Below are 69,807 nucleotides of genomic sequence, written 5' to 3'. Positions count from 1 at the left end.
TATCTTGTTCGGGATCTCGTTGGTTACGCAGTATGTGGTCTCTGTTGAAGCTGCGATTTTTATTCGTGCGTTTCACCAGGTGGTGTTCACGCATCAGCCTTCTCGACGCTCACTTCGCCACAAGGTGCGCGAGTGTTCCATCCTTGACAAATGCTTCGACCAAGTTCTTTACGTCTAAGCATTCTTCAGTGTTGTGACCTTTGGTTTTGTGAAAATCACAATACTTTCTCCGGTCAGCATTGTGGCGTTGTCGGATGTATGGAGCCTTCGGCCACGGGAGCTCCTCCGTGGCGAATATCTCAGTCACACTCTTTGTGAGTGGCGTCCACCTGGAGTTCTTCTCCGGTTTCATGTTGTCTCTTCCACCCAACCGATGTTGGAAACCGGACGGGGTGTCAAAGTTTACCCTTGACTGCCAAATGCCCAGCTTCCGCTTTTTGTTTAATCGGGCGGTAAGGACGTTGTTTTCCCTCGTCTTCTGGGTGTAGAGGTTCGTGCTCTGTGGAAGATCTCTACCCAGTTGCCTCTCGGTTTCCGCAAAGCGTTTAGCTGCGGTCATGATGGCATCCCATGTGGATGGCATGCCATCTTTGCCCGTCAGGGTGCGGATGAGTTCCGGGTCGTTTGCGCCCTGGATGAAAGCGGCGCGAACGAGATCTTCGCTAACGTTGCCCAGGCTTAGCTTCTTCGAGTTGAAGCGAGTGATGTAGTCAGGCAAAGATTCTTCGTCTTCTCGGACGCACTTGAGGATTGTCCACTGCTCCTCAGTGTATTTTCTTTGCTGACTAAAGTGTTGGCTGAACTTCTGTTGGAAGTCTGCCCAATCGTAGATGTGGTGGACCGGCAGACGGTCGAACCACGCTCTAGCTGCCCCGACCAGCGTCATTTGGAACATATAACACCACGTGGGTTCCGTCCAGTTACTGACGGTCGCCCCCGCGATGAATCTGTTCAAGTGATCGTCAGGGTCAGAAATACCATCGTACGTGCCTATGTTGGACATTTGCTTGGCACTTCTCGGGGCGATTGCTTCCGCAATGTCCCTTGCGAATTTGAACGTTCCCGCCCTTGCCGCAGTTGGCGTGAATGTTTTGGAGAAGTCCCGTGGGCAGTTGTCCACGTTTATTGGACTGAATGCTTCTCCAAAACGCCTTCTCGGTTGGGAATCCTTTTCTTTACGCTTCCCTTTCGCCCTATGACGAGGGTTCGCGTCTTCCTCGGATTCCTCCGAATCATCATCGTACTTGAATTCTTCCACTTGTTGGATTGAACGTAAACGTTCATCCAACTCAGCTTGGAACTCTTTTTGACGTGCTTCGGCCCACGCTTTAACCTCATCGAGTGTTTGGCAGGGGAGCCTCGTCTGTTGATTTTCTAACTGGGTATCGGTGAATCCCAGTGTCTGATTATTTACTTCACTTGCCCCGGCTTGGGTAGCTGGGGTAGTGTTCGTAAAGTTTGTGTACTCGGTATTCCCCCTTGTAGTTGGGGTCATAATTACCGGAGTCTCTTGGTTACTCGGTTTCGGGACCGGAGTATCCTTAACCATCTTTCCAGAAGTTTTTGAAAAAACTGGAGAAAAATAAAGTTCTAGCTTTATGCACGGATGGCGCCAATGAAGAAACACCAGTCGAACCCCGACAGATTACAAGTAACCTGAGGGTTAGATAGACGTTTCCCACGATGGGTTAATTCCGGCAAGATGGTTCTTCCGATAACCTGCAAAACAGACACCGTGAGCTCGTCACTAAGAAAGGGGAAGGGTTCCTCCTTGTGACCACCCTCCGGCGTGAGAATCAGACTAGATTGCTCTTTAAATATAAAAGTATATTAAGAGATTGCTAGAGCAGATATCAGATATAATATGATGATACAAGATAAGATGAGATGGTCATACCATTTGTGGTATTTATAGCCGAAGGTAGGTTTCCAAGGAGGTATGGCCAGCTGCAACAGTGTTCCTGTTCCACCAACAGTGGCCTACGCACGTGCCCTGCTGGTAGTTGGTAGGTAGGTAGCGGCTGATAGCGACCAGGCCTGCTGTATACTATTCCTTTTCCACCAACTGCCGGCTACGCACGTGGTGTGACAAGAGTTGGTGAGTAGGCAGCGGCTAATAGTGACATACAGTGTAGGAGCATGCTGCTCGCCATACTGTTGTCCATAAGCTGTCGTATCTTTAGTCAGATCTTTTTCCCAGACCTCGTCAGGTACAGTACAGAAGATCTTCCCGTATCGTACGGACTGGCTTATTTGGGCGGGAGTATTCCCCCTCCCGCCATTGTGCGGGATTGTTCCCGGCTTTGCTCATTCCCTCAGGTGACACTGAGTGATTGAGCTAAGTGCCTTGTGCGTGTAGCCTTGCTGCGCGGGTGGTCTTCCCTAATGGCTTGTATCCGAGGCTGCGGGGACAGGCGGAGTCCTTCACCATTGGGAGGCATTTCCTGCGGGAACAGCTTGCGTACTGCGCGTAAGGACGTCACGTCTCTGAGCATGGTTGGTCCTGCGGATCCAGTTGGTTTCTGCGCAGACGTCCCTCTTCAAGGTGAGTCTTGCGGGTCCAACTGGGCTCTGCTGGGACCTACCTCTTCAGCAACGTTACAGGTTTGATTATTGGTTGATTGAAGATTTGAAGACGTTAGTTATTTTTGGACCATTAGGTTATTAATGAAATGAACTATTTATTTTCTTGTACTTTGTTTATTTGTAATGAACATGTTGTGTTGTATTTGATGTTAAATAAAATTAATTAGTTGCTTAAGTAGCGACACTTTAATAGTGTCGTATGCATTGAAACAATCACATCGCGCCCCGGCATGTTCCGCCGCTTTTGGTCGGGGTGTGACAACCCCTGCCTGCCTACCCCACTAATTCTAGCTATGTTCAACTTATGCGGATAATCTCCATCCCAATTATGATTCAAACTTATATCCCTTAGTTTATAATGTTTTCTCTGGTTGTATTTTTTTCTGTTTCTTTTCCATTTCAATTTTTCTCTAGACATGCAAGGAAGACGTGGATATGCAAGTGCCAATGATGACAATATTAAACTAGTACTTGGAGTTCGAAGGAAGTAACAATATCTTTCTGTTTCACTGCAACAAAACCTAACTTGAACTCTTGAAGCATAGTATGCTATGAAGGGTCACAAAAGTAAAAAACAAGGTAAAAACCGGTTCATATACATAAGCCAAGTTCGTTCACCCAATCGGTGAGCACTCAAACCGAACTCACACATCATTTAGGCATAGGGACGCGAAGAACCTAAGAAACAACATTTTTGTTTTCTTTTTTTTCACCTTTTCATTTTGATATATGCCCACGGTATGGAAACAGAAGTCTAAAAACTGCTGGGTTACCCAGCTCGGGAAAATTAATTCAGTACCTTCTCAACGATATTTACACCAAAATAGTTAGCATGCTCCTGAAGATTATCAGAAATTTCTAGTTCAAATATCATGTTGATATGCAGAAGTTTGATTCTACTGCAAGACTCTACAAGATAAAAGCATGTGCGGTACGGGTGGCAATCTTGACCCAAACCATTTCAAATGGGTCAATTTGGGTTGTTTTAAAAATTAAATGGGTTGGTTTAGGTCAGAGATTTTAACTAAATTGGTCAAAATGGGTCATTTGAAATTTCATCTTGTAATTTTCGGGTCAAATTGGGTCGAAATATTCAAATAAATGGGTCGATGTGGGTTAGTGTCCTAAGGAAATGTGGTAGGTTTCGGATTGGAACGGGTTTCCGAACGAGACAGATTTCGGCACGAAACGGGTTTGAGATTGGAACGGGTTTGGTTTAGGTTTCAAGCCAACACGAGTTTTCACACCGGACGGCTTGGGTTTTGGTTTCTTTTTGGTCGATTCCGGACTCGTTTTTGGTTTTTTGTTTCGTTTTTGTCCGTTTTTTTAGTTTCGTTTTTGTTCGGTCTCAAATTTTTTAGTTTCATTTTGATCGATTTTTTGATTTCGATTGATTTGGTTCGGTTTTGGCTTTTTGTTTCATTTCCGTCGACCTTTGGGTTTCGATTCGATTTCTCGGTGGGGTTTTTTTTTTATGGAATGAGGACAACGGAGGAAACATTTTAGTTTTTTTACTTTTTTGTTTTTGATTTATATTTTGAGTTATGATTTTTTGATTATTATTTTTGAATATTTTTTAAGGGGTTTTTGTTCTTTATAAGAAACCCCTTAGAAAAAAATTCAAAAAAAAATATTAAAAAATCATAACTCAAAATATAAATAAAAAACAAAAAATCTAAAAACCCTAAAATGTTTCCGCCGCTATTCTTGTTAAAAAAAAAACGAAACCCATTCTGACTCGTTCCGACCCTAACCTATTCTGACCCAAACCAAAACAACCCTTTTTTTAGTTGACCCATTCTGACCCAAACCCATTCTAACTCAAACCCGTTTCAACCCATGACTAGTTCGACGACCCAACCCATCTGTCACCTCTAATGTGCGGTTAAAAAAAGTTATTAATAAAGTCATATAGCATTCGTGCCAATAATCAACCACTACAACAGATGCATAAACGCCAACAAGTTGTTTATATAACTCACACACTGAAGATAGTTAACATTAGTGACTCCCGAAGTAGACATTAGCACGATATGGTGTTTTAGCCCAAAAATAATAGGATCGGACACCAAGGAGGCCACACCATCTAGAAAAGAAAATAGATGTGTGGTTAGTGTGCAATACATAGTCTATTAAACATAGAACCTTAGTGATGCCTATACATTTCTCAATAACTAACTTCAGTTAGAGTTCCCTTGCCAAAGGTTTTAACTTCAGTGTGATTGTGTGAATTAAAAAAAAAAGAAATATTTCTTGGTTGACGCCTGTAAGACCCCATTCAGTTACAAAAAAAAGATACCTTAGCATCATTCAAACTTGTTGTATCTGACCAGTCAAGTTCTGCTGAAAGTTGATTCCCTTGAGCAGATGCATCTGAGAACTCAAGAATATGTAAAACCAGTTATAGTCAAAAACATTTTTAGAAAACTGTTGCAAATATGTGACAGAAAAAGGAAACAAGCTGAAATTGTATATCAAGATATATACGAGCATGCAGTCAAACCACATAGTGAGGACTGAGGAGTGAAAAGCGCTTTAGCAGCATTTGCTAGAACAAAACTTCCAATGTGAGCAAGCTATAAAATATATTTTGAATAGTTATTATAATTATTATAAATTATAAAAACATTTAAAATGGTAATTTTAAAATATGATTAGAGAAAAACAAAAAAAAAAAAACACAAAAACAAAACAAAAGGTTTAACTACAGTTTGGAGGGGTGTGCCAGGCTTTGGTGGTAGTGTAAGACCAAGGCGGCGCATGAAGACCCAAACAGCAAGATACTTTGACGGGACTTCCCCCATAAAAATAAGATTAATATCGAGTGAGCCGATGGCTCATATATCAGATATTAAAATGATAAGAACAGATACTACACTTGATCTTAGGTGCTGTTTGTTTTTAAAGACGAAAACTGTTTACAATCTGATTTCATCTGATTTGATGTCTGCGAAGATGTGGTCTGAAGGTCTGCAATCTGAAAATATAATATTATTTGTTTTATAAACCGGATATCGTCTGCATATGCTGAAAATTAATTGCCTATAATACATATCACAGTAGATAGAATTTATTTAGCGTCTATAGACCGCTAAAATAATTGGTGGTGGTGTACGAACTGTGGAAGTGGGTGGTGGTGGGCGATTGGTGGCAGACGATTGTGGTAGGCGGTGGTAGTGGACGGTGACGGTGGCCGATGGTGGGTGGTGTTGGTGATGGACGGTGATGGTGGGTGGTGGTGATGGACGATTGTGGTGGTGGACGGTGGTGGTGGTGTTGGCCGACTGTGGGTGGTGGTGATGGACGGTGGTGGTGGGTGGTGGACGGTGGTGGTGGCGGGTGGTGGAAGTGGACGATGGTTATGGCTGACGGTGGGTGGTGGTAGTGACGGACGGTGGTGGTGGTCGGTGACGGTGGGTGGTGGTGGTGGAGGGTGGTGGATGGTGGGTGGTGGTAGTGGACGGTAGTTGTGGCCGACGGTGGGTGGTGGTGGTGATGGACGGTGGTGGGTGGTAGGGGTGTTCAAGAAATCCGAATTCCAAAAAAACCGAAACCGAAACCCGAACAATCCGATTCGAATAACTAATTCGGATTCGGATCGGATTTGGATATGGATTTCAAAAAATTCCGGATAGTTCGGATTATTCGGATATCCAAATATATAACATGTTATTAGAGTATATAGCCAAGTCCGTTAACATTTACAATAACTTTGTAAGCATAACTTTATTATTCGTTCAATCAACCTAACACACCATAGACAAAATGTCATAATACTCTATCGTTATACTCTCTAACTACTTAACTTCCTTGTTCTTGTAGTGTTTTATTTTTATTTTCCAGTTTTGTATGTTTATTTAATAAAACTTCAGTTTGTATATTTGTAATACGGATTATTCTGATAATTTCGGATTATCCGAATCTGATCGGAATCCATCGGAACTCAATTCGGATCGGATAGGAATGTCCCTAATTCGAATCGGATCGGATTTCGGATAGGGTTCCAAAATTTTCAAATCTGAATAATCCGAACCGAATAAACCAAATAACTCGTTATCCGATCCGATGAATACCCCTAGTGGGTGGTGGTGGTGGACGGTGGGTTGTGTTGTGGACGGTGGTGGGGGCACACGGTTGGTGGTGGTGGTGGTGTTGGACATTGGGTTTTGACAGGATGTGAAGAAATTGAACAATAGCTTATTTTTTTAAGACCATAGAAGCATTTTAAAAGCGTTTTCAGATATTTCTCTTCTAAAAAAAACAAACAGTTTTTCTTTTGAAAAAACAAACAGTTTTCAGAAACTTATGTCTGCGCCCCTGCATACGTTTGCCCCTTTTAAGCAAAAACAAAAAAACCTAACCAAAAGGCCAAGAAAGGTATGCTTGTTCTCTTCTTGTGCCTCTGTTTGTATAGGCAGATCATATAAGTTTCTTCACTCAGCGGATGTGGGATGATTTCTATGGTTTTCATCTCTTATATTATAATATCGGGAGATTTACATATATCCCCTTATTAAAGGACCTAATTACATATATCCCCAACCCTAATCTTAAATTACATATATTCCCTTTTTTTTTAGGATGTTAAACATCATGACCAAATTGCCCCTTTTTGGATTACAATAGAAATAATTATCAATTCTTCATCTCCATAGAACTGGAACTGAACATTCAACAATCAACACCACCCTAACTACCGGCCAACCACCACCACCACGTCGGCAACCGCCTCCGGAAACCGCCACCAAGACCATCGCCATCTGTTTCAAACTCCACCTTCCCTTCTCGATTCAGATATGCACACAATCGATTTTTCCATCTTCCTTTCTCAAATCATCTCTGCACATAATTAAGCCCATTTCCGGAAATACACATGGACTATTGCCGGAAAAACGCCTTAGAAACCCTAGAGCAGAAGAGGAGGGAATGAAGTGGCGGAGATGGCGGTGCAGATGTGGTTTGCTTCCGGTGGTTTCCAGTGTGGTATTGTTTTCCGACGATGATTGTAGTCTAAGTGGCAGACTGTGTGGTGGTGGTTTGGATACTCAACAAAACCAAGATGAAAATAAAACAACCTGTAGCAACAAAAAGTGGTAAGAATGGGATATTTGCTTGGAGTTTTAAAGTTTTTTTAATTAAAAAAGGGTAAAATTGTCATTTTCTAATTTACTTTTAATAAAATAAATTAAAATGGGTATATTAGATATTTGTAGCTTTAAGCAAAGGGATATGTGCAATTTATTTTGAAAAAATTCCTAAAATAGCCCTTTTAGAGAAATAAGTCCCAAAATAACTCTTAATTCCTCAAAATCTTTTATAATTTCGACTGTCAAGACACATTAGGAAAAGATAAAAATAAAGACGAGATTTCGAAAGAAAGTTAGGTAAAAGACGAGATTTGGGGAAATAATGTCAGTAAAGTCCAAATTATTTGTAATCTTAGAGCAAAAGTTCAAATTTTTTAAAAACTTTTTTACTCAAAAAAACCGTCCTGAGAGACTGTATTTTTATGTTTCCTACCTTTCTCGTCCATATTTTCAAATTCTTGGAAAAATATATTTTTACAATTATACCCTGAACCACCACCACCACCTTCCCCTGCCATTTCAAAATCGCCGATCGTGATCGGCTTCGCCACCACCACCACCTTCCCCTGCCGTTTCAAAATCTCGTCGAATTCGGATTCAATCGCCGACATGATCGGCTTCGCAGGCGACAGCGGCGGGAACGGCCACTTGAACATCCGTTTCGGATCCTTACCGGCGACGGCGTCGGCGGGACTCCGGCGGGGTAGGCGTTTTGCCATGGGCTGCCGGTGAAGGAGTGGTTCGGAGTGGCGGTTCAAGCACGATCAAGGTACCGGCTAGCGTGAGCCCAGCTAGACCAAGTAGGGTTAAACCCACTGGAAGTATGGCTACAATAGCTAGGACTTTGCTCTTTGATGGGCCTTGTTGATGTTGATGAGAGTAGTATGGCCTGTTATGCCAGACTGGTCGAACCGTTGGTCATGGATGGTGTGAACTTGGATCTGTTGGGGGTGACGGTCACGATCGGCGATTTTGAAACGGCAGGGGAAGGTGGTGGTTCAGAAGTATAATTGTAAAAAATATATTTTTTCAAGAATTTAAAAATATAGACGGGAAAGGTAGGAAACATAAAAATACAGTCTCCCAAGACGGTTTTTTTGAGTAAACAAGTTTTTGAAAAATTTAAACTTTTGCTCCAAGATTACAAATAATTTAAACATCTCGTCTTACAAATAATTTAAACATAAACATGTCTTTTACCTGACTTTCTTTCGAAATCTCGTCTTTATTTTTATCTTTTCTCAATCCATTTTTATCTTTTCCCAATCCGTCTTTTAAATCTTATAATTTGGACTGTTTTTAAGAAAAAAAGGGCTATTTTAAAGAAAAATATATAAATGCCCCTAATAAACTTTCAAGTAAACTATATTTGATTACAAATTATCAAACATAAATTTGACTATGATTCGGGGTGCACCAGGCCTTGGTAGTAGTTTTCAAGTAAACTATATTTGATTACAAATTATCAAACATAAATTTGACTATGATTCGGGGTGCACCAGGCCTTGGTAGTAGTGTAAGACCAAAGCGACACATGAAAACCAAGCTGCTGCTTTGACAGGTCTTTCCCCATAAAAAAATAAAATTAATATCGAATGAGCCATTGACCCACATATCAAATATTAAACTGATAAGAACAGATACTACACTTGATCTTAGCCAAAAGGTCGAGAAAGGTATACTTTGTATCCTCTTAGGCCGCTGATTATATATGCAGCTCTTTCATATTTGTATTCTCCACTTAGTCGATGTGGGAGGGATTGGGAGTGACTTTTCTCCTGAGTTTGTCTCCCAGTAGTAATGCAGATTAATATCTTAAGAGTCAATTTGCAATCAAATCACAAGAACCGCTATGTTTAATTTGCAATGCAGATTAATAACTTAAGCAGGTAAACCTCATCAGTAAACCTTATGGTTACATACGGAATGCAAAGTAATGTAAGAACGCACATAGGGATCATATCGTCTTTTCTAGGCATGTTTTTTCTGTTTCTTTTTTTTCCCATTAAGTGCAAGTGAATATTGAGCATGGTAAACAGTGTAACAAACCTATTTGATTTATATAAACAACTTGTGGAAGCAATTTGTCTCTAGACGTGCAAGTTCCAATAATGACAACAATTAAGCAGTGGTATAATTAGGTTCAAACTATATATATACACAAAGTTACTTGATAATTTTGCTTCAAGTACCATTGTAGACTCATTTGTTAAACTCAGAAACAATTTGTAACAAGGTTCAGCAGGTCGTGCATAGTTATTTTTCGTCTTCTAAGACCCAAAACTTTGTTTTAGTAGAATCGGATTTGCTATCCGAAAGGGGGTTGCAGCGCAACTTGTTGTCCGGTTATCTACCACAATATTGTAATTTTTTCACTTTATTGAAGTTATTCCATGAAAATATATATATATATATATATATATATATATATATATATAAATTTGCAACAGGAATTAATGGCACCGCCTCTAAAAATTCTGGCAATTCTTCATATATTTGCCTCAGTTCATCCAGCTGCATCTTATTATGAAGAAAAGCACTCTCAAGAAAATGTAACACACATATAAGTAAAAAGGGTGGTTAATGAATTAGCTTAATATTGTCCTTAACCACGTCACAAAATCCATAGCCTGTCTTTCTAATTACATCATTAACACCAATTATCTACAAAAATTACAATAAGAAAATAATTGTTAAATCTACAACAGATGCATCTACGACTACATAAAAGTTTAAAACAAAGTCATATTAGGCATAAGCAACATAAACGCAGTCCAATTGCTGCAGTACATACTGAACTTGGGGAGTTGAATTTCTTCCATGAGAAAGAAATGAAAAGAGCAGACAAATTACATGATAAAGATACAGAAAGAATAAAATCTTCTGCAGTAATAATATAATAATAGTAATAGACTTGATACAAGCTATAGTAAATCATACTAGCAAGACAGCAAAGTAACCAGCTTAAAGTTGATTTAAAATGCATTCATCAAATATTCTATTTGGAACAAGTATGAAAAGTGGAATATAATTTACTATAAAACGATTACAATAAAGTGGCAGGCAAACGGGCAACAAGCTGCGCCGCAACCCCCTTTTGAACAGCAAAGCCAATCCTGTAAAAAGCATATATTGACACTCAATCAGCACTTAAAATCGTTTATAAAGGATTATATAGGGAATTTACTTGATTCGCTCTGGCATCACCCATAACTGCCTTGGTTCATCCAAACTTACTTACAAGGTCGTATATCTGCCTCGGTTCATCCAACTGCATGAGTTATGAAGGTAACGCTTATCAAAAGAATGGAGCATACAGATAATGAGGTAAAATGGATGGAAAGACGTGCATATATTATATCACAAAAAACATCTTTCACAATTGTCCCTAACCTCATCATGGAAACCATGTTTCAGCCTTTCAGGTTGTCTCATAGCCTTTGTCTTTACTTCTATTTACATCAATAACACCTACAAAAATATCAATAAATCACATAATGATTGTTAAAATCAATTGGAATTCATTTATCGATATTATCTATTTTTAAACTAGAGAGGAAAAGTAAAAATATATTTCTATTTAACTGCAATCGAACTGCACTTAAGCATATTATGATATGAGGGATGACAATAGTGAAAAACGGTAACTAACCAGTTTCATATACATAAGCTAAGTCTCTTGAGATGCATGAAGCAGCCTGTCACAACTCAAGAATCAATACATAGGCAGCCAACTAAAGCAAATGGTATTGAAACAAAACACTAAAAACTGCAGGGTTACTATGCTCACAAAAATAATTCAATACCTTCTCAACTATATTTACACTTGAATAGTTAGAATACTCCTGAAGATTCAGAAAGGCTCTACAAGATAAAAGTGTATCTAGTTACAACAAAGTCATATTATGTATAACATAAGTTGTCATTAAACGTACGTAAATGTATAGTAATCAACAACAGATGCAAAAAAATCAATCAACTGTTTATATGACTCATACACTGAAGGTAGTTAACGTAATACTCCTGACTCCAGATTCAGGTTTTAATAAAATAAGACGTGTCAGTCCAAAAGCATCAGGATCGAGAAACCGAAGTGAAGAAATATTTTCAGCATTATGCGCCTTTTCAGCTCAATGAGTACTGCTAATTGGAACTTTTAATGAATAATTAAGGAAATGAAAAAGATGGAGTCATAGTGGATCCTAATGACTAGACAGATTAACTTAGCATGTGATCAAAGAGAAAAAGACAGTGTTGCGCCTCCGGTATGTGGGAAATTTATATCCCTCACAGATTTCGGTGTATCAGGTATATCAGGTAAAGAAGCCATCAGTTCTTCAGATGAAACAACAAAATGATATCAAGGGAACAAGTGTCTTTGTGGATATGGAATAAAGCACTCAGGCAAATAAATAAGAACACACATTTAAAACACTTTTTTTGCTTTTCATGCCAAAGCACCTCCAATAGACAACTTAGAGAATTAAGAGAAATAATTATTAATATTAATAAACATTCAACTAACAAGATAAAATTTGACTATGTTTTGGAGGGGTGCGCCAAGCCTTAGTGGTAGTGTAAGACCAAGGCAACGAAGACCCAAGCAGTAGGCTACTTTGACAAGTCACATATCAGATATTAAACTGATAAGAACAAATACACTTGATCTTAGCTAAAAGGCCAAGAAAGGTATGCTTGATAAGTCCTTGGGTCGCTGATTATATACGCAGTCCTTTCATATTTGTATTCGACACTCAGCCGATGTGGGACAGTGAGACCATTTGTATAATCAGAAAATTATGCTGGATACTCAAAAAGAATTTGTAGCAGGAACTATTGCACCTCCTCCAAATTTTCTAAAATAATGCCTGATTAATTAATGTTTAATAAACTGTAAAGAGAATAAAATGTTCATCAATTGATTGACACTCAATCAACACTTCTAATCCGTTTATAAAGGACTAAAGGGAACTTACTTGATTCATTATGGCATCATCCCATAACTGCCTTGGCTCATCCAAACTCACTTACAAGATTGTATATCCGCCTCGGTTCATCCAGCTGCATTAGTCATGAAGGTAAGGTTTAACAAAAGAATGGAGCAAACAAATAATAAGGTAAGACCGATGGAAAGACGTGCATATATTATATCACACACACACACAAAAAAAAAAAAAAAAATCTTTCACAATTGTCTCCAAACCTTTGTATATGCTTCTGTTCGCATCATTAATACCAATTAAGAAGTTACCAAAAGGTAACAGAAAAAAATTAGATTACAGAGTATGCAAATGCATGTAAGAAAAGACCTGATAGATAAAGTGAATATTATACTGATTATGACTAAAACAAATTACTGAATGTCATCGAACACATCTGAAGCACAGATTCTGTTTCGTCGACCCAAAAATAACTTCATGAGGTGCTCATAGTTTCGGATGTACAAGTCCTTTAAGCACACCATGATGTTTTCTATGCGTCCACTATTTTTTATTAATTATCTTGATCTGAGTTACTATGTATTAGAAGAAATTAGATTTGTTTATTCACACACAATGTTAAAACTGAATAAATAAAACTAACTCGTCTTTTAAATTGAAATCAGTTTATTTAATTTTTGTAACTTTTAAATTTATATATTACGGAACGATGAAAAATGAAATAAGAGATATGAAAAGGAAAATTGGGTTCAAAGAATTGTAATAAGTGGCAATGGATACTTATTTACGTATGAATATTTAACTATGTGATTTATCTTTTAATTTCGTTATATCTTTTCGATCTATGTGTTAACAAATAATTAGGCAATAAAATATGTATAATAATAATAATGCTTTTTTCATGTTGTTGTTTTTTAGAAGTTCGATATATATACAGTATCTCCCTATGTAATAAAAGAAGATCTGTTGTCAAGTAGATAGGAGGTTTGCTGAGTTGTCAAGTAGAGAACATGTTTGCTGAGCTGTCAACCAGGCGAATTTTTGTGTTCATGTTAGTTCGTTTAAAACCTAAACGGATATTTCGCGCACATAAATGAACACAAATGAACAAAAACAAACAAACTTAAGCGAATATAATAGAACAAACATAAACAAACACAAATGAACATAATTCACCAAACATGACAAAGTATATATACACATAAAGGCATTTCGGAATATTCAAATATTAAGGCTTTTGTTGCTTCGAAATCAAACTTTTGGGCTATAAGTATGCGATGATTACTACAGTGATTGGTTGTGATGTTGAGTTTTGTTTTCAATTTTCTTACATCTTCTGTTGACAAGATGCTTTTCACATCGGAATGTCTAGGGACACCGGCACTGTACGCGGCGAATAGACCTATACGCGGCGTATAGGTCGGTGTTTCTGGAAAACACCACCAATTTTGTCTTATTATGTTTTTTTTTCTTTGTTATTTTGTTATTATTATTATTATCATCATTATATATTAATGATTTATTTAATATTTAATATTATTTCGATGAAAAACAGTTAACACATATATATACAAAAAATCATTGTTATATTATACCAAAAATCATTGTTATATTAATAATCTGTACAAATAAAGAAAATACGACAGTTAGAACATAAAAAACTACATGAAGTCCTCCATGTTCATGCCCATGCCGTTGTCGTGGCCTCCGAGGCCCCCGAACGCGTCGCCAACGTCGGCGTCGTCCTCTCCCCTGCGCCTCGGCCCGAAACTGTCCGCGGCATCCACGTCGTCGCCCCGTCCGCGTCTCACGCCATACGTGCTCGCCTCGTGGTCAAACTGGGAGGGGGTAGCGGTGGCACGGTGTACCGCTGTCCAGACAGCTCCGCTACCCGACTGCTCACAAGCCAGTCGATCTGGCGCGACATCTGCCTTATCCCCAACTCAAGGGCCTGCAACCTAGCGTCAGTGGCGGGACCCAGACGCACCGTGCGATATGTGCGTGGAACGTGCTGCGTCGGCCCCTAACAACAAAACAACATAAATACGTTTAATACGAAGACGAATTAAAAGAAACGATAAAACGATAATATATTAAAACGTACCTGAGATGCGCCCGAATCCTCACGTCCGTCACCACCGTCGTCCGAATCCCCGCCGGCCCCCTCCCACGCGTCGACAGGCTCATGGACAAGCTCCACCTCCGGTGCCGCGAGCAGGGGAGGCTCGACTAAAGGCACCGGGACGTAAGCCACACGTGCCCCCGGCCCGGCCACCAGACGCTCCTGCGGGCCGTTGGGCCCGGGGAACGAACGCACAATGTGCATGTCGCCGCAACGGAGGCGGTCCAACTCGCTCTGAGAGGTCGGAGCGATACGCAGGCCATCCACCACGGCTCCATGGCCTAGAGATATCACAAGCTGGGTGACGTACCCGCCACCCATCAGGGACCCTCGTCCCTGCCTGAACTGGTAGCTGACAAAATAGTCTGCAAACCCCCTAGCGAGGTTGCAGTGCGTGTGAGTCAGCAGACACCTAAAAAAAAACAGGTCGCACAGGCTGCAGTGCTCCGCACCCTGGTTGCGACCCGCGATGGACATCGCAATCAGCCTGTGTAGGTACACCTGTGTAATATAAGATAATATAATGTATTAACAATAATATAATATAATATAATATAATATAATATAATATAATATAATATAATATAATATAATATAATATAATATAATATAATATAATATAATACATTTTAAGAACGTACCTGTGCAGCGGGTTCCTAATAGCCGAGACCTTGGACTTGGTGTCCAAGGGCCTATCCCCGAAGTCGTGATCGCTGATGGCCCTCCACCATACCCGCAGGCCGTCCTCCGGCATCTTGTGGATGCTCTCCGTGTATATCGGGCTGCGTACCTCCTGCACGGTGTATAAGCCCAGAGCAACTGCAAACTCCTCCATGGAGAGACGGACGTGCTGCCCGAACATGCGGAAGTAAACCTCCGACTGTGTCGTATCGGCGCCTGGCACCCTCAACTGAATCTCTGGGGTACCAGACGCGCGGGTAATATAATATAATATAATATAATATAATATAATATAATATAATATAATATAATATAATATAATATAATATAATATAATATAATATAATATAATATAATATAATATTAAAAACATAACAATGTGGAGTAAACTTACGTAACGCGTATCGTGGAGTAAACCTCCAGTGTCAGCTTCCGGTGGGCTGATAGTGGCATACTGAAGCATCGGCTCCAGGGCGTATCCTGTCCGATGTACTCAGCCGCCCGCTGGTGAGCGTCACAAGACTCCAAAAACGACCAGGATATATTCGTGCTGGGAAACGGGTGCATCTGGCGTAGGCGAAGGTATCGTGTGTGGGCGTCAGAACCCTCATCAAACTGCACATGAGGGTAGGTGACCAACACGTCGTCACCTTCTGGGGGTCCGCGGCCCTGTCCACGGCCCCGCCCTGGCCCCGGCCCCGGCCAAGGACATGGCCCCGGCCCCGCCCCATCTGCTCGAGCTCATCCTCAATCTCACCGTCCACAAACTATAATAATAACAAATAATAATTATTATTATAACAATAAAAATTACAATAATAATTAAAATAATAATAATTAAAATAATAATAATAATAATAATAAATACTAATAATAAATATTAATAATAATATTTATAATAAAATAGAAAATAAAAAAAATTATATATCAGAAGCGGCGTATAAGGCTATACGCCGCGTCTGATAGTCCCTGCAAACCGACGGCCAGACTCCGGCCAAATTAAGGTCGGACTCCGGCCGACGGTTTATCCATCCAAACAACAGCATCATCATCATCATCATCATCATCATCATCATCATCATCACATCATCAACAATACATCATCATCATCATCATGTTAACATAATCATCATCATTAACATAATATTAAAAAAATACCTCCATGTCGTGTCGGTGTCGGGTCAAATATTGGCTCGTGTGTGGATGCTCGGATGCTCGGTTGCTCGGGCGGGAGATTGAAATTTGAAATAGAGTGGTAGTTGAGCAGCCGGCGTTCAATATAAGGGGAACTAATACGCCGCGTATAGGACTATACACGACGTCGTATAGGACTATATGCGGCGTATTCAGCCTAATTTTTTAATTTATTATTATTATTTATTAGTATTTATTATTTATTAGTTAATAATAATAATAATTTGTTATTTAGTTATTATTTATTATTATTATTATTATTATTATTTTATATTATTTAGTTATTAATATTAATATTAATTTGTTATTTAATTATTGTTATTTATTATTATTAATATTATTATTATTATTTATTATTGTTGTTGTTGTTATTATTATTATTATTATTATAGACTTTTCATCCATTGATACATTGTCTTCTATAAGCTGTCTAAATCTACGTTAGAGGCTTCCCTTTGCCAACCCTGGCGTATCTCTATGTACTCCTTCAAACGTTGTCCAAACCATGTTTTCCATTCGAGCGCCGCCGGTAAGGCGCTTCTTGCCCAATTAGGGTTTGGCGTAGGCATTGGGAAATCCCCTACCAGTTTGATATATATCCAGTGATCACCTCCCCAGTTAGCGATGCCTATAACTAGTGGATCCGGAACCAAGTCAGGACCGATTCTCAATGGGAAGTAAGTTTCGGTCTGATTGCCAGCTAGGTTGACTAACACACACGCGTATGTCTGAGCAGCCACGTACCCCGTGACCGGGTACGCTGAACTAACGACTCGGCGTCGCCGGTTTGACTGTGTTGGAGTACGAAATGCTGGAATGAACGCAGCCGTACAATCTGTCATCCTCTTTGGTGAACATCGCCCTCCACCACCCTTCGTTCGTTTCCAGCTCGTTCTGCATTGCCGCCTAATATCCCGCCAGTGTTTCTCATGTATCCCCAAACCCACGACAATTGATCGGAAACCGCAGTTATCGTCTGGGCGTACGTTTTTTATGTCTGCAACGAACGGTTGGGCCCAGTTAGGAATGACGCTCCTAAACATTTCTATCGTCGGTACTTGCACTGGCGAAACCATCAAAGGAAACCCGAGGTGAGTTCCTGTAGGTTTCGGTGTCTTAGGTCATCCCCGAGGAGTTTTAAACCGCGACGCTGACTTGGACAACGAACAAGTCAGCGAGGATGGGGTGGGGGTTTCTTGGCTGGGCCCCTGTGACGAGGATGGGTTGTAGGAGTTGTGTCTGGGGAGATCTGGAGCGGGGATGTATGAGATGTGCCTCGGGGGATCTGGTTTTTTGGGACGCCCCCGAGGATCCTCTCTTTTTTCTGGCTCCTTCTTTTTAGATCTCTCGGGAATAGCATATATGAGCTTGGCGAAAAAACTTTTCTTTTGATTAGGGTCATCTATGGACGATAGCGTATATGTGATGTCCCGTAGACCTGTTGTGTAGTCTAGCTCTTCGTTCGGCGGACAGGCTGGATCAAAATTAAGCCTCCTACAAAACTGGTCAACATCCTTTATTGGGATACACGTGTCGTTAACCATGTATCCCTCAATCCGACAAGCACATGGCAGCCCCGAAGACGAATACAAATGGTGGTCGCATAAAACGCCGCCGTCACGCAGCTTGTGTATCAACCCATACTCGTTCACAAGTAGACCCAGAGCGTGAATCGACACCCTGTTTATTAGCTTCTTCAGCCAGACGTGCTGTCGATGTCCTTCCATGACCTTCGAACAGAAGTCTTCAAAAGATTTACCGATTTCTTTCATCTGCGAGTTGACCATTTTAAGGATGTGATTGGCAATTGTGTCGAGCGAGTTGTTTCTTCCATTGAGGTACCTTTTTAGATTTGCGTGCTAGCTCTCAACTCGGTTCGTCATAGTTTCGCCGTAGTTTCGGCGTTCGTCGATCCAGTAGGCTATAAACTTGTGTTTGTATGGATCCAGCCAGCTCTTGCGAATGTATTGCCAGACCTCTGAAAAATAAAGGGAAACATTATGAAGACGTATGTTTAGGCTATTAAAAACTGTCAGGTGATACGAAGGACTCACTTGCTCTATCGTCCTGTATCAAATGACGTTCCATGTTGAGGCGACGGTTGTTGTACTCCTGCACCGTCGGAGACTGATACAGGACCTTCCACCAGTATGCAAAGTCTGTCCCCATATCCGTCCTATATAGGCCCTTAAATTTTCTCCTTATATTATTTGATATGTGCCACCTGCGTAAATTTTTGGTGGCATTAGGGAAGACCGCGTCTGTAACATCCCGAAATTTTTATATTGATAAATAAAAGAAAGTTATGTTTAGTAATTTCACGTTTTAGTTATTTAATGTCGAGTAAGGAACGGGTCTTGGGCTTAGTTATTTTATGAACTCGGCCTGTCTCGACCCGTAGGAAGCCAACCCGAGCCTAACCAAACCCGTAGTATATAAACGAAAGTTCTTGACACTTCCACCATTTTCACCATCTTCCTTCACTTACACCCACACAAACACTCTCATTTCTAGAGAGAGAAGCTAGAGAGAGAAAGTTCTCAAATCACAAATCCGAGTCCACAATCTTGTTCCTAATCGTTTTTGGTAAGTCCCTCTCGAAAATCATCCGTTTTCATAACCATTTTCGAGCTCAAATCGAGCAAAAACTCCCTATTTTCGTAACTTGAGTTTTCGGGTCAAAAACCGCCTTGTTTTGATGTCAAAATGCAAGCTTTTGTGTTTAAAAGTACAAGGAATCGATAGCCCTTTCAATCCCGAGCATTTCCATGTCAAAAACTTCGATTTTGGGTCAAAAATCTGGAAAATCTGGAAAACCCGTGGGTTTCTCCGTCGCCAGCTTGAAGGAGTCGAACCAGACTCATTCGATCGAACCAGTCGATCGAATCAGTCCATTCGATCGAATGCGTAGATCGAACAAGTCCAGTCGACCGAATAGGGAAGCAACCGAATGGTCTCCAACTCATTCGATCGAATGAGTTTTGTATTCGATCGAATGAGTGTTGTATTCGATCGAACGTGTTCCTATTCGATCGAACGTGTTCCTGTTTGATCGAACGTGTTGTATTCGATCGAACGTGTTGTATTCGATCGAACGTGTTCCTATTCGATCGAACGTGTTCCTATTCGATCGAATCAAGCCAGAACCAAGTTGTTTCCAAGTTCGCCTAAGGTTTAACTTCGCCTGAAGCGAAGTTCGTTTTTAAAATGAATTAAAAACCTAATGGGAAATGTGTTAAGGCAGTTATTGAAAACGAGTAGTAGTAGTTAATTGATATGTGTAAATATTATACAGTTAGCCGAGCCCAGTTAAAGAAAGGAATTACAATCAACGGAGAACGTAACCGTATTCAGGTGAGTTTCTAGCCCCATTTCCTTGTTATGTTTTCGGGGCTGTGTGCATACTCGATGTGAAGTGTGAATCCACTTACTTTAAGTGGTAAGTGTATGCTATAGATGTTATATGAGGTATATATTTATAATGCTTGTCGGTACGTGAACGATCTTCGGATATTGCACGTATCGCCAAGGATAGCGATTGCCAAGTGGTTGATAGTGTGTATGAATGATGTGATGTGACTTGTTCACTACGTAAATACTAAACTAATATGAGTGTGACCAAGGCAGGTTGAGGTAGAGTGTGTTAGAGGTAGCAGGAGTCTAGTAAGGGTGTTAGTGGCATAGCGTGAGTGCGTGATAGGGAAAGCCTATACGTGCCTTCGTTATTAAGTGGCATAGCGTGAGTGCGTGATAGGGAAAGCCTATACGTGCCTTCGTTATTAAGTGGCATAGCGTGAGTGCGTGATAGGGAAAGCCTATACGTGCCTTCGCTATTAAGTGGCATAGCGTGAGTGCGTGATAGGGAAAGCCTATACGTGCCTTCGTTATTAAGTGGCATAGCGTGAGTGCGTGATAGGGAAAGCCTATACGTGCCGTTGTAATTAAGTGGCTAAGCTGTAGGGGTAATTAAGTGGTTAACAGTGGCATGTTAGACAGTGGACTATGTGTCTTCGGATACGTATATATATATTGTATGAAGTGGTTGTATGATAAGTTGCTTGATTAACTAGAACTCACTCAGCGTAGCTGACTTTTAGTATGCACGCAGGTGAGCTGATTACAGAGTTAGCATGAGGACGACACACGGCATGGATTGAACGGCTGGCATCTGAAGAAAGAAGTAAAGATGTTTTAAATATAAAGTTTTGTGTTATGGTATCAAAGAAAAAGTTTAACGTTTTGTAACAAATGATTGATGTTTTATATTCCGCGAAAAGTTTTAATAAACTCTGATTGAAGAACTGTGTTTATGAGTAAATCCGACGCTAAAGTAGGGCTACCGGGTTCGGGGCCTTACAAGTTGGTATCAGAGCATAAGTTCGAGAGATTTAAGCATCCTACATGCTTAGACTCGAACAGAAAATGGGATTTAAGTAAGAAAGGAAAGAAGATGCCAGTTCAAGAATGCCATGTGTCGCTCAAGCAAGATCAGTAAAGGTAAGGTGTATGATTAAATGATATATGTTAATGAGAAAAGAAAGATATGTGAACGTTAGGGATAGGAATAATTGATTGTTTGATTTGACAAACTGCTTATGTAGAACCAGCACAAATGGACTCATAAAGGGAAGTGTATAGGACACGGAAAGTAACGTGATCAGCTAATCACAACTGGCCACTGTTATTACCTGTTAGCCTTACTATCCTTGTACTAGATAGATCCTTGAGTGATGATGTTTGTGTTTTCCCTTTTAGATTACGATGGCTGGAGCTGGAGAATTTGTTGAAACTGGGGGTCGCACTGGGCGTCGTGGCAGGCCTCGTCTTGTCCGGCAACCCTCGGTGGAAGAAGCTTCCCACACCGAAGATGAAGGAAGCGCAGCTGGAGGAGACCAGAACAACAACGAAGAAGTTCAACTTAGCCCTGCAGTTCAAGCAGCCATTGTTCAAGCTGTAGTTGCTGCTGTGAAGAACCTGAATCCCGAAGGGTCTGCTGGAAGCCGTGAACGAACCGTTGAAGGGGCAGGTGGTAATAATAGAGAGAATGACGAGAGGGAAAGGGATAACTCGAGTGAGGTAAAGTCTGTGAAAGATGATGAAAGGAAGAGGGGCCGAGGCGGTTGCAACTATAAGTCCTTCAAAGGTTGTGACCCGCCTAAGTTGACTGGTTTGGGAGACGCAATCGCTACTCTTCAGTGGATAACCGCCATGGATAAGATTATCCGCATTAGCGAGTGTCGTCCTGACCAAGCAGTGGGTTATGCCACTCAGTCATTTGAAGATGAGGCCATGTACTGGTGGGAAACGGTCGAACAAAGGAAGACCCGAGAGGAGATTAAGGCCATGAGGTGGGATGACCTTAAGGAGTTAGTGATGAAAAGGTTCTGTGCTGATGCTGAGGTTGAGAGGGCCGAGATGAAGTTTCTGAATCTAAAGGCGGACAAGATGACACATCGTGAGTACACCACTGAATTCAACCGCATGTCTAGGTTGGTACCTGACATGGTGAACACCGAGGCGAAACGGATCAAGTGCTACGTTAGAGGACTTCCCCAGAAGGTCCGCATGTTGGTCAGGGCCAACAAACCTGTTACCTTTGAGTCTGCGGTCGAGTTGGCGGAGATAGTCTATGATGATCTGGCGGCGGATGATGTGGGAGTGGAAGATGAGGGAAAAGGGAAAGGAACTAAAAGAGCTGGGGATATCGTGGAACATGCAGGGAGAAGGACACAGAAGATGGCAGGGAGTGGAGCATGTAAGGTGTGTGGAAAGATGCACTTGGGGGAATGCAAGGCTGGTCCAAACCAGTGCTACCGATGTGGGAGGGAGGGGCACCTCTCCCGTGAATGCACCGAGGACCAGAAGTGTTATAGGTGTGGTAAGTCAGGTCACATAGCTAGGGAGTGTAGAGAAGCCGTGGCAGTGAGGGAAGGAAGAGGAAACGCGTGAAGGGATGGTCTATTAGCTGCTGAGGAGGTTGCAGGAGAATAAGTGGCATGTCACAGTTGTTTTATGTTTAGTAGTTAAAGAGTGTTTTATGTTACAGTTGAACCTATGTTGTTTAGCAAGCTTGAATGATTTCCTTTTATGTTATGAAGTACTTGTGACTTCCTGTGCTTTAGTATGAACGATCTATGAATTTAACTTGAATGCATGTTGGTTATAATAAATAGTTGTGTGATGGTAAAGCGTGTAAATATAAGAAGTTTTCCGTTTATAGGGAATAAGTTAGGTTTCGGGGGCGAAACCTCTTTAAGGAGGGAAGACTTGTAACATCCCGAAATTTTTATATTGATAAATAAAAGAAAGTTATGTTTAGTAATTTCACGTTTTAGTTATTTAATGTCGAGTAAGGAACGGGTCTTGGGCTTAGTTATTTTATGAACTCGGCCTGTCTCGACCCGTAGGAAGCCAACCCGAGCCTAACCAAACCCGTAGTATATAAACGAAAGTTCTTGACACTTCCACCATTTTCACCATCTTCCTTCACTTACACCCACACAAACACTCTCATTTCTAGAGAGAGAAGCTAGAGAGAGAAAGTTCTCAAATCACAAATCCGAGTCCACAATCTTGTTCCTAATCGTTTTTGGTAAGTCCCTCTCGAAAATCATCCGTTTTCATAACCATTTTCGAGCTCAAATCGAGCAAAAACTCCCTATTTTCGTAACTTGAGTTTTCGGGTCAAAAACCGCCTTGTTTTGATGTCAAAATGCAAGCTTTTGTGTTTAAAAGTACAAGGAATCGATAGCCCTTTCAATCCCGAGCATTTCCATGTCAAAAACTTCGATTTTGGGTCAAAAATCTGGAAAATCTGGAAAACCCGTGGGTTTCTCCGTCGCCAGCTTGAAGGAGTCGAACCAGACTCATTCGATCGAACCAGTCGATCGAATCAGTCCATTCGATCGAATGCGTAGATCGAACAAGTCCAGTCGACCGAATAGGGAAGCAACCGAATGGTCTCCAACTCATTCGATCGAATGAGTTTTGTATTCGATCGAATGAGTGTTGTATTCGATCGAACGTGTTCCTATTCGATCGAACGTGTTCCTGTTTGATCGAACGTGTTGTATTCGATCGAACGTGTTGTATTCGATCGAACGTGTTCCTATTCGATCGAACGTGTTCCTATTCGATCGAATCAAGCCAGAACCAAGTTGTTTCCAAGTTCGCCTAAGGTTTAACTTCGCCTGAAGCGAAGTTCGTTTTTAAAATGAATTAAAAACCTAATGGGAAATGTGTTAAGGCAGTTATTGAAAACGAGTAGTAGTAGTTAATTGATATGTGTAAATATTATACAGTTAGCCGAGCCCAGTTAAAGAAAGGAATTACAATCAACGGAGAACGTAACCGTATTCAGGTGAGTTTCTAGCCCCATTTCCTTGTTATGTTTTCGGGGCTGTGTGCATACTCGATGTGAAGTGTGAATCCACTTACTTTAAGTGGTAAGTGTATGCTATAGATGTTATATGAGGTATATATTTATAATGCTTGTCGGTACGTGAACGATCTTCGGATATTGCACGTATCGCCAAGGATAGCGATTGCCAAGTGGTTGATAGTGTGTATGAATGATGTGATGTGACTTGTTCACTACGTAAATACTAAACTAATATGAGTGTGACCAAGGCAGGTTGAGGTAGAGTGTGTTAGAGGTAGCAGGAGTCTAGTAAGGGTGTTAGTGGCATAGCGTGAGTGCGTGATAGGGAAAGCCTATACGTGCCTTCGTTATTAAGTGGCATAGCGTGAGTGCGTGATAGGGAAAGCCTATACGTGCCTTCGTTATTAAGTGGCATAGCGTGAGTGCGTGATAGGGAAAGCCTATACGTGCCTTCGCTATTAAGTGGCATAGCGTGAGTGCGTGATAGGGAAAGCCTATACGTGCCTTCGTTATTAAGTGGCATAGCGTGAGTGCGTGATAGGGAAAGCCTATACGTGCCGTTGTAATTAAGTGGCTAAGCTGTAGGGGTAATTAAGTGGTTAACAGTGGCATGTTAGACAGTGGACTATGTGTCTTCGGATACGTATATATATATTGTATGAAGTGGTTGTATGATAAGTTGCTTGATTAACTAGAACTCACTCAGCGTAGCTGACTTTTAGTATGCACGCAGGTGAGCTGATTACAGAGTTAGCATGAGGACGACACACGGCATGGATTGAACGGCTGGCATCTGAAGAAAGAAGTAAAGATGTTTTAAATATAAAGTTTTGTGTTATGGTATCAAAGAAAAAGTTTAACGTTTTGTAACAAATGATTGATGTTTTATATTCCGCGAAAAGTTTTAATAAACTCTGATTGAAGAACTGTGTTTATGAGTAAATCCGACGCTAAAGTAGGGCTACCGGGTTCGGGGCCTTACAGCGTCGCAGGCGTTCATGAGGGCCTGGTCCACGTCAGTCAGGATCATGCGTGGTTCCATGCAGTCATCGAGCATTTGTTTAAGTTTCTCCAGAGCCCAGCTGAAGTTCCTCTGTCGTTCCCTGATAACAAACGCGGTGGCGATACAAAACGACTGTGATGTCGACGTCACACCGATAAACTGAACCAACGGCCAGTCGTACATGTTGGTGTTGTACGTCGTGTCAATCAACAGCACCTCGAGGAACGACGCCACATTTTATGCGACTTATTATGACAGAAGAAAATTTCCTCCGTCCTGTCGTCGGTATCACTCTCCCGGGTATAGAACGTGAAATCGTTGCCTCCGAGAAAGTTTTCCAGCGCCTGCATTGGATGAAATAAAACTTTAGTAAATATTACAAGTACCGTAAGTACACATTAAAACTACAAATGTTTTGAACTACCTTCATAGGGGTGTCGCCTAGTAGCCCATCCCTCCTAATCTTGGCGGTGTGGTTGTATATATCTTTTATTACAGGTTGCACACCGGGAAACTTTTCGCGGAGGGCTGCTTCGATTTCTTGCGGCTTCACGCCGGCCCTGTGTAAACTCTCAACCATATCCAGCTGGTCGGTGTTCATTTTTCTAAAAGACGCACTCCCCTCCTCTAATTCTACAGGATCGTGGTTGTGAGTCTCTTTTACTACTTGAACCCTCCAACATGCACCCCTCGAGTCGTACCTGCCCAGGATCTTAAACGGACAACATTTTTTTATGTTGCCGGTACGTCTCACAGTCGCCTTTATTTTGGGTTCGCCTCCACGATTGCATGCAAGGTCCACAGCGTTTTTCCTTGACCGTTGGACCACAACAACAAACCCATGCTCCCGTCCTCTAATTTTTACCCAATTCTCTAGCTCCTCACGACCCTCAAAAAACTGAAACAGTTTGACGCTAATTCTTAAGCCGTTTATTAAATAACAAACAAACAAATAATATTAACTTAAACAAAACACACGGTGTCTTACAGCATCTGTTTTATACGAAATCTTCACCTCGCGTATGTAGTCGTCATCGTACTCATCTTCGTTATTTGGGTTTGGCCCGGCATGATCATTTCGACCGTGGTGCGATGAAGACTCGGCTCCATAAAACGGATCATTTGCTACTGGTGGCTGGTACGATGACGTAGCCTGACCTCCATAATCCGGCCAGTCGACATATGACGGGCATGACAACTGACTACCGTAATCCGACACGAAGTACTCCTATCATACATAAATTAGAAATTCAAACAACAATGTTAGTGATAATAATAAATAATAATAATACCTATAATAATATAAAATATAATATTTTAATAATAAATAAGAATACTAAAATAATAATAACATAACCGTATATTTACAATAAGAATATATACCGAAACCTGGTTCAAGTTTGGCAAGCCCGGCGATCTAGTGTTACCATAAAACTGTTCGGCCTGACAATAAGGCTGTTGGGGCTGGGTATCATACCCGACATACTCCTAACAAAACGTAATGTAGCATGTGTTCGTAAAAAAAAACTACCAAATTCATACTAAATAAATATATAACGAAACCTGGTTCAAGTCGGGTAACCACGACGTGCCAGGCTGATCGTTAGCGGCATAACCCGGCTCCTCCTCCGAAAATAAATGGTTAAATCAAGACATTCTGGGTATATATAGTACAAATGTTGTGTTGTTTTTTGGTTGAACGTTGAGAGATACAACGTCTGCATTTATAATAAAGAAAGCAAAGGAGGGGAAGGGAGGGGAGCCAATAATTCAGCAAAAGCAATACGCCGCGTATAAGGTACGAGTTGACAACCTAGCCCAGCTTTTGCAGGGCATGTTGTCATCAAATTAATACGCCGCGTATAGGTCTACGTTGCGTATTAAGGAGCTTTTCTAGAAAAACCCACCAGCTTGTCTTGTTATGTTTTTTTGTTTTTTTTTTGTTATTTATAATAATTATTATCAATATTATTTTATTTATGAATAACATATTATTATTCACAATTCGGCAAAGAGCGTACAGTTGCAGGGCTTATATGGGAAAATTGACATTGCGAAACGACCGTTCAATTTATTGGCTACTATCGTTATGGACAGATTGAATCAGTTACAGTGATTACCTTACGAAAGACTGACAGTGCCAAACGAACCCTTTCTTGGATGCTATCGGTATCGACATCTCAAATCCGCCTCTTCGATATCTTCAAACTCCAACGGTCTTGACCATCGGCCACCACCGGCAATCGTAGTTGTGTTCACTCAACACATATCAGTCGTCACTAAGCTTAAGCTTAGGCTTGTTATTAGTTTTATTTTTAGTTGCGGGTATTCCTAGTTGATCATGTTACGTATATTAAAGAATTATCGGCGTATATACATACGTATATATATATAGTAGATGTGCGGTATAAGAATTCATTGCGCCTACATAATCAGCACCAGATCGAGACGCTAGTTTGATGAGTTTGAATCTCTCAGATCCGCGGTATCTGTTAACGGCAGCGAGAACGTGAGCCCATGATTTGGACAGATAAGTGGAAATTCGGTGATTTCTCCAACTTAACGAGCACCAGACTGAGATATTAGCCCGGACTTATGTAACATCCGTATTTTGAGAATTAATTAATAACGGAAAGTTTTATTATTATCGTTGTGTCGTTAGTTTGGTTGTGTGCGTGTTCGTATTTGGATAAGATTGGAATGGAGGTGGATGGTGGGGCCCATGGCTCCCTATATAAGGCCATTCCCCATCCTTTCACCATTTCTTTACACAACACACACACTAGAAAACACACACTTTCTCTCTAGCAATTCGGATTCGGATCCAAGCAAAAGGAAGGAAGAATCTTGGGTGTAAACACCATAAAACAACAAGAAACACCACCAAGCTCCACGGATATGTCCAGATCCGAACCCGAGACTAACAAAAGGTGAGTTTTGGTTTTAAAGGTTAAGTTTTAGGTCAGATTCGACATGCAAACCGATAGAAGGATAGATCGGGGTATATGATGGAAGAAAAACATGAACTTGATAAGTTATAACCCCACGAGAATGTTATATGGTAAAAATATGATGTTCAGGCCTTATAAAACGCAAGTATACAAAGTTGGTACAACCAAAAACCCTTAAAAAGGGTAAAATCGGGTCCTAAGGAAGAGTCACGAAGTAAAATATCCATTAAATGGTAAAAACGAAGAAAAGGAAGAATTTCGCATCGCATAAGCCATGCGAAGCGAAAAAGGCTAGTTCGCATCGCATGACCATGCGAAGCGAAAAGGTAATGTCGCATCGCACAGTCATGCGAAGCGAAATAGTTTCATGCGAAGCGAAACAATTTCAGGCAAAGTGAAACAGTTCCATGCGAAGAGAAACAGTTCCATGCGAAGCGAAAAAGCATGCGAAGCGAAAAAGTCATGCGAAGCGAAATTCCATGCATGCGAAGCGAAATTCTTCTATGCGAAATTTTATAAAATTCATTTTCTGATGCATTTTATAAAGCTCAACCCCATCCAGGGGCGCTGCCCCTTGGACCTTGCTAGGGGCTGCCGCCCCTAGACCCAGCTACCAGGGCGCTGCCCCAGACACCCGTTAGTTGAGGGTTCATAAACTTAAATGTAGGAAGTAGTAGTAATAGATAATTGACACGTGTAATGTATTGTACAGTTAGTCGTACATAACTAAAAAAGGACGCTACCATTAACGGCGAGAGAAACCGACTCCAGGTGAGTTTCTAGCCCCATTTATGTGTTATGTTTTGGGCCTGTGTGCATACTCAATGTGATTAGTTAATACACTTACCTTAAGTGGTAAGTGTATGCCGTATGAATGTTTATAAATATACCTAATTAGTGTAGAAAGAGTTAAACGTATGTGTGAAGAGGTATATGAGAACAGATATAGCTAATGAAAGAAAGGTATGTACGATATGTATAGTGTATGAATGGTATGTATGATACGTAGAGCTGAAGAATTAAGGGTTGCCTACCCTAATAATATAGGCGAAGAGTAAAGGGTTGCCTGCCCTACTAATATAGGCGAAGAATTAAGGGTTGTCTACCCTAATAATATAGGCGAAGAATAAAGGGTTGCCTACCCTAATAATATAGGCAAAGAATTAAGGGTTGCCTACCCTAATAATATAGGCGAAGAATGAAGGGTTGCATACCCTAATAATATATGCGAAGGTTATAGAGCGAAAGGCTCTTTAAAAACGTAGGAAGGTTATGTATGTGTAAAATAATAAAGGTAAGTAAAAGTAGGAATGTATGGAAGTAAGAATGTAAAGAATGAGAATGAAATGTATGTACCTGCTTAACTAGAACTCACTCAGCGTAGCTGACTTTTAGTATGCACACAGGTAAATAGGTTGAGGCAGCTGGCTTGAGGAGGGACACATGGCATGAGCTAAAGAGACGGGTATCTATGAAGAAGCGTCATGACTGTTTTATGTTATGTCTATGAATAGATAATTTGCATGTTAAGACAAGATTCGATGTTTTGTAATGTAATGCATGAAGTTTTTAATTATTCCGCGAAAGTTTTAATTAACTCTGATTTTAGAACTGTGTTTATGAGTAAATCCAACGCCAATGTAGGGTTTCCGGGATCGGGGCTTACAACTTACCTGAACCGGTTGACACGTATGCTGACGGGGATTTAGGCTCGGTGTTGACGCTGATATTAACAAATTTGCATAATACACAATGAAAACACAAACTCAAACAACAATCCATACAATAGCAATTCTCTTCAACGACCAGTCAAACAAGAAGAAGAGAAAAATAACGAAGACAATTGCTATTGTATGGATTGTTGTTTGAGTTTGTGCTTTCATTGTGTATTATGCAAACGTGTCAACGAAAGCTGTAAACAAACGTGTTAATATCCGCGTCAACACCGAACCCAAATCCACGTCTGCATACGTGTCAACCGGTTCAGCTAAGTCCGTACTAATATCTCAATCTGGTGGTCGTTATGTTGGAGCAATGACCGAATTTCCACCTATCTCTCCAAAGTAGGGGCTCCCGTTCTCGCTGCTGTTAGCGGATACCGCGGATCCGAGAGATTCAAACTCATCAAACTAATATCTCGATCCTGGTGCTGGTTATGTCGGCGCAATGAATTCTTATACCGCACATCTATCATATATATATACGTATATATATAAGCCGATAATTCTTTAATATACGCAACATGATCAACTTAGAATACCCCTAGCTAAAAATAAAACTAATAACAAGCCTAAGCTTAAGCTTAGTGACGACTGATATGTGTGTTGAGTGAACACAACTACGGTTGTCAGTGGTGTCCGACGGTCAAGACCGTTGGAGTTCGAAGAAATCGAAGAGCCAGATTTGAGGTGTCAATAACGAAAGCATCCAAGAAATTGAAAGTTCGTTTGGAAATGCCAGTTTTCCCAAGTAAGCCACTGTAACTGATTCAAGATGCTCATAACAAAACCAGCCAATAATTTAAAAGTTCGTTTTGCACTGTCAATTTTCCCAAATAAGTCCTGCTACTGAACGCCCTTTATCGAATTTCGAATAATAATATGTTATTGATAAGTAAATAATATTAATATTAATAATAATCATAAATAACATTAATAATAACAAAAGAAAAGAAAAGAAATAAAAAAAAGGAAAAAAAACCTATGATAAAACAACACTGGTGGGCTTTTCTAGAAAAACTCACTAACATAACCAGCACCCGTTTGATATAATAAAATATAACATAATACAATATAACATAATATAATATAATAATAAAATAATATTATTATATTATATTATATTATACGAACGTACCTCCGAACCGAACGTCTTGCGTCGCCGCCTAACCCCGGCATCTGAATCTTTGGCTTACCTAATAATAATAATATTTTAGTACTAATAATAATATAAAAATTAATGCTTTAATACTAACAATTATATGTTTAGAATAAAAATAAAAATAATAATAATAAATATAATTAATATTATAAATTTTCATATTATTATTTTAATAATAATTAATATTACATAGTATTTTAAAATTATTATTTTAATAATATTAATAGTATTTTAATACATATAATAATAGTATTTTATTTTATTAACAATAATATTTTTATTACAACAATATCTTAATAATAATATTAATATTTTAATAGTAATAATATAATAAAAATTTTAACAATAACGGTAACCAATACGGGAAATCTATTTTAAGTTTGGGAGGCCCGGCGAACTAAGGTTACCGTAAAACGGTCGATGCCTAGACAAATTTCAAAAGTAAACCATTCACCAAATCTCTGTCCTAACATCTACAACTATGTCCTAGCATGTACTAAATAAAGATAAAACGAAACTTTGTTTAACTCCGAATGACCGTTAGTACCGTTCGGCATCTCCTCGTCCGTCGCCGAAAACATGTATGGTTGTTGGTGTTGGTTGAATGAAGAGGGTGAGGGTGAGGGTTATGGAAAAAAAAGGAAAGGAAAAAAGAAATGGTGGAGAGGGAGGGGAGGGAGCCGGACTCCAATAATATACAAAACCCAATACGCCGTGTATTCCGACAACCCTATAACAGAGTCAGGCTAGGACGTCAAATCGTACCCTAATACGCCACGTATAGCCCTATACGCGACGTATAGGGTGGTGTGGTGGGTGTCCCTAACCCTTTCACATTCAGTAGGATAATTATACATATTTAGATTCTACAACTTTATGTAGATTGTAGTTTGGATACCTAATCAATCACTCTTTGTTTTAGGTAAGGACATGTGAAACTTTGAGGTTTAAAATATGGTCAAAATGTAATTTTTAGATTTTAGTTTGAGGTTCTAATCCTCAATATAATCATATACGACATCTGAGCTTAATTATTTTCACTTTATTTTTTTATTTGTTTAATTTATTTCTTTTTTTTGGTTAGTAGATAGACATTAAAAATAATATGAAAATATGTTTTCAACTCGGTTTTGCAAGGCAACTATTTCAGGCTATCGACAGCTTAAGCTTTTAACAGGTGCAGCAATTTGCAATGTCTTCAAACCGTGAAGGGTATTCGGATCAAATCATTTAGCGGTTAAAATTAAGCTTTTGATTTAAAATATAAGTTGGTTAGCAGGTTATTTATGTTTTCAGGTTACAAATACCACGTTGCATGTTAAAGATTTTTTTAGTAACAAGGGCATTTATGGGACTTTAGATTCGGTACATTTGCGAAATTGATTAAGATGTTGGATTTATGTAGTTTGACTGGGTAACGTCGAACTACTGGCCAAAGCACAAATGCATCGAAGGGCTGGAAAAGTCAAACGGTCTATGAGTTAGAATTTTGTCAAGATTCGAGTCATTAGAACGATTCATAATTTGAATTCTTAACGGTTTGTAATTGGGTCAAACTGTGGTCGGATCAATTTTTATAAAAGTGTTTTTATATTAATATTAATGATTATGTTTACTATGTGAAGTGTTTTTGAAGTTAAACTTGATTTTTGTCTTTTGGATGGTTATATCTAATGTTTGAGTCCAACAATGCTGATTTATATTATTAAATTTATATATGTTCGTTTGTGTTCATTTGCACTCGTCTAGAAAGTTAACGAACATACACCAACTTACACATTATGTGTTCATGAGTCGTTTGTTCGGAAAAAATCTTAACGAATGAACACGAACAAGACTTCATTCGTTTAGTTTTAGTAAGATCGTGCTCGTTCGTTTTGTAATAAATGATAAAATAGTTTTTCATCTTTTATATCATATTTAAGTTACTTGGTTACATATTTATTTTAAAATTTCACAGATTATTTTTATTAAAATGTTTTAAAATATTTTTTTTTCAACCCGTTTGTCACACAAGCATATAAACTAGTATACTATATATAGAAACAAGTATATGTCCATGACTCCAGATTATTATACACAAGTATATTTATATTTATTTTATTTTATAAATAAAACAATCAAAGTTAATATTTAAAATAAGAAAACAATGATTTGATTACAGAGATGATTGGAAAAAACAAAGGGGGAAAACAACCTAGTAGTTATAGAAATATGTAACGTGGAACCGTCATATTTTTATTTATTATTATAAAGATTTTGTATTCATATATTTTAATATAATATTTATTTATTGTTTTTATTAGTTGTTAAATTGTTTGATAAATACACACGTATCAATAATAACCTATTAATTATGAAAATGTAATTGTCTTACAAATAAGTACTATTTATAAATTGTGCAAGTAACTTTGCATGACGTAAAGGTGATTTTGCTCTTTCTTCTTTACTTATTTACATCTCTAACTAATATATTAAAACAACATAATTTTGTCTACATGTTTTTTACCTAGGTTGTTTACATAGGCTTCCATGTCATCAACCTTCCATAAATCTAATTTTCACATATTCACAATAAAATTTTAATCAATGATATTGATTTTTATATTCTTGTAACTTATTAATGTAATTATAATATTAATTATTCTGATTATTGTTAGAATTAAAAAACTTATGGAATTTACTAGGTTTAAATTGTTCATCGTTTCTTCTTTAAAAGGCACATGATTCGTTAAAAAATCATAACGCTCCCCATCGTTGTAACCAGATTCTTCGACTCATCTATAACCGGTTCTTCATGATTTGTCGGTTTCATAATCCAAACAACATCAAATATGTTCATCATTTGCAATTATCATGTATTATTTATATTTTAATGTTTAATCAATTTTTGTGAAGAACAACATCAAATTGATTCATTGTTATTGGATTTTGGGTTTAACTGCATGATTTTTTATACTAATGGTTAATAGATTTGATATTTAATCTATTCCTATTAATCGATTTATGTTTTAATCTATTTAGGGTTTAAAGGTATGATTTTTTTTTAAATTATCGGTTAATCGATATGATGTTTAATATGTTTGTTACTTAAAATTATGTTTACATATTGTGATATTTTGTTCCTAATACGCCTTTTTCCAAGTTTCACTAATATTAATTATTTTTATGACCTATCAATTTAAAATTTGAAAATCTTATTATATATGGATAGGAACCTAACTATTATAATAATTAAAATACTAGTTTATTATATTTAACACATTCATTTATTTGTTATAATATTAGTCAAACAATAGTTATTGATTTAACGTGCATTTATCAATCAATACACACAAAAAAATAAATCATAATTCATTTTAAAAATTTTAAATCTTTCATTTTATAGTAGCAGACTTTATTTAACAAAATATTTAATTTGTAACTAATTCAAATACGTGTTTCATTATTATTAATTTTGTAGTAATTTAGTATATAAATTGGGGGTATTGTTTGAATTTTTAACTAATTTGAGGTGTTGTATTAATAGGTTTTGGCATTTTACTGGTTTCAAATTGCTTTGGATAACATAAACACCATCAAGGTATGCTTTCTTCAATTATGTCTATGTAAAGTTTTTTTTTATTAATTAATTTCTTTATCACTAATTGTTTTTTTTTCTAATGTATATGTGTTGAAATTTACACGATGTTTATTTTTGTTATATTTCAGTTATTGTGTATGAGGCATGACATTTTGGATGTTGATTTAATTAGACGATTAACTTTCAATTAATATGTGTTTTTTGTTCTCATGTTTTATAAAGATATTTTAACTTTTTATTTATCTTTGTTAGTATTCGCATGGTTTTGTATTTGAATTAAAGTAACAATTTAATGTCTTATAATTTATATAAAGGTATCGTTTTTTATATAAATATGACATTTGCATTTTACTAAATTTATAATACACACACATATATATTATGTTTTAAATATGTTATACCCGTGTGTAACACGGGCACTATCCTAGTTATTTATAAACTAAAATACGAAGGACTTTGCCATTGGTTATTTACTTGTTTAAAACATATTAAGTGTGAAATTCTCTTTGTCACACATAAATATAATATTTATCAGTTTTATTTATTATCAAACTATTGGATACAACACTATGAAGCATCATTTGAATATGTGGGGTCTTTGTACACTAATACTACATGTTTTGTATATGTTCAATCATAGTCAACTGATGGTAGATGTCACATGCGTCATTTTAACTAGCCAACACATTTTTGGTGTATAGCATGTCAACTGACTTCTATTGTTACTTAGTAAAGTTTCCCTATTAACCGAAATAGTGAAAAAAAAAATAGTGAGCATGTGCCAAAAATAAACCCGTGTGTCGTAACGTTTGGGTAAAAAACCAGTTATATTGTAGTTTACCAATATGCCTACTAGTGGTATTCAGAAGTTATGTAAAGTAGTGTCTTTTTTTAAAAGGTTGGAGATTCTAGTCTTGAGATGAACATTAGTGTAATATTAGATGTAGATTATATTGCTCTTAAAAAGACAAATTATAATTAGATAATAAATTTTATGTGGAGCAATTCACAACTCTAAGTTTGTGGGCGTTTACTCACAACTTTACAGTCAAATTGGGCCATTAATGTGGTGGTAGTTCACAACTTCAAAGGAGAGTCAAGGCCCTCTCAACTTGAGGTTCACAAATAGGGACTTCGGGTTAAACCGGTTTTAGAGACGGCCATGTTGGTTCCAACAAAGTTGGCCCCGATTTTGTTTGAAACTAGTTTGGGTTTTAACCCAACTTTTGAGGGGAAAAGGATCGAGTTGACCGGTTTCAAGGTATAGGATTACAAACCAATTTTGATCTTATGGTCCGGGTAGGATTCAAATTGGTTTGGATTCAAACTAGTTTCTTGAGGTTCTAGATCTACAATATATCAAAGGGTCGTGTGATGATTTTTATGTATCATCAATCGTGCTTTTATTGATGATTTTATTACCGAAAATTCATAGAAATAAAAAATAAAAATAATAAAGGTCTATCAAAATATTGAATTAGATATAACTTTTGGTTTGGTTTCATTAATTAACATACTTCATTAAATCACTAAAAACATACAAATTCATAATAACGTTGGTTATTAAAAGAATATTGTAATTTTCAATATAAATCCAAATCATATAAAGTATAAAACGTTATTTATACACATGAAGATTAATTCAATTAGACTCCGTCTCATAAGTTTGCTTGGTTTTGTTGCGTGGTTTGATGCACTCAGAATCATCAAACCTTTTAACATAGTAATGAAGTCTATCTATCATCAATCCGAGAAATAGGCAGAAACCTGCATCATATAGCTTATGTTATTTGTTTGCAAATTTATTAAAACATACTTTTTTACAAAATTAATCGAGCCTATCCTAAGATCTAGTTAAAAAATAAAGGGTAAATCCAACATGAGCCGAGTTTCAATATCAGTATTAACAAATAGTAGAGTTTGCGCCTAACAATATTTCAAATTAACTCGGCTCGGTTACACTGCTTATGATCATAAGTTAGCAAACATAATAGAAAAAATGTACCCATGAGTGACGAGTCAAGAATATGATTGGCCAAAAGAACTTGATCAGTTGAATTAACGGCTCCCGTCTCCATCGAGCGTTTTTGAATCCTCATTATACTATATAAACTCGATATCAAGACCGCAAACAATGTCACCCCAACGGTTGACATCACAGGACCACGACCCTCCTTGAAACGATCCAACACAAACATCATTAGTTTCCTTATAGGTGCCCTAAACAAAAGGACCAAGATCACGTTTATTTCGGCTATTACAAGAATGAACAAAAAAGGTGTCATTGTATGTTTTTTACGTAGCAAATGGAGAATAAGAAGTGGATATTCAAAAAGAAACGATGAGGTGATATAAAGTGGACAAATGGTGTTATGGGTTTACCTTGGCATTACTTGCAATTCAAACTTCATCATAAACTTACACATAAATGAAAGAATCACATTCTACCCTCTAGATATAAGCTTTCATTATAAAAGTTGCTTTGATAATCAACTTATAATGTAAATTTGAGGATGTCGTGTAAGATTAAATGTAGAAACATGGGACAAACTTTTGACATCTAAATCACGTGCATGTGCTTCAAACAGCTTCCTCCGTGTGTTGACCAATCCCATTGACTTTCTTTTAGAACAAACTTTGCTTTTCTTTTTTCTTACCTAAGTTATTAATTTTATTTATTTATTTATTTTGCGTCAAATGTTAAATCAAATTTAATATTATGAAAATCACCTTTTTTACATAATATGTATGCATCAACTTTTCACTCCACATTATAGTGTAGGCAGCTCAACTAGGCGTGTTTAATATTTGAATCGAATTTGAGGAACTTATAATTCCATCCGAGTGGCATTCGAATTTGAAGGTTCGAGTTTTCAATCATTCAAATTTGATTTAGTAATTGAATTTCAAATCGGATACGAATTTATGATTTTTAAATAAAGAGGCGTTTAGACATTTGATTAATAATCAAACCTTTTCATCCATGAACCCGAATCAGTGATAAATGCTATTGAATGTGCATCAAAAGGTAAAATGTGTAATGTATACGTATATACAAAAAAGAAAATATTTGTAAACATCGTTAAATAAAAGTTTGACATTCAAAGTCAAACAACGAACCCGAGACACTACTTACCATCAGCATAATACAGAACAAAATTTGCAGGTTTAGTAAAGCCTAAACAAAATACTAACCACGCCCGATGTTCATACTCTCAAAATCCGGGTTAATTTGTAAACCTGAGCGCTTCTACTCGGCAATGGTACTTCTACGCAGTTGCGCATACCATCAACTCTGCAACAAAACATATTTCAACAATTCAAAATCAAAAGAACCAATATAGTTAATATAATATTATAATCGTGTTTAACAAATTAAAAGCACATGATTAAAATTTAAAAACATGTCATTAGCTTACCTTCTACTCATAGTTTTCCTAAAATACTGATCCGGCCCGATAGATCCTTGACCACTATACTTTATTTCATCTGTGTTCAGAATTACCTGTGATAACATTAAATAAAACATATCACAAAATGTATACAAAAAAAGTATATTAAAAAAAACAAGAAAGAAATGACACTATATTTACTTGATACTCTCCGGCTTCTTCCACACCAACACTGTATTTCTCATAAGAACTAGTGGGGTGAAAATTAAAGATAAAGAGAAACGGGCCTCGTAGAAACGATATCACCTGTACGGGCCCGCATAAATATTAGTTTTTGTATTCTATAATCGGGCTAACGAAATTTGACATTATTCAAAATTTCAAACATAATCAGAATGGCCTCACCATATTAGTGTCGTTGACATGATGAATATTTGGAAGCCATCTAGAAATTACTCTTTCTGATTTTTCCAAGTCCATCATGTCCTGTAAAATAAGTATTATTTTACCCATTTAACCCGTTAAGAGAAATGTATAACCCAAACTGAACCGTTTAACTATAAACGGGTCAAAATACCTTATCAAAGGAAAGCAAGTTTTGATGGATCCCTTCTTTAGCAAGTAGATCCCAATCCCGATTAGCAAGTGAGAATGAAAATCCGTTACTTGACATGGGAAATTCCACCCGCTAGGAAATATAAATAGCAACGATTACTACTTGCATTTTTCTCAGGGTTTTTGAAGGTAAATAATATTAAACAAACCTAAATAACAGCTCACCTTCGGATGGCCATATTCGTTACCCATAAAGTTTAGGTAAGCACGACCACCGATTGAGTATGTAAGTAGTCTGATCATCTAAATAACAAAAATAATTACTAAAGCATAAATTACACCAAATGTAATTATTAATATCTTAAAGGTAATCTAATATGCCTAAATTACTAAACTAACCTTATGCAGAGAACAACCTCTAAGCAAGGAGTCATTCATGACTGGTGATTGCTCCAAGGTTTGACCGTATAATATTTCAGCAAACGATCGCTCTCCGGAAATCGACTGTCGGTAAATTTATCAATAAAACTAAAATAAACGAGCCAAAAGACGCATAAATTAATATATAATGATTTACCTGATTATGATTTTCAGCATATAAAAGCATTTTATCAGAACGTCGACTGATCCCCACCAGTGTGTCAACAATCTGGAACAAAGATTGAATTTTTATTAAAAAAGTGATGAACTTTAGACTGTGTTTGGATAACTGGATGTGTGCTCCAAACAGCTCTTTTAAAATATATCAAGTTGAGATTTTTCAACGTTCAAACTTAAAAGTGAAAACCTTGCTCATGCTCCAACTAGAATCTTGAACATTCTCTAAAAACCACAACCACATTTCAGAAGCGCGTGGGTTCACAAAGTAATCGAACCCTAGCCCACCTTGAGAAGTAGATTCACATAATCCAGGATAAAGTGTTGCCTATGTGATTAATCCAAAAAGATCAAAATAAAATTATCCGCAAGATTCATAAATCACAAAAATGTATTCTACTTACATCTTCTGCAATGGTGATTATGTTAGGATGAAGAGTATGCAATATCTCATTTGCCAATATGAGATATAATATCGCTGACCGGTCAACGTATTGGTTATAGAACCTGAAATAGTTTAAAGTTGATTTAAGAAGAAATATTTGAACCCAAAAAGTAGGGTGTATACGGGCCAAGCCGCTTGTGAGCTACTAGAGATCGGCTCACAACAAGCTCTTAAATGAGCTCGAGCCAAAAAATAAACTTGTTTACTAAACGAGCCCAGGCTTCACTTATCAGGCTCTAGCTGGATCGCGAGCCTATATATGTAACTTTAATTTAATATATTAAACATATATTTATATAATAATTACTATCATATATAAAATTGTGATAAAAATAACTAAATGATATATACAAAATTATAATTAAAATATGTATAACAAAGAACTAAAAGTTTAAAAGTAATTAAAAACAAGCCGGTCCCGAGCCAAGCTCGAGCTTAAAAACTACCCACGAGCCAAGTTCAGGCTCAAGCTCTCGAAAGTTAAACGAGCTGAGCTCAAGACTAGTCAAGCTCGGCTACCTCTACCAAAAAGAGATTAATATAGATGCCTTACTCCTCCATATCACCGGTAAATGAGGCAAACCCATTGTGTGTATACATCATTGATGCAAGCGAATGAAAATTGAAACCGTCAACATGGTACTCCACTACCCACCTAAAAAATGAGAAATATTATGTCTGTAGACGGTATTTTGCATTACATAGAATGTACAAGTTAATGAACAATGATGATTGGGCGATTGGGTATTACCAATTTAGATTGGAGAGTAAATAATGTAAAACATCAAGATCTTCATATTTGAACATTCTTGTACCCCAAAACTTATGTTGTCCTCGTTTACCTAGTAAGTTGAAATAATATGAATAAATAAATGAGTTGCTTATCTAAAACTTAACTCAGAGCATCAAGTTTATCAAAAGTGTGTTAACCAGTATGAAAATAGCAGTCGTTTGATCCATCAAAGAGTGATAATCCAACCATCTCATCGGCAGCGGAGTAAGAATGAACGATGTCCATGAAGACAAGCAATCCAAGTCCTGTTTATTTCTTAACAAAGGTCAATGCACGATCAAACTTTCAGTTCAAAGGTTTTATGCATTATATGATATTCACCATGTGCTGCATCAACTAAGCGCTTAAAATCTTCAGGTGTCCCGTACCGGCTGCTGACCGCGAACATATTGGTCACCTGCATTAAAATATACGGTATATTTCATGATTTTCATCTCTAGCAAGCCAAACAAGAAAAAACAAGTAAAAATAGCTTTAAAAAATGAGTCAAACGGGTCCAAAGTCAGACAGTAGTTGAATTACTATAACTTTAGAAAATCATAATCGACGCAATAATAATTTATTAAGAACCTAGGACAAAAACTGCTCGTTTTGACCCAATCCTAGTTAAAATGTTGAATGAAAATCTAAAAATATAAATTGAACTGTTGAAGATCAAACTCACTCTGTACCCAACAGTAAAATAATCTTTGTGCTCAACGACCCCAATTAACTGTACTGCATTGTATCCAGCTTCCTTAACATAAGGGAGAACCTGTAATTATAATTATAATGTATTTAGATGGATGCCAAAACGGGCAAGAAAAATACAAATAAAAAATTCTGATATTACAGCATAAAACAATAGTTACAACTTATGACTTATGAGAAACAAACCTTCTCCGTGAACTCATTAAAAGAGGCGATTTTTGGCTCTGATCCACTAATACCAATATGTGCTTCATATATACGCAAAGATTTTGGAACTTTTGGAGTATTGTGTTTCCATTTATATGCATTTTCAGGAGGCGGCTCCCAGTGGATCGCATATCCTTGGTTTCCATCAGCTTCTGCATAATCAAGCCCAACAAGAGCAAACTATCAGAAGAATTAGTTTTTAACCAATATAACAAGTCAAACAAGTAAATGGGTCAAAAATTCTACCTCTAAAACAAAATTTTTAAAGGAATATGGTATCCAATTTCCAACGGAACACAAAAATAATAATATTTTGGGCTGACATATTTAGCCCGTTAAAAAACGGGCCGGGTTGGTGTTGACCCAATTAACCCATTAAATTAAACAAGTCGACCCGCTAACCTGTTTATGACACATTTAATCCCATCTTTTGACAACCCACCAACTCGATTAGCACGTTAACAACTTGGTTATCACCCGCCAACCCATTTGACAAATTTAGTTATATGGGTTTTACGGGTTGTGTTCGGGCTGACCTAATTAACCAGTTAAATTAAACAAATCAACCCGCCAACATCTTCAGTTACACAGGTTGACCCACTAGCCTGTCTATGGCTCCTTTAACCCATCTTTTGACAACCCACCAACTCGATTAACTCGTTTACAACTTGGTTATCACTTGCCAACCCATTTGACAAATTTTGTTATATGGATTAACCGGGTCATGAAGGGGTTGACCTAATTAAACAGGTCCACCAGCCAACCTCTTTAGTTAAGCATCTCGACCCACTAACCTACTTGTGACCTGTTTAACCCATATTTTGCCTACTCATTTAACGCGTTTAGATAGCAGGTTACATGATTTTAAGTGTGTGCCGGTTAGAGATGATGCTTTTGACACGAATAAAAATATGGGAATTTAACCTGCCAACCAGCTAACCCGACTAGATTGGTACCTGGATTCACATAAGTAGCCCAGGCCGGAATCCGTTCTAAAGGCCCGTTAGGAGTGTTAAAATACACTCTATACTTGCTTCCATGTGGAATAGCAGGTGCATACTTCTTTAACCACGCCTTTCTTCCTTTACGGGTCTCAAACCAGTAAGCAATAGGAGGCTTTTTAGCCCGAAACTTAGCACGTGAAACGGGATCATTAACAACATTAAATATATCATACTCTTTTCCACTATCCATCACATGTAAATGACTGAACGGGTCGTCCTTATTTTGCTCCTTCCACGTTTTGAAATCTATCTCAGCATTTTGCATTTCTTCTAACTCCTCTTCCGTTTGAGGCCCGCTTGGCCCAAAAATTTGCTCATATAATTTAGCAATAATTTCAAACCGTGACTTTACGAACCGATCTTCTCCGGGCTCCCAATACTCGTCATTTGCCTTTTGGAAAACCTCATCAGCAGTAACACCACTATCACCTTTATCGTAATCATCCACATAATTATACTGTTGAAAATAGAGTTCGTCTGGTTCTTCACCGTCTCTTAATTTATCTTCAAGAATCACGAACCAATACCCGTAATCATCATGCCCATAATGCCCCTCTCTAGCGCAATTTTCAGTTGGAGACCAGTCGTTGAAATCTCCAATAATTGCACAATACCGCGCACCTGATTTTATTTTTAGTATTAAAAGTAGAACCTGTTTTTAAGAAATATGAATTGTTATCCCGGTATGAGGCCAAACCTGGTGCCCATTCCATGAAATCCACGCGATGTTGCACGTTACGGTGCATTCCTAACAACTCATATCTATGTAGAGAAAGTAAAAGTCACGGTCAACATAGAAAATGAAAAAAAATAAAAAATCATAGCTAACTATTATAGGTTGTGTTTATATGTGTTTTTAAAGTGATTATTGCAACTTTAAAAAAATCAGAATCAAATCAGATGATTGAAGCTAGAGATGGGTGCCCGTATAACTTTTCCACACCATACATGTCGTATAACCTTACATGGCCCATTTGAATTGAGGAAAATGTTATACAGCCTGCATAACCTATCAATGGCGTGTGGACAGTATGCAAGTAATGTGTAGATAGTATGTCAGCAGTTTGCATATAGCCTCGCCCCTAGAGATGCGTAGTTAATTTTACATGTATATCAGTAATCAGTTGATGTTCAAAAACACATTATTTGACCCTAAATATATAAGATAACCATAATCAAATACAAATATCCATAATCATCTAATTATTACTCAAAGAAACATGAAAAACATGAAGAACTAACCCAGAAGCCATGTCTCTAAAATCAATGTGTCGCTTCAAGATTTCATCTTTCAAATCTTTAAGAGACTTATACCTGCATTCACAACAAATACCAACCAAAATTCAACAAAATTAACAAACTTTTTCAAAAACATGGGAACCCCATATTCTCCAATTAACCAAAAGGGTGTTGCTAAACGTATCCACCCTTTCAACTATTTTTACTGATTGTACTCCCACCCTTAACTTTTCATTCAAATTACTACTTTCCTTTAACAATTATTACTTACATATTAGTCCTCCAAATCATTTATTCCACCTAATAATCTTTTCTTTGAAATATCAAATAAAAAAACTATTAAGTTTCTAATTTTTACTTTTTAATCTTTTACCATTATTACTATTATTTTTATTGCTAACTTGCATATTAGTCCTCCAAATCAATGTTTTAAAAACCGGTACGTACCAGCCGGTTGAACTAGTTATAACAGATTTCGGTAAGGCAGTCGGTATTTAGAGCCCGGTATTTTTGGGCAGTTTGCTAGAATATCGTACCATTTAAAAATGACTTTTAACTTAACAGACAAAATTGAAACGAGTAAACACAATAAACTACGATTCGTTAATCAGCCAATTTTGTATCCTGCAAATCCAATGATGTTTTCTTTACATCTTTTGTAATTGATTAATTTCGTATACAAAGTACAAAATTCCTATTTGACTCGATCATTATTCATGTGTAACGTTTGGTTCATGTGTGATGTTTATTAATATACTTTTGGGTTATTTTTTGAGTTAAAGTTGTATTTATATAATTATATGGAATTACATGATAAACTATTTAAGACGGTTGAACCTCCCGATACATCCCAGTATTTTTTAACTAAATCCGGTACGAGTAAAATACTGCTTTTAAAACATTGCTCAAAATCATTTTTTTCCACTTAATAGTCTTTCTTTAATAGTTATTTTTTTAAGACCATAGAATAAAAAAATGTTAGAAGGAAATGAAAGCTTAGGGGAGTACATTTAGTAAGGGAGACGGGTACGTTTGGCTTAACCGTAACTAAAATTCCACAAAATCAACAAACTTTAACAACTTTAAACAAAACCCATACCTTTCACGAAGATAAAGTGCAAAACCCTTATCTGTAATTCCATGTTTAGACAGAAACCCAACTGGGTCAATCCCTTTATCGACGGATTCCGGGTTCTTGGACTGCCGGTGTTTCGGCGGTGGCTGCTGGCCGGAAGAAGCTGAACACCGCCATTTGTTAACCGGGAAGTATACGGATCGCCGGAGAGTGATATTCCGGCTGCTGTCGGGTGTTGGCGGGAGTGGGATTAGAGTGAGCAGTGAGAGTGATGATGAAGTCATAAGATAAGAACGATGGTGAGGAAGAAGAATTGGGGTTTTGGGTTTAACAATGAGGATCAAGTCAAAGTAAACACACACACACACACAAAAAAAACCTTCGAAAAAAATTAAAAATAAATAAAATACCATAACTTAAAATTTAATAAGAAAACAAAAAAAAGTAAAAACACAAAAATGTTTCCACCGTCTTTCTCGTTCTTAAAAAAATAAAATAAAAAAAATAAAACTCGAAAAAGACAATGTTGAGTGAAAAGACCATTGTGTCTTTTTGTTTATTATTGTGTTTTGTGTTTATTTTCATCATTGATTGTGTCTTTTTTTCTTGATATTGTGTTATATTAGTCAATATTGTGTTATATTTTGTTCGGCATTGTGTTATATTTTGCGATTTATGGTGTCTTTTTTTAGTTATAATTGTGTCTTTTGTCTCTACGTTGTGTCATTTCAGGTTTTTTTTAGAACGAGAATCACGATGGAAACATTTTTGTTTTTTAAATTTTTTCATTTTTTATTTATATTTTGAGTTATGATTTTTTTATTGATTTTTTGGAATTTTTTAGGGGTTTTTTGTGTGGCCACAAATCCTTCTCACCCTTCTCATTTTTATCTCCCGTTGTATTTTAACTTTTCCCAAAACAATGAAGGATTATTATTATTATTAGCAGCAGCAGTTAGGCGCACGCCGGATGCGATGAGATATGAAGCGGAAACATGGTATCGAATGTGTAACCGATGTTCTCGTTTCAGTAGATGTGTAACTTCACAACAGCACGCGAGTAACCTGATGATAGTATGCCTATAATGCAGCATTGAATGCTTAACCGGTATTAGTAAGCACATCACATAACGACTGTATGCGCGCAATCAGGTGTCAGTGCACACGTAACGCTACATTGAACGCGTCTTGACCCACAATTCGTTCCGCCTAACACTGTTCTAACTCGAAATCCGTTCTGACTTGACCCCCTTCGACCCAAACCCGTCCCGACTCAAACCAAATTAACCTTTTTTGTATCGACCCATCCAACCTTAACCTTTTAGACCCATGACCCGAATCCGCTCGACCCGTTTATCAGTCCTTAATAGTAATCACATAACACATTAAGTTTTTAAAATAAAAAAAGTATATCAATACCATACTTAATTTTAAATAGAATAAAATACTCATTTTTGTTATATAATGTTTTTTGAAAAATCTTAACGTGTGAAAAAGTTATAAACGTCGTGAGGGTAGTTGGTTTAAAATAAGGGATATATATGTAACTATTATATCAATTAACAAAATGTGATTGAAGTTAAAGGACCAAACTTGAAATTATTTTTGAATAAATGAATATCATTCGTGCATGATTTTGCTAAAAGACAAAATTGTCAAAAGACAAACCCTAAAATGTCTTAATGTTATGCATTATAGTTTATACTTAAAGCAACAATTTTGATACCACTTAAAAGTTATAGGTTTCTGACTCATGCTTTATATACAGTATATAGATATAGATAAAGATTTTATAAAAGGGACTTGAGTATTAGTTTTTGCACAAAGTGAGAATAAAGTCAATAAACCATTTTTCTTAACGGCTACTGGTGTTTAGTGATTGGTTTTAGTTTGCTAAGAAGTAATATGTTAGATGTTTGTAGTCCCGTTGGCGGAATTGCATACATGGTGTTGGGTTCAAACGACACCATTTAACGTGGGTTCAATTTTCAAATATGAACTAGTTAGTAGTAATATTCAATAGGAAATAACTCAAAACTATTTAAAGTACAAGAAAAATATTATATGTGTATATTTTAGATCACATAGTCCACTACTTGAGATGAAATGAATTTGAATTTAGTTCCGTTTCAGTTTAAATTAAGTTGGTAATTTGATGATTTTAACTCAGATTAATTATAATCTAAACGTCATTTCTATTTTGTGAGGGTCATAACGTGATTAAAATATGAAATAAGATGTCAAAGGTTCAAACCATGTGTAGTACAACATATAATCGTTCAAAAGAATATATATAATCGTTGAATTTCAACACTTCGATTACAAGTTTTTGAAATTTAACGTTGTTACTTTTATTGATTACATAACAACATATTTTGCATTTGGTCCATTGTTGGACTTCCGAGATCCCAATTTCCCGCCTCCGTGAATTTGAGACAACAGGCGACAGCGTAAATTTGTTGCCTAAAAGTGGAAGTTAAATATCTTTATATCTTCAGTTGACAACTTGACATACCTTTATTCTAGTTATAGAGGACACATGTAACAAACTTCATGGAATTACGTTGGTTAACTGCGTTCATGGTATCTTAAGATAAAATTTAGTATTTTTGTTTTAAGGTTGTTAACATTATTTTATAGTTATGTGTTGTCAAATCTTTTTTTAGTATGACTTTCGCAGGACAAATGAAGCCACAAATGACAAATTACACGATATACACGAAATACATTTATATAATATTCATTTAAATTAAAAAATAAAACTAGGAACACGAAACACAGGTGGTGACAACCAAGATAAGTGAATATGACCTGATCTAACCAGACCTGGGTAATCACACGTTAAAGAAGATCATGACAGAAGCACGATTGAATATAATCAAGAACATAAAATTTAAGACACAAAAGAGGACAATGGACTTAGGTTTTAAATAACAAGTTTTCTAATGGGAACATATTTACCTATCGTATGACACCCATGAATTCGTTAAGACAAAGTTTACATAAACCAACCAATTTAAGAATACTTCAGGATTATGATTCCGGAGCGAACGTATAAAAAGCGTAATGAAGATAAACATGTAATTATGTCAGGACGCGTTCGTTTCACAGAATTCGTTGAAGTTCAAAGGAATTGGAATTAAAATCCCATGACATGGAGTATTCGTTTCGTTAGAATTGGAATCTTAATTCCATTTTTGGTGTATTCGATTGTCAAGAAATTGGAATTGGAGTTCAATTCCTTTAAATAAAGAGATTCTAAATTCTTCCAAAATGTGGAGGATTTCAAGTGAATTCGTTGGATTCTTTCTCGAGTTTTTTTTTTTTAACGAGAACAACGAATAAAAAATTTTAGTTTTTTTTACTTTTTTTGTCTTCGATTTATATTTTGAGTTACAAAATTTTTTATTATTATTTTTGAATATTTTTTTGAGTGGTTTTTTTATTAAAAAATCTAAAAAAAAATAAATAAAAAATCATAACACAAAATATAAATAAAAAACAAAAAATTCTAAAAAAACTAAAATATTTCCGTCGTTATCCTCGTTAAAAAAACTCGATTCCAATTCATTTGTCAAACGAACACATCAAGAATAGAATTGGATTTCAATTCCTTCAAATTCCAATTCCTATTTGGAATGTTCAGAAAATTCCAAATCCAATTCTTTCAATTTCCAAATCCTATGCAAATTTCAATTCCAATTCCAATTTCATTCCATTCTATTATGTAAAACGAGCGTCCTTACTAATACATAAACAAGCATAACTTAAATAATAAATGCATGCATATGTTAAAGCAAAATATGCAATGGTAAGAAACCTAGTTGACAACTAAACTATGGAGTATAGCTTAAACAACACACAATATACAAAGAGTGCATGGCAAGCGGTCAACTCCTCCCTTTACCACCCTATAAAACATCAACCCATCGGATCCATCTTCCTTAACCAAATTCAGATCAAACCTACTAGAATCACAACCTTAAAATCAACTCTTCTGAGAGATCTTCAACTAATTATCAATCAACCATCATGAAGATTATGCAAATAATCTTCATGGTATCCATTACCATCGCCCTCGCCCTCACCATAACCCTCACTGTCACCTCCACTGCCACTGCCGCCACCACCACCTCGTCATCCCCATCCACCATAAGACCGTTCCCTTCAAGGCGCACAAGCCGATTCCTAGCGGAGAAGCAACCAAACCCTAGAGCGGCTGACCATTGCAAGAAAGACGACGAAATATGTTATATTTTGGAAGGTAGAAACTCGACTTGTTGCAATAATAAGTGCATGGATTTAAATGAAGATAAACATAATTGTGGAGCATGCAAGAACAAATGCAAGTTTACCAATTCTTGTTGCAATGGTGAGTGTGTGAATTTGGCGTATGATAAGAGGAATTGTGGGTTGTGTGGGAACAAGTGCATGCCCGGTGGTTATTGTATATACGGTCTGTGTAACTACGCATGATCGGCTTATTATTATTATTATTATTATTATTATTATTATTATTATTATTATTATTATTATTATTATTATTATTATTATTATTCGCGGTCCTGATTCGATAGTTGATGATTCTTCGTGCATGCGTGCTAATAATAATGATCGTATTGTGACGGTCAACACGAAAGTTTGTTGTTAAATTATTGTGCTTATACTATGTGCCGTTTTTAAGGAATCTTGTAACAAAAAAATGTAATGGTGTTGTTTTTGTGAAGTTGTTGTTCAAGAGCTTAGGCCAATTTTGATAATTTTTTTATGAAACTTTGTTTTGTGACGATTAGTGATGCTTTATGAATTTTGAGTAACTGTGACGATTGAGAACGTCACATGGCCGATATTTTGGGCGTTAAACAAGAGATAGTGACGTGCAATTGTTGCTCAATATGCGCTTTATTCCACATAAAATTCCTTGAGTTAATTTTTGTAATTCATAAAACTAATATTTGAATGATTTGGTTATTAATTTGACTTCGTTGAAACACTAGGTTATGTATGTTATTGTAGTTTTAGATGGGTTGTAGAGGAGCCGAACTGATCCGAGCTTCTATGAGCCCAAGCCTGGCATGTTTGACTTAATATCAGCTCGAACTGAGTTGTTAGTAGTTTTTTTAAATGTGTGCCACCTGCCTACTTGAATCCCAATCCTAACCAAACCCGTTTCGATCCGAATCCAAAACTTGTCCCATGCCAAAGCCCGTCCCATGTGGAAATATGTGCCTGCTCGAAATGGGGATGGCAATGGGTTGGGTTTGGGTATTCCCAAACCCATACCCGGTTATTAAAGTCCGTCCCAAACCCGTCGGGTTTTAATCGGGCAATTACCCGTCGGATTTCGGGTTTTCCCATCGGGTTTCGGGTTTCCAATCGGATTTTGTCAAAAGACCCGCTAGGTATACTCGACCCAAAACCCATTGGGTTTCTATCGGGTTTTGACAAAATATAACTAATCGACTACAAATATATAAATATGAAAATAAATTGTCTCAAATAATTGTCAAAAACAAATTTCAATAAATAATATATTTAAAATATCTTGAGTATACTATATATAAATATAAAGAAAATTATGTCAGGTATATAATCGGATAAATGAGTCAATGTTATCGGGTAATCGGGTATATTACAAATGTAACATTCATTACTTTTCAAACCTGAAAACCCAACCCATTTCGAATTTTCGGTTTTGTAAATAATATATATATATATATATATATATATATATATATATAGGGGAGGGATATTTTGATAACCATGTTGAGTTTTAAGAACTTAAAAACTCAATTCTAGGCCACACATTTAATTAAATGGATTGGAATATATGGTTGAGATTAAATCTGGCAAAAAAGTCAAAATAGGAGAGAGAATAAATATGTAAGTGGTTACACTAACTTTTACGTCCGTTACACATGTGTAAAAAGTCGACTCGGTGCGTAAAAAATTCTGTAATTTTTTTTACGTGTATGTAACTTACATATATTACACATGTGTAAAAAAAATTCGAAAAAAAAAATCGTTACACTGAGTTCTTTCGAGTTTTTCAAACTCAAAGGGGTTCTTAATTGAAATCTCCCCTATATATATATATATATATATATATATATATATATATATATATAATATTCTCAAGTTTCGTTTCATGTAACGTTCGCTAATTTTTATTTTATTTGAATTTAAATTTGCATTTGCAGTCGTTAAACCGACCCGGTTTGTCATTTTAATGTACTCTTGTTCATCGTTTATCATATGCTCATTTTCTATTCGTATTGAATTCCGAGGATTTACGGTTATCATTTGTTGCTTTCAATTCATTTTGGCGCAATTAAAGAAAGTTAACGTTTTAAAGTTAAAACAATTTGCAAACTATGCAGATAAAATATAAAAATATCCAAACTATATAAATTCTATTTCAAATAGATCACACATCAAAGTTCAATGACTAAAGAGTAAATATATTTTGAAAACTCATCCGTTGTATTAATCAATGTGATCCATTTATTTATAAATACAATCATATATTACATATTTCGTATGTAATAGCTTTTCTTAAAGTTATTTAAATATATTAACCATTCCTAATATGTGTGTATGTGTGTGTGTGTATAGGGGAGATTTCAAATGAGAACCTCTTTGAGTTTTAAGAACTCGAAAGAACTCAGTGTAACGATTTTTTTTTCGAATTTTTTTACATATGCGTAATATATGTAGGTTAAATACACGTAAAAAAATTACAGAATTTTTTACGCATCGAGTCGGCTTTTTACACATGTGTAACGGACGTAAAAGTTAGTGTAATTAGTTACATCTTTATTCTCTCTCCTACTTTGACTTTTTTGCCAGATTTAATCTCAACCACATATTCCAATTCATTTAATTAAATGTGTGGCCTATAATTGAGTTCTTAAGTTCTTAAAACTCAACATGGTTCTCAAAAGATCCTTCCCCTATATATATATATATAAACAAAATTTATAACACTCATTATTTTTCTTTATTCAAATGCCGCATAGATAACATTACTTATGCATAACCAAAGTATATTTTTTATTATTTAATTATGTCACATTTTTTTTTACTTATTTAGTTTTAAAAGATGAAGAAAAATACATTCCTACTACATTTAAATCTTGGTCAAAAATTCTTTATGATGATAATAATGTGTTTGAATATAAATTGTCGGTTACAATTTAATTTTTATAACAAATTACAAGCCTTAAATAGCATTCATGACCCATTAAGTATTTTGACCAATTTAATACAATTTAAACAATTTTAGCTCACTTCATTTATAAATAGAGCTTCATTCCTTCCTATTTTCTCACAACTCAATTTACAAAAGATTCTTATTATCCTTTCGTTTTGGTGATTTTCGCCTACTTTGATTTATGAAGTCAAACCGTGAAGTTCAAGATTTCATCTTTTATTATCTAAGTTCTTGTTCCGGATATGTTTTGTAACGTACAACTTTTTATTAAATAATAAATGACGGAAAGTTTTGTTATTTAACTGTGTGTCGTTAAGTTAGTCATGTGTTAAGTGTTTAGGAGTAGGATTTGGGAATGGGTGGTGGGACCTGTGAAACCCCCTTTATATAAGCCCAACCACTTCTTCTTTTCCTTTCTTTTTCTCATCCAAACACACACACTCAAGAAACACACACATACACTCTCTCTAGCACTCGGATTTAAAATCCAAGCCAAAGAAGGGTGGAACCTCGTGTTTAACATCATCAAGCAACAAGAATCACGTCCAGATCCACGAGTTGTCAAGATCTGAACTCGAACCCACAAGCAAAAGGTGGGTTTTAGTTTAAAATGGTTAAGTTTTGTGATTAGAATCGGCATGCAAACAGTTATAATGATAGATCGGGTTGTGAAATGTAAGCAAAATATAAACTTGGTAAGTTATAACCTCTCGGATGCACTTTGTGATAAAAGGGTGGTGTTTAGACTTTGAGAGATGGGTTCAGGATCAGGTGCATGGGGTCAGAATATGTCGAAGGTTGGGAAAGAGTAAAAATCAGGTCCTGAGGAGGAGCCATGAAGTAAAATGGCTTGAAAATGGTAAAAGCGAAGAAAGGCAGGCATTTCGCTTCGCTTAACAGTCCCATGCGAAGCGAAACGCTTCCATGCGAAGTGAAACAGTCCCATGCGAAGCGAAATACTTCCATGCGAAGCGAAACAGTTTCATGCGAAGCGTTGAAAACGCTTCCATGCGAAACGAAACAGTTTCATGCGAAGCGAAACAGTTTCATGCGAAGCAAAACGCTTCCTTGCGAAGCGAAACAGTCTCATGCGAAGCGAAATTCTTCCATGCGAAAGTTTATAAAATTCATTTTCTGATGCATTTTTGTTAAAGGACTATTAATGAAAATAAAATTTTTCCGAACTGACCTGGGGCGCTGCCCCTTGAACCCTGCTAGGGGCTGCCGCCCCTAGACCCCGCTACCAGGGGCGCTGCCCCCGGACCCCCGTTAGTTGAGGGTTTCATAAATTTAGATGTAAGAAGTTGTGGTAATAGATAATTGACACGCGTAATGTATTTAACAGTTTGCCGTGCACAACTAAATAAGGGAATTACTATTAACGGCGAGAGAAATCGACTCCAGGTGAGTTCTAGCCAAATTTCTCTTTGAAATGTTTTCGGGGCTGCGTGCATACTCCTATGTGTTAGTCAATACATTTACTTAATTGATAAGTGTATGATACGTGTATGACTATGTATTGGAGGTTATTGTTATATAATGATAGTATGAATGAGCATGTATATATACATATTATTATATACATGAGACAGGTAAAATATGCACGTATGATAAAAGTATGGTTATTCGAGGTAGTAGGGACCAGACCCTTATAATATCTGTGATGTTAGGGACCAGACCCTTATAATATCTGTGATGATAGGGACCAGTCCCTTACAATATCTGTGATGTTTAATGTAGAATAGCTTATGGTATACCATAGGGTTTTATGAAAGAAAGTATGTAAGTACGTATGCATGTATATAAAGTATGTGTGAAAGAAGTAATAGCAAAATAATGTATGAATACGTATTTTCGGATGCGTATGAGTAAGGGTAGAAATGTATTGTATGTTAAATTGATTAACTAGAACTCACTCAGCATAGCTGACTTTTAGTATGCGCGCATGCAGATAGGTTGAGGCGGTTGGCTTGAAGAGGGACACATGGCACAAGCTAAAGAAACTGGCATCCATGAAGATGTGTCAAGACTATTTTATGTTATGTTATGAAAAGACAGTTTGTATTTTAAGACATGAATGAATGTTTGTAATGTGATGTTTGAAGTTTTAAATTATTCCGCGAAAGTTTAAATTAACTCTGATTTTAGAACTGTGTTTATAAGTAAATCCAACACCAAAGTAGGATTACCGGGAGCGGGGCCTTACATGTTTTTTTAGTTTCTGCTTATTCGGGTTGTTTAGAACTTAATGTTATATTATTTATTTAACATCAGTGTTAGTTCATCAAAAGCGATATTGACTCGCTTATGTATTTATTTGGTTCGGTTTAGTTATTTTATATATCCAACATCTAAAACTAATTCTTTTCATCTCACTCTTTAAAATATAATACTTTTTACCATGTCGGAAACAAACCCAACCAAAAGTTGAGTTCGGGTCCGACCGGAAATGAACCGAACTCTTTTAAGTCATTTTTATTATTAAATAAACCAATTAAATTATTAAAAGTTATTTTAAATCAAATAAAATCATTTTAACATAAATAAATTATTTATAAATTTTAGTTTAACATTTTTCACCTAAAAACTAACGTTCACCTTCATTTAACCCGACAAAATTATTATATTTTTCCGTTTCGTTAATTACAGCTCGTTACCTTTTTATAAATTGTTAAATTAATCTTTTTTTCAAGATAAAATTATCGTTAAAACCCATTAAAGCTTAAAAATATTATTATAATATAAAAATGTCATAAAATAATAAAAGCTACGTGAAATAATGCTTAACTCCGTTAACAAAATATTTTTAACCTTTTCAATCCCGATAGTTAGACTTTGCTTTTGTTTTAATTATAGTTCAAGAAGTTCAATCGTTTCGGATTCCTTTAACGCGTGTTCGACCGCTTCGGTTTCGTTATCATGCTTTCGGTTTTTATTGCAATGTTTATCTTCAATTTCAAGGTGAGTTTTTCACAACCCCCTTTTAAACGTTTTAATTTTTTGGGTTGGCATATGTATTTACTACAAAACTTCAAGTGTTTCACTTTCGATTACAAAACTACAATTCGTATATGGACTTGTGTGTTACTTGAATTACTTGCTCGAATATTACTTACACGTGGTAGCCTCAATAAGTATGATCATACGCTCCCCTTTGCACTTAGGTCCATTGTATCGAGTGGAAAAGGGCCTCATTATCTGAGTACGTTGGTTGTTACCAACTGGAAAGGACTTTACTTGCGCAATTACCCGAGTACGTTGGTTGATACCAACTGGAAAGGATTATCACTTGTCCATGAATTGTATGATTTTTGCATATTATATCAAACTATGGGAATCTCACCAGCTATGTTCATAGTTGACTTTATATTATACATATGTTACAGGTGTAAAGATACGAGGATGAAAGTTAAAAGACACATAGCATGCTTATAGGATATTCAAAGAAAACTTATCATTTTGTTTATTTATTTGTTACAACTTGTATTATTTGATAAACTTGTGTTACATGATGATTTAAATGAAATAATGTTATTATGGTCACCCAATAGTGTCATGTGTGTTTGAGCAATTTGTACGTCACACTCGGGCGTTTCCGCTTTAGCCGGGATGTTACAACAAATCCCAAACCTGTCCCAAACCCTAATGGGTCGAGTATTACCCGTCCCAATTATGTCGGGTTTTGGGTTTTCCCATTGGGTTCGGGTTTCATTGCCATCCCTAGCTCGAAACCCGTTTCAAACCGAAACTCGATCCGATAATCCATTTCGTGCTGAACACCGTCCCGTGTGGAAACTTGTGTCGGATCGAAATCCGTACCAATTTGAAACCGTACTAATTTGAAACCGTACTGATCGAAAACTCGTGCCGGCCAAAAACCCAATCTGAACCCACCCCGTTCAAATCTGAAACCCGTCCCGGTGTTGAAACCTGTCCCGACTCAAAACCTGATCTTAATCAGTTCTGATCCGAAACCGGCTTTGAGCTAAAACTCGTGCCGTGCAGAAGCTCCTGTTGGACCAAAACATGTTATAAACCAACACCCTATCCAAACCGAACCCGTTCTGATCCGAAACCCGTTTCGGTCAGAAACCCAATTCTATCGAACTTGTTCCGATTTTTAACTCGTTCTGTGTTAAAACATGTCCTGACGCAAAACCATCTGATGCGAAAACTCGTGTCGATGATACCTGATCCAAAACGAACCCGTTCCGACCAGTGCCGAAATCCCTCTCGGCCCGAAAGCCGTTCCAAGTCGACCTCGTTCTGATCCGAAATCCATTTCGTGTCAAAAGCTATCTCGTGCGGAATCCCATGTCGGCCCCAAATCTGTTCCGAACTGAACTCGTTATGATCTGAAACCTGTCTCATTTCCTTAAGACACTAGCCTATATCGATCTATTTCTTTAAATTTGTTGACCTGCTTCAACTCAAAAATAACAAGCTGAAATTTCATATGACCATTTTAGTTAAATGCAATACCTAAACCAACTCATATAATTTTAACAGCGACCTAAATTGACCTATTTGAAAGGCTTTCTACTCATGATCTGCGGAGCTCAATAAATAAAGTTTAGGCTCATTTATTTAAAGGGCTTGCTATTAGGCTTTGGCTTGAGATAGTTTAGTCTCATTTCTCGAATAGCTTGACTCGTTTCACCTCTTGTTTGAACAAGAGATTGTTTACTTTGGTGATACTTGTTTATTGTCTTTTAATGAACTTTTATTATATATTAACGGTAAGTTGTCAATTTGATGTATAGCCCAAACTATTATCAAGTAATGCCTAATGGACATGTCAGGCTTGGGATCAAAGGTATCGTATTATAGTGGTGTTAAGTTTGAGGTTTCAATCTCTTTGGTGTAGATTTAGAGTAGAAATTAAGAGTAACGAGTTGGTGGCAATGTTTTAAAAACCGGTATGCACCGATTGGTTGAACCGGTTATACCGCATTTAGAGCCTGGTATTTTTTGACGGTTTGCTAAAACATCGTACCATCGGTTTTTAAGAAAATATCGGTTTAAACCGTCAAACCGGTTTTAAATCCATGAGATTTTTGATATTTTTGCAGCCCATATTTTATAAAATTGACTTTTAATATAACAGATAAAACTGAAACGAGTAAACACGGTAAACGAAGATTCGATAATCAACCAATTTTGTATTATGCAAATCCAGTGTTGGTTTATTTACATCTTTTGTAATTTACTAATTTCGTATAAAAAGTACAAACTTTTTATCTGACTCAACCATTGTTCATGTGTAATATTTGTGTCAGCTGTGATGTTTATCAATGTACTTTTCGGTTATTTTTTAATTGAAATTGTACTTATATGGAATTACAAAATTAATTATTCAAACCGGTTGAACCTCCCGGTATATTCTGGTTCAACCGGTTATACCATTTTGATTTAAATCCGGTACAAGTAAAATACCGGTTTTTATAACATTGGCTGGCGGTAAAAAAAAATGTGTATGCTTGGAATGTTGCTTGTGTAAAATACTGATCAATAACCCGACGATTCATTCCATGGATGAGATTAGACCAAATACAACTATACAAGTGAGGTACATATAAACTAGGAAACTTAGCCTTCTATATTTACAACGATAAATATAAAATATACACAAAATATATTGCTAATAGTTTGTTGAACCAAACTAAAACTTGTCTACAAGAATAAAGAAGAAAACGTTATTTGTTAGGACCAAACAAAAAAAGTTTTAGTTAATAACTGAATTAGTTGAAACTGACCCCAGGTTATGAATCAAAGCAGCATAAATCGAACTAAACAAGACTCGGTTTTGGTAACGAACTATATTACTATAGTATGCACTTTAACGTTTACTTGATTAGTGAATGTAAACATGACACGACAACTACTTGATTAGTGAATGTAAAACATGACAGGACAACTACGCTTATTGCTTTGTGTTTTAGAATATATTATTTTGACAATTTTCTTTAAAGATTTACAATACCAGCATATGCGGTATGGTAATACTGTAGTCGGAAAAGTTGGTAAAAATAAGGTTCTAATTTACTAGTTTTGGACAAAAACATTAATTATATGTAGTTAATGGCCGTAAGTATTGTTAATATTTTGATTACTATTTTATAAATACGTGCATTACAAAAGATTTGTCAAATGAAAAAACATAATAAAGTCCATTATTAGAAATAAAGACACAAAATTAAAGGTAAAAAAATTTTCAATATATAATACAAACAATAAAAAGTTTAGAATCTTAAATTTACATTCATATGGAAAACCTAGAAACAAATTAAATACTACTATGAGTTCGAAGAAGTAGTAAAAACGGATTCACAATAATAATAAATAAAAAAAAAACAGAAGTTCATAGAATGATTTGGTGCATGTCTATGAGTTCAATACTGTGAGGAAAAGTTGTTTTTTTTATATGATCCTATTTTTTTTTTGAAGTTAATTATATGATAAATGTTTATGAAATCACAAAAACTGGAATTGACATCTTCCAAAAAACAAACAACTCGGATTTATAATTTTTCACCAAAAAAATGAATTGTAGGACTCCAAATTTTTTAGCTGTAATTAACCATGGTTTTAATGTTTAATAGTTTTTTTAGAATGATTATGTTTAGAAAATTAAATAAAATATTTAAAATTAAATAATCACGTTAGTTGAAAATTTAATTAAATAATATAATTAAAACTTTATATATGTGAAGTAAGAAGGTTTGCATAATTCAAACTGAATTCACAAGTCCTTATTGTTAAAAAGTGTTGACTTCTTTAATAAAAAGCAATGTATACATTGAGAATAATTATATATTTTTAGGTATTAAATTGTTCTAAATGGTTATTAATATGTGTATAATATCTTGAAATATATTGAAAATGTTGTAACTCATGGGTCAAACCATTTTCACCCATGACCCATGCATAGCACATATTAAGGAGAAGAGAGATTAAAATATTATGAAGGAACTTTATGATAGGATTGAATGAGGTTAGGACAACTAATCATCATTATTTTTGTTTATTAGTATATTAGGATCGAGCCCGTGTGATACACGGGTGGTTAAAAACAACAAAAAAGTTAAATTTAGTAATATACATGATAACATACGTTATAGATTTATAAGATATTAATAATGATAAACAAAATTTTATAATTCATAAAACTCTAAAACCCTCTTTGAATATAACATTGGATGTTAACTTAATTGTTTAATGATTTTCTGGTATTAATTATAAGTGAATTAACAATATATGATTTATAAGTCAAGAAATCCAACACAGTAACTACTTAAGTGGAGTTGGTAAGCATCTTTAGTTTGAAACATGAGGTCTTGAGTTTGAGACTTGTATCACATAATAATTTATTTTTTAAAATTTTACAAAGTAGTGTTATCTTCATATGGGTTGAATTTGAAGAGAAACCGGGTCATGGGTTATAACATAACTAAACGGTACATGCTCCATATTGTGTTTAGAAGTGCTATCTTCATATGAAGATGGTTATATTTGAAGAGAAACTGGGTTATGGGTTATAACATAACTAAACGGGTTCATGCTCCATATTGTGTTTAGAAGTGCTATCTTCATATGAAGATGGTTGTATTTGAAGAGAAACTGGGTTATTTAGAAGAAGAGATGATAAAATAGAAAACTGCTCAAATGACATCTATGTGGCATCCTATGTGGACGCCCTAGAATGATGCCATATGAAAAAAAATCATGTTGATTTAATATAGAGTTAGACTAGGTTAAGTGCCCGTATACAACACAGGTTTAACAAATTTAATTTTATAAAATATTATAATTTAGTAAGTGCATAATGTTGTTAATATGATATTATCTCATATCATACAACATGAAAACCATAATATACCATAAGTTTAACATTAAATATAAAAGGTTTTAAGAGTATTACTAATATGGTATACGCGCATAATGTTGGTTTTATGATATTAACAAAATTCAAAGAATGCTTCAACTATATTACCAAACATAAAACATATGTTTAATAGTGCTTTTGAGAATTATAACATTTGTTGGTACCAAACTATGTGAACATAATATTTCATGATCATAAAACATCCATGTTTAAATAAGTTAAAATTTTTAATGGAGATAAAAATTTCTAAAAGAATCATCATTTCATCAATAAAAAAACAATCTTTTTAAAATCAAACATTCGATAAAAGGAAAACATTAACAAAAATCCAAAAAAACAAATTGTAAATAAACATAAAATGAGCCAACATTGATGGGCATTGGCATATGTGATTTCATGTGGCATTGACATATGACATTAAGAAACCCATTTAGAACACATGGTTGGAATAAAAAAATTATTTAAATAATAACACAATGTGAAATACAAAAAATATGTTCAAAAGATATAAAATATAATATATGGTAGAATAAATTGCACATTATGCAATATGGAAATAAAATGCTGCTGAAAATTGGTAAATCTGTGAATAGGATTTTTGTATACAATATTCGTAATTTTAACTTTCATATCAAAATTAGTAGTTTCACTTTGTTTTTGTTTTCAACTTTAAATAATGAAACGCATAACTTAATTGTCATGCGTTAAAGCATGTTGTCTCAAAAGCAAATTCTATAGTGATTGACCTTAACTTTTATTAATCTTCATTGCAAAACAAATATAGAGTGAAAATTTCCTTCTTTGAAATTAACTATTTTAAATAAATCAATGTGAAAAGTCGTTACTAATTATAAAAGCTTAATATTAATAACTAATACAATATATTTATATAGGTTTATTGGATTCTAATAATCCTTATTGACTGGTATTGGCCGATAATAATCTCTATGCATTTATCACCGCTGGCGGTCTCAAATTTAAAAAAGTTGGCCCCAATGGTCCCCTGTTAAAAATGACTTAACGGCGTTATACTTTTTTCTGAATTTCAAATTAATGTTTTAGGGTTTTTGATCGGAAGGAGGATACGAGTCGATTGATGTAAAGCTTCGTTCCAAATGGTGCTCCAAAACGACGAAACAATGCTTCAATTTGGTTGTTTGAACTTACAATTAACAAAAATCAAGTCGTTTGGATCACCGTTTCGAGCTAAGTTTTATATCAATCGACTCGTATCATATTTTTGAACAAAAGCCCTAAAACAATAGTTTTGAAATTCGGAAAAAAGTATAACGTCGTTAAGTCATTTTTAAGGGGGTCTATTGGGGGCCAACTTTTTTAAATTTGGGATCGTCAGCGGTGATAAAATGAATATGGATTATTATCGGACAATAACAATCAATATGGATTATTAAAAATAAACCATTTATATAAAACTAAATAATATATTTATGTTGTTATTAAATTTTTTAAATCAACAAATAATTATTACAAAGAGAAAATAATAGATTAAAAAGAAAAAAAAGTTAAATATAAAACTATTAATAAGAAAGAGAAATCTAACTAATATATTAAAGCAAGAGATGTTTTCCATATGGCCTTCAAATATATCATCCACATAGGATGCCAATTAATCAATTTCCATTTATACATATTCCACCTAATTAACTAATTTTTTAATTACCATTCATTTAATTTAACAAATTTTTATGTTAAATGATATAACAATTAATACATTTATTAGTAGTTAATATTTATTAATTAGCTTAATTATGACTTTTTTAAAATTATATTATTAACAATTTTTTAATACTTCAATGTGGATGACATATTTGATGGTCATGTGAAAATCATGTTTTTTGCTTTAAATATAATATCATAACTATAATTGTTTCATATGCCATGACATGTATTTCATGTTTGATTTCACACATAACTTATATCGAATATTCAAATATTTTTTATTTGATATTATATTATTTTTCAGCTCGTGTAATACACGGGTTACTACCCTAGTACATTTAATAAGAGAAATAGGTGGGAAAAATTTTGTAAGAAACTATCTTGTGTGATGCCATGTGGCATTGGGAAACCTTTATTTATTATATAGTATAGATATAGATTAAGATTAAGATTAAGATTAGTTAGGAGTTTGCAATTTCCTTAAAAGAAAACTTTATAAGGAGCCAAGAAGTGTTTAACACATAGCTAAGATGAAATAATAGAAGATGGTACCGTGACGGTGAGTGACGGGCGTAATGTGACTTTTGATTCCGCAGTTGACACATATGTCACTGAGAGCCACATTTATGTTTTTGAAAGTTGATTCGATTGCATGAGCTTGCTACGTACTGATTGGTGGCTTGGTCAGCATAATTGAGTTCTTGTTAATGGGTTTGTTCACCTCTGTTGTTAATTAACGACTTGGGGCCCAATTACTGTTAATGACAGTTAGTGCCGACAACCTAGTTGTTGTTAATAGTAGTTCTTACCGACGGGCATTAATCTTTGAAACAAAAAAGTCAACCTATTTAACCAGTTGGTACTTTTCATTGAATTGCATGTCTAAATTAATTGTTATTGAAAACGTTTAGTGCAATTTGGTTTTGCATTGTTTAAAATTTAAAATAACTGGATTTTGGCATGGTTAAAACTAAGGTACCACCTTAGTTCTCAAAGGCAAAGCATCAATAAAACACTTTGTTACTAAAAGAGAAAATTCATTCAAAAACTCATTACAATAAATCTTTAGTGATCACACATTTAACGTCTTTAATCAAGCCATATATTTATAATCTAACCCTAACTTAATGACCAAGACATTACCATGCATAATAATTATATTACAATTAGAAAATAAACCAACTAATTGGCTAACTTTTCAACTTAGGTCATTTCATCTTTACCAACTTGTGAACACGGTTCGAATTACCAACAAGTTCTAATAACTCAGCAAGGAGAACTTGAGATAGTAATTAAATGTGCATGAAAGAATACACGACCTAAGAATACCGACTAGAAACCTTATATTGAGAGCTAAATACCAAAATTCTAACAAATTTTAAACACAAAGTTTAATACACTGGAAGAGTATTAAACACACGGACTCACCAAAACTTGTGGTTCGTTTAATATTAGTAGTCGTTTGAAGTCTTTTGTCTTGTTAATATTTATTCATACTCTGGTAATTATAATTTGTTTTGTAAAAGGATATATATATTATACTACTGTACTACAATTTTCAAAATAATAATAAAATACCTTTTACTTTATTTTATATGAAAAGGAAGACCAATTTTCTGTACAGTGATAGTACCATAGTTGATCCTTTAAAGATGTACGGCATTTGAGCACCGAATAAACACTAATCAGACCCCGGGCAGATTACGGATAACCTGGGGGTTAGATAGATGTTTCCCACGAGGGGTTAGACCCGGCAAAGATGGTTCTTCTGATAACCTGCAAAACAGACACCGTGAGCTCGTCACTGAGAAGGGGGGGGGGGGAGTTCCTCCTTGTGACCACCCTCCGGCGTGAGAATCAGACTAGATTGCTCTTGAATATAAATGTATATTAAGAGATTGCTAGAGCAGATATCAGGTATAATATGTAATACGAGATAGTATATGATGATAAGATGATAAGATGAGATGATCATACCATTTGGGGTATTTATAGCCGAATGTAGGTTTCCAAGAAGGTGTAGCCGGCTGAATAGTATTCTTGTTCTACCAACTGTGGCCTACGCACGTGCCATGCTGGTAGTTGGTGGGTAGGCAGCGGCCGACAGTGACCAGGCCTGCTGTGTACTGTTCCTTTTCCACCAACTGCCGGCTATGCACGTGGTATGACAGGAGTTGGTGAGTAGGCAGCGGCTAATAGTGACATACAGTACAAGAGCATGCTGCTCGCCATACCGTTGTCAATGAGCTGTCGTATCTTTGGTCAAATCTTTTGCCCATACCTCGTCAGGTACAGTACAGAAGATCTTCCCGTATCGTACGGACTGGCTTATTTGGGCGGGAGTATTCCCCCTCCCGCCTTTGTGCGGGATTGTTCCCGGCTTTGCTCATCCCCTCAGGTAACTGCTGAGTTATTGAGAGCTAAGTGCCTTGTGCGTGTAGCCTTGCTGCGCGGGTGGCCTTCCCTGATGGCTTGTATCCGCAGCTGCGGGAACAGGCAGAGTACTTCACCATTGGGAGGCATTTCCTGCGGGAACAACTTGCGTACTGCGCGTAAGGACGTCACGTCTCTGAGCATGGTGGGTCCTGCGGATCCAGTTGGTTTCTGCGCAGACGTCTCTCTTCAAGGTGAGTCTTGCGGGTCCAACAGGGCTCTGCTGGGACCTACCTCTTCAAGTCCCCCCAGTCCAATGTTCTTCTCATGAATGTTTAATAAAGTGAGGTGAACTTTTGGACTTAAGCAAAGGGTTTTGAAAAGGGTTTAGTTTTAAGGTTTTCCATGGTGATTCTTCCCGCGGAAGTCCTTGTCACTTGCAGAAATTCCCGACTTTCCTGCTTGATCTTTGGGTATGATGCGGGTAGGTCTGTAACCTCCTCGCAAGTCAACAGCGTTGAGTCCCATTTGTGTGGATTCTCCATGAGGTTTTGGTAGTTTTGAACATAGTGATCAATTATGTTAAAACCACCAATTCCATCCTGGAGCTTCAAACAATGTAGTTCTCGACGTTCCCGCTATGCGGGGATGTTATTCTCGTTTCCGCAAGCATTGCCCAGAAGATCCTTCTTGGTTTCAATTCCCAGCGGAGCGCTAGGTATGTGAAGGGTTTTGCCTTAACACTGTACCCACGCTCGTCTTACGGTTACTTTACTTCCAAGGTATTCCTGGCGTCAATTCCCTGCGGGTGCTAGGTATGTGAAGGGTTTTGCCTTAACACTGTACCCGCACCCGTCTTATGGTTACTTGGTTGCCAAGGTATTCCTGGCGTCAATTCCCTGCGGGTGCTAGGTATGTGAAGGGTTTTGCCTTAACACTGTACCCGCACCTGTCTTACAGTTACTTGGTTGCCAAGGTAAGGGGTATTTTCCCGCTTACTTTTGAATCTTTTTGAATTTTGAAATTCGAAGAGTTGGTGAAAGGATAAGAACAGTCCAAACCTCTGAAACGTCGTGCGACGGTTTCTTCTGACTGTGTCAGGACGTGCAGGAAGTTATGGTGACGTGACAGTACATGGTCATTCCAGACGCTTTTTCAGGCGCGTGGGCGCGATTTTTCGGGCGTGTGGCCGCGAAATTAATGGTACGCGTCCTTTCAACAGCTGTTGCCAGCTTGCTTTTTGCCACGTGTCATAGTTTCATTGCACCTTCGATTTCTCTCTCTTCCGCATTAAATTCATCGCATTAATTGCGATTAGTATATAAAGGGGGAGAGGGTTCTTTGTAATCCACACTTTCACTTTTCTCTTCATCCTCAAAACGATTTCCGGCGAATACTCACCTTTTCAGTCGAGCATTCTCTTGAAATCGTTTTCTTCTTTCATCTGCAAGATGTCTTCTCATGATCTTGAGGCTACAGCCCAGGAGGCTGGGGTGTACGCCGATGACAAGAGTACTGCTGGCGAGTGCCAGTGTGCTCTGCCTGTCGATCTATATCAGTACATCGTCAGGAAGTTCATGCTCGAGTCTCTCGAGCCTGAGTTTCCTGAACCCCATCAGACGGTGTATGATGCCCCCAGAGGCAAGATCGGGGTATATGCTGCATTCTTTGTCTATGGGAATCTTAGGTTCCCGTTGACAAAGTTTGTGTACCGTGTCCTAGAGAGGCACGGTGTACACCTGACCGAGGTGCACCCGATGGCGATTGCGAAGATTCGCCACTTCGAGTGGGTGTGCCGGATTCTGGGCATTGAACACTTCGTCGACCGCCTGATGACCTTCTACTCTTGGAGGTGCATCCAGGGGTGGTATACGTTGATAAACCGGATCAAGGGTTTGAAGATTTGCGCAACCGAGCGCAGTCTTCGTTCGTGGAAGCGGGAGTTCTTCTATATCTCCGCTCGCGCCATCCCCCTTGCCATGAAATTTAAGAATGGGCAAGCTCTCCCCAGCCTTCACGCCTCCAACTACCAGGAGGCGGAATGGTTCTCGAAGATATCCCGAGTCCAATCTCCGGTTTACCGGTTTGCGGAGTCCGGGATGGTGATGTTCGGGATGAGCCGAGTGTGGAAGGATGCGGATGCGCGAAAGATCCCGATCGTCCTCGAATACGGTTTGAACTCTGTTCCTTACGGTATGCTCTGTTTCTTTTTGTTGATTTAGAATCTCTTCTAACTTCTTTCCTGTTTATTTCAGAGGGGAACGACTTGCAGTCGCTCCTGTATCCGCGGGAGGCTGACAGTCCCGCTCGGATGGGTACTCGCGCTCTAGATGAGAACGAGTTGCCCATCATTGAACAGACCGCGGATCGGTTCGTGGAGGTCTACCCGTCAGGCCACGAGATCCTGAGCGCCAGGCGGCCAGGTAAGGCGTTATTCAACCCTCGACCCCTCAATGCTGAAACCTCTGCTGGAATTCCTCTAATCTTGTGTTCTGATGAGGAATCCGCAGATGGTCCTCCGTTGGTGCGGAAGAAGAAGGCTGCCGGCGGGAAGGGGAAGGAGAAGGTGGCCTCCACTGCCGATCCGGTGCCTCGGTCTGACTCAGAGGCCGAGAGCGAGGAGGTGGCGGGGAACCCCGGTGGTGATAAGACCACCGCTCCGGAGGCTGCGACGACTGTCACCTCCGGAGAGCCCAGGATGACAATGGTGAGCGGCGTGAAGAGGCCGGCTCCATCGGGTTCATCCCCGCCTGTCCGCACTTTTAGGCTCAAGAAAACCCGTAAGTACAAACTTTATTTTTAACTTCATAGCTTTCCATCATTAATACTTATCTTCTTTGTGCAGGCGTGGATGTTGAGGCATTCCAGGGTGGAGCGGGTAGGAGTACCTCCCCGCCCATGACGGTAGGCTTGGTCAGCCTACCTGAGGCGACGACCCAGGCGGCTGCGCCTACGCCTGCTTCCGCTGGTTCAGTTGCTCACTCCGTTGAGCCAACTGTTCCAGCTGTGATGACATCACCGCCGGCCGTCAGTGCCATTTTTACCACATCTTTCACTGAGCAGGCGGTTACTTTTGCTGCGGATTCCGCAGCGGCAACCGCGGCAGCTTTTACCATGCCTCCTCCGTCATCGGCAACGACGGCCGATCCTTCAGGTATGCATGGGGCTTCTCGCCAACCTCTGCCTCCTTCCCATCTATCTGACCTCTTGGACGGATTTCCCTTGGGTTCAGGTGATGGGTTTGGCGGCTATCGGCCTGTTATTGACCCTACAGGTGCGTAGGGTTCTTTTGGCCTTTATATATATATATATATATTTTTTATATATATCATCTTTTCCTAACTGCTTTTTGTTCTTTGCAGTGTCGGATTCCAATGAAGTGTATGTTCCAAGATGGAACATCCGCCGAGGAACAACCCTTCGCACGCCTGTGGAGTGCGTGGACTGGGCTCGTCACGCAGCTCCCAGTGGTGCGTTGGGGGAAGCCATGGCTAGCTACCAGGAGGGTAGGCTAACCAATGAGCTTCGGGTTCTCCTGGCCCGGATGCAGCCGCACGTCGAGCTGCTTTGTCGTGAAAACGACAAGTTAAAAGCAGCTCGCATCCAAGAAGTAGCTCAGGCGCGGGCTGTCCGGGAGGAGAAATTAAGGCTTACCGCAGTGGCTGCGGAAAAGGAGAAGGCCTTCAAGGCCCTCGAGGTTGAAGTTCAGGCCCGGCTGGAGGCCCGTTCCAAGGCTGCCCAAGCTGTTAATGAACAGCTTCGGCTGGCTAAGGAAACTGCACGGAACGCAACCGAGAGGGCCACCAAGGCTAAAGCTGTTGTTGAGCCTCTACGCGTGGAGAATGAGGAGCTTAAGGCCAAATTAGAGGCTCTCCAGCAGGCTCATGATGCCTTGGCGATGGAAGACGCCAAAAAGCTCCAGGAGATCTTGGACCTGAGGGGGGTGCTTGACCATACTGAGCGGAAGCTAAAGGGCGTCGAAGAGGCTGCGGCTAAAGAAGTGTTGCTTGCCAACCTCAATAAAAGTGAAGCCGAACGCGCCCGTAACGAAGGTCAAGCTGCCCTCCAGGAGGCTCTGGTTGCCAAGGAATGGCTTCTTCGAGAAGCGTTGTCTCAGGTATGTTTAGCTTTATAAAGTCTTCGCGCTTTTCTTTGTAAATAGAAAAAGGTTTTGATACTTGTATTTTTTCTTGTAGGTTGTGCATCGGGTCTTTGCTGATACGTCTTATGACGATGCTATGAGCGCAGCCCTCAACGCTTCTCACGAGGATGGGGAAAAGGCCGGCTTCTTGCTTGGTCTAGGGTTCGTTGAGAAAGGCATCCCGCCTTCCAACTTCCCTTTATTTGATGTGGATACTGAAGCTGTATACGACCAAGCAGTGAATCAGTATGCCGCCTTCCCGGATCCGGTGGTGGAGAAGGTAAAAGAAGTTGCCGCTGCTGATGATGGGTTAGCTATCCTTAAAGCTTTCCTTGAACAGCCACGCTCTACTGATGGTGCTGGTCCAAGTGGAAGTGGCCCTGAAGCTTGATCCTGAAGATCCCTTCCCACTGTTAGGATAGGTTTAGCTTGTATAGATTTATATTCTTGTAGGCGGGTAGTTACCCGGCATTCTTGTAACGAATATTATGAAATATAAATCTTTGTGCGGGTAAGACCGCTATTTTCACTGGATTCCTTGCTTTATAAACGTTAAATGACTTGCATACTTTAGTTTAAATTAGCAATTTTCCAAGTTTTTAGAATAAGTTAACCTTTGAACGTGGTAGATAATAGGTTGAAGTTTTGCTTCCTCTTTCGTGATTGTGCGGGTAGGACCGTCACTTGCACTTAGTAGGATGGCTAAACTTTACCTATATCTGACCTGCGTAGAGGTTTTCCTCATCTTTTTAGAAATTTTCTAAGTGTTTAGAATAAGTTAACCTTTGAACGTGGTAGATAATAGGTTGAAGTTTTGCTTCCTCTTTCGTGATTGTGCGGGTAGGACCGTCACTTGCACTTAGTAGGATGGCTAAACTTGACCTACATCTAACCTGCGTGTAGGTTTTCCTCATCATTTTGTTAGAAATTTTGTTTTGAATAAGTTAATCGTTCGACGCGCGGTTGTCAATAGGTTCGGTTTCCTCTCACGATTTGTGCGGTTAGGACCGGCACTTTCATTTAGTTGGATGACCAAAGTTTACCTATGACTGACCTGCGTGAAGGTTTGCCGTTTTTTGGGTTTATGCTGGTTTTGCCGCCTTCCCCATGCAACGACTTTCACACTTATGTATGCGGTGAAAACCGGCATTAGTGTTGAATAAATTAACCGTTCGACGCGCGGTTGTTAATAGGTTAGTGTTCAGTTTCCTCTATCATGATTCATGCGGATAGACCGGCACTTTCATTTAGTGGGATGACTGAACTTTACCTTTAACTGACCTGCGTGAAGGTTTGCCATTTTTTGGGTTTATGCGGGTTTTGCCGCCTTCCCCACGCAACGACTTTCCACGTAATTATGCGGTGAAAACCGGCATATCCGTGTTGACTAAATTAACCGTTCGACGCGCGGTTGTTAATAGGTTAGTGTTCAGTTTCCTCTATCATGATTCATGCGGATAGACCGGCACTTTCATTTAGTGGGATGACTGAACTTTTACCTTTAACTGACCTGCGTGAAGGTTTGCCGTTTTTTGGGTTTATGCGGGTTTTACCGCCTTCCCCACGCAACGACTTTCACAATTAATTATGCGGTGAAAACCGGCGTCAGTGTTGAAAGTTAAAGTATAAATGTAAAATCATCAGCGTCGATGTTCTAAAGAGAATCATTTCCATTAGAAGTGGCTCTGGGCCTTTTCTTTACAAATTTGGAATTGATCTACATGCAAACTGTGTAATTGAGCTCCCTTCCCTGTTGTTGGGATGGGAGTGCCATCGAGCCGATATGCACCTGGTTCGGGATCTCGTTGTTTGCGCAGTATGTAGTCTCCAACATTGAAGCTGCAATTTTATTCGTGTTTTCCCCAACTGGGGTTCTACACGCATCAGCCTGCTCAGCGTTCATTGCGCCACGAGGTGCGCGAGCGTCCCATCTCTGACAAATGCTTCGACCATGTCCTTTACGTTTATGCATTCTTCAGTGTTGTGGCCTTTTGTCCTGTGAAAGTCACAGTATTTGCTCCGATCAGCATTGTGACAATGTCGGATTATTGGAGCATTTGGCCATGGGAGCTCCTCAGTGGCGAATATCTCGGTGACGCTTTTGGTGAGT

General features: G+C 37.3%; 2 protein-coding genes, 2 non-coding genes and 1 pseudogene across 4 annotated transcripts; all 5 read right to left on the bottom strand.

Annotated features, from left to right (window-relative positions):
• Positions 1-5,300: 5,300 nt before the first annotated feature.
• Positions 5,301-5,500, bottom strand: LOC143559850 (U2 spliceosomal RNA). The gene has a single exon (XR_013140008.1). It is a non-coding gene; the product is annotated as a U2 spliceosomal RNA (small nuclear RNA).
• Positions 5,501-9,161: 3,661 nt separating this feature from the next.
• LOC143559849 (U2 spliceosomal RNA) lies at positions 9,162-9,353 on the bottom strand. The gene has a single exon (XR_013140007.1). It is a non-coding gene; the product is annotated as a U2 spliceosomal RNA (small nuclear RNA).
• Positions 9,354-12,222: 2,869 nt separating this feature from the next.
• On the bottom strand, positions 12,223-12,366 carry LOC143559851 (U2 spliceosomal RNA; annotated as a pseudogene).
• A 4,663-nt stretch (positions 12,367-17,029) lies between these two features.
• LOC143559843 (uncharacterized) lies at positions 17,030-17,653 on the bottom strand. Its single transcript, XM_077048302.1, has one exon. The coding sequence runs from the start codon at positions 17,651-17,653 to the stop codon at positions 17,030-17,032; it is 624 nt and encodes a 207-aa protein (XP_076904417.1).
• A 19,958-nt stretch (positions 17,654-37,611) lies between these two features.
• Positions 37,612-44,689, bottom strand: LOC143559842 (1,4-alpha-glucan-branching enzyme 3, chloroplastic/amyloplastic-like). The gene is made up of 20 exons (XM_077048301.1): positions 44,430-44,689; positions 43,334-43,405; positions 42,789-42,853; positions 42,044-42,712; positions 41,067-41,239; positions 40,855-40,944; positions 40,512-40,587; positions 40,328-40,435; positions 40,149-40,239; positions 39,951-40,052; positions 39,357-39,459; positions 39,143-39,280; positions 38,933-39,004; positions 38,755-38,859; positions 38,581-38,658; positions 38,378-38,488; positions 38,206-38,286; positions 38,002-38,106; positions 37,828-37,913; positions 37,612-37,703 (listed from the first exon to the last, which is right to left on the bottom strand). The coding sequence occupies exons 1-20, from the start codon at positions 44,687-44,689 to the stop codon at positions 37,616-37,618; spliced, it is 2,673 nt and encodes an 890-aa protein (XP_076904416.1). The 3' UTR covers positions 37,612-37,615.
• Between the last annotated feature and the right edge of the window lie 25,118 nt (positions 44,690-69,807).

This window comes from Bidens hawaiensis, unplaced genomic scaffold, assembly GCF_021521415.1.
Source record: "Bidens hawaiensis isolate Kalapana, Puna unplaced genomic scaffold, B.hawaiensis_p1.1 tig00020045_1, whole genome shotgun sequence".
Classification (NCBI taxonomy): domain Eukaryota; kingdom Viridiplantae; phylum Streptophyta; class Magnoliopsida; order Asterales; family Asteraceae; genus Bidens; species Bidens hawaiensis.
This window is presented reverse-complemented; position numbering and strand designations above follow the sequence as displayed.

What these genes read in the sequence shown, in the direction of transcription:
- LOC143559843 (XM_077048302.1), bottom strand. Translation starts at nt 17,653, where the DNA reads ATGTTTAGGAGCGTCATTCCTAACTGGGCCCAACCGTTCGTTGCAGAC.
- LOC143559842 (XM_077048301.1), bottom strand. Translation starts at nt 44,689, where the DNA reads ATGACTTCATCATCACTCTCACTGCTCACTCTAATCCCACTCCCGCCA. An exon ending in CTTAGTTGATGCAGCACATG is followed by an intron (nt 40,436 to 40,511) that starts GTGAATATCATA and finishes AGAAATAAACAG; the next exon opens with GACTTGGATTGCTTGTCTTC. An exon ending in ATGCTGAAAATCATAATCAG is followed by an intron (nt 38,860 to 38,932) that starts GTAAATCATTAT and finishes ATTTACCGACAG; the next exon opens with TCGATTTCCGGAGAGCGATC.